This window comes from Macadamia integrifolia, unplaced genomic scaffold, assembly GCF_013358625.1.
Source record: "Macadamia integrifolia cultivar HAES 741 unplaced genomic scaffold, SCU_Mint_v3 scaffold823, whole genome shotgun sequence".
In the NCBI taxonomy this organism is placed as follows: Eukaryota; Viridiplantae; Streptophyta; class Magnoliopsida; order Proteales; family Proteaceae; genus Macadamia; species Macadamia integrifolia.
The window spans coordinates 297,602-368,794 of record NW_024870550.1 but is presented as its reverse complement, the minus strand read 5'-3'; the positions used below and the strand labels follow the sequence as shown (position 1 = coordinate 368,794).

The following is a 71,193-nucleotide window of genomic DNA, read 5'->3' as shown; positions in this document are numbered from 1 at the left end:
TGATGGTGATGATGGTGGTGATGGTGGTGGTGGTGGTGGTGGTGATGGTGATAAGGGAGGTGGTGGTGATAGATTTGAAGGAGTTTGAGAGCAATATGATCAGGCCGATCCACAGCAGGAGCCTGTGCGATTCACTGGGGAGAGTCAATTTGAGTATGCCACACAGGATTCTAATCATGGTGTACATCCATCAGGTGGAGGGAGGAGTTCAAGTTACAATAGAAGGCCTCGTCGCCGATTCGGTGAAGGGCAACGAAATTGTATGGACATTGATAGTCTATCTACTTCTATTGGTGGAATGAGTTTGAGTGGAGAGGATAGTAATCCGGACAGTGAGAGTAGAGGGAGTGGGCAATGGCATTTCCCATCATTTACTGGAGGGAGCACCTGGTCACAGTAACATGGACCTTATGGTCAATTCACTGGGATGGGGCATATATCTGGTTCAGCCATTCCTAGTAGTAGTACTGACTATGGCTCCCAGACCCAGTCACATGGTAGTGGCTTTATGGATAGTTTATTCTTATACCCAGCCACCCCGTACATGTTGCCGGAACCATCAGTTGACAATAACTCAATGGCGGGTTCTTCTTCTTCATACTATGGTGGTAATACGTACCCTCGAATAAGTCACCTTCAGTATGTAGATGACTCAGTCTTTTTGGCAGTTGTGGAGGACTACATTCGATTCTTCTCTCAGACTATGACGTGGCATGCATTTGTGGCGCAGTCAGAGAAAAATGCACGTCGACTCCATCATACTGAGTGTGGAATCCAGCCAGGCCATCATAGTTCTTTCGAGTAGATAGTAGATACTACATAGTCATTATGATTACTATTGTATTGTTGTGTAAGTTACATGCTCAATGTTTGACTTTAGTAGGGACTTATTAATGTAGGAATGGATTTGACAAGTCAAACCAGCCCCAAACTGCAGGAACTTTTAAACTAAGAACAACCAAAACCAATAGCAAACTTATAGCAGAAAATCAGACTTCAGCCACAAACCAGAATTGATAAACGATCTCAATGAACAGTAACCAGAAGCGAAATAAATCAGCAGCAGTCTTAGGATTAAACCAGAAATTTTAATAACAATATAACACCTCCAGTAGGTTCAGATCACAGATGCTAATAGTCCAGAATGTCACAGTAACACAGAACAGAAAACAGAATCTAAATCTGTGCAGGTTTTGACAATCGACCAGAATTGCTTGACAATTCACTTCAGCAGATCCAGTGGTCTGATTGACCCCAAAATTGGATCGATCCTTCCTCTGGATAGGATTATCCTTCAGTCAAAATATGGAGGCCATCGGATGGCTGGTTCTCCAAAAAAAACTAGGCCGATAGGAAGGAACACAGAAAAAACCAACCCAGAAATTTCTGCAGAAAAATTCAGATTACTTGCCTGTACTGCTGAAGAAGATAATCCAATAAGAGAACCAGAAAAGAAAAGACCCACCCGGACTTCTCGCCGCAGAGTGTCGATCGGATCACACACCAATCCCTAACCCTTGATCAAACACAAAGGTATAGCCATGGAGAAAACCCAGCAGCAGCAGCATAAAGCTTCTTCTTTTTTTTTAATTGTAAAAATCGTGGCTCATTAAAGGAGCCATAGCTTTATTTATAATAGTGATAGGGGTTACATGAAATAGAAACTAACTTTAGTTTCCAAAAACTGAAATAGGAAACTAAAAATTAGAAACTCAACTAGTTATTAAATCTGAAAATAGAAACTTACAAAATAGAAAGTCTTGTGACTGAAAATTAGAAACTAATTTAAGACTGAAAATTAGAAACTAAATAACCCCATCTAAAAAGGAAACTAAAGAAAAAGGAAACAAATCATTGAATCCCGTATGCAACCTTAGAAACCCTAGTTTAGACCCATAAAAGTAGCCAAATATACTCCAAACCACATGGACTGAAGGCCCAACACGTATACAACCCAACCCTAAGCTTATTCCTAATAAAACAAGCCTAGTTTGGTGAAGAATCTACATCAACTCTCCCCGGCTTGGAAACATTCGACTCCGACGAATGGATAAGGGACATGTAACGCTCATACAAGTCGGGATCAAGTCTCTTGAAATGATCAGCATGAATCCAAGTACAGTCACTACGGGGACGGCCTTTCCACTTGACAAGAAAAGTGTGATAACCGGTGCCACGGCGGGAGGTCTTGTAATTATCATCCAAGACGTCTTCAATAACTTCAGAAGTGGGTGGCTTCAATTGAGGCAACCTCAGCATTTGCTCCGAGTCTCCATCATCTGAATGATGCCCAACATAAAGGTGAAGATCAGCCACATTAAACACGTTGCTTATGGTCATGTCATCAGGCAACTCAAGCACATAAGCATTAGGTCCTATACGTTTCAGCACCTTGTAGGGACCCATCTTTCGTGGATGTAGCTTGGTATTGACACCTGTCTGAAACCGTTCAGGATTTACTCGAATCATCACCTTGTCCCCGGGTTTGAACTCCACATAACGCCGATGACGATCAGCAGAAGCCTTATACACCTCATTGTTCAAGGCAATACGTCGTCGGACGTTGGCATGCACCTCAGTGATATGACGTAAGAACTCATCAGCTTCAATACTAACTCGAGCCTGGGGTGGGAGTGACATAAGGTCAATAGGCCGCTTAGGTTGGACTCCAAGCAAGATCTCAAAAGGAGTACGACCTGTTGTTCTATTCACTGAGCTGTTGTAGGCAAATTCTGCAATGTCAAGAATAGAAGGCCATGTCTTCTCATAGTCTCGAACCAAACACCTCAACAAGTTTCCCAAGCTACGGTTCACCACCTCTGTCTGTCCGTCTGTCTGTGGATGAAATGCAGTTGAAAAGTTCAGCTTTGTATTTGTCTTCAACCACAATGTCTTCCAAAAATAACTCATGAACTTAACATCACGGTCAGACACAATACTAGTTGGCAGCCCATGTAGTCGTACTACTTCCTTGAAGAAGAGCTTTGCAACCTGATAAGCATCAAAAGTCTTACGACAAGGTATAAAATGAGCCATCTTAGAGAAACGATCCACAACCACCATAATGGAATCATATCGTTCTCTAGTAGGGGGTAGTCCAAGAACAAAATCCATGCTAACATCAAGCCACGGTGCATGAGGAACAGGTAGTGGAGAGTATAAACCTGTGTTCTGTTTTCCCCCTTTTGCCAACTGACATACACGGCATCTCTTGATCACATGATCGACATCCTTTGCAATGCATGGCCAATAATATCGATCAGTCACCTGTGCAAGAGTCTTATCTTTTCCAAAATGTCCCCCTAATCCTCCTCCATGTAACTCTCGTATGATGTGATGACGTAGGGAAGAGTTTGGGATACAAAGCCGCGTGCCAAAGAACAAGTACCCGTCATGAATAGAGTACTTTAAGTGCTGCCCACCTTGTTGTAACTCCATAAAGACAGTGCTGAAATCAGAATCAGATGTATACTCACCTCGTATCTGATCTATGTTAATAACATGTGCTGAAAATGTGTTAAGTGTGAGCACTTTCCGGCTAAGTGCATCAGCCACTGTATTCTCTTTTCCCGCCTTGTACTTCATAGCAAATACAAACTCCTGCAAGTAGGCTACCCATTTGGCATGTCTGTGGCTAATCGATTTCTGTGAGTGAAGGTGCTTCAAGGCCTCATGATCAGTGTACAAAATGAACTCCTTACCAATGAGGTAGTGCCTCCAATGGCGTAGCACTTGGACGACTGCATACAACTCCAGATCATAAGTCGAATAGCGCTTCTTGGCCTCATTCAATTTTTCGCTATAAAAAGCGATGGGGTGTCCTCCTTGCATTATCACTCCTCCTAGCCCAACATGTGAAGCATCTGTAGCTATCTCAAATACTTTGTCAAAATCTGGTAGGCGTAGGATGGGTGCCTCGGTCATCTTCCTCTTCACAAGAGCGAAGGCTTTGGTCGCTGCAGCTGTCCATTCAAACTTCCCTTTACTCGACTTCATACATTCAGTGATGGGTGCCATTACTGCACTGAAGTTCCGAATAAATCTCCTATAGAAGGAAGCCAACCCATGGAAGCTACGGACTTCTGTTAGAGTCTTAGGTGTGGGCCAATCAATGATGCTCTTGATCTTCTCTGGATCAGCTTCAACCCCCTTTGATGACACTATAAATCCAAGGAATACAACCTTGGGCAGCATGAAGGAACACTTCTTGAGATTAATGTATAACTTCTCAGCACGGAGTACTCTCAAGACTTGCCTCAAGTGATCCTGATGCTCTTCTTGGTTCTTACTGTATACCAGAATGTCATCAAAATAAACAACCAAAAAGCGACCAATGAAGGGACGAAGGACCTGTGTCATCACCCTCATAAAAGTACTAGGTGCATTTGTCAGACCGAACGGCATGACTTTCCACTCATATAAGCCATCCTTGGTCTTAAAGGCGGTCTTCCACTCATCCCCAGAACGGATGCGAATCTGATGATAGCCACTCCTCAGATCTAGCTTGGAAAAGACCTTTGCCCCGGACAACATATCCAACATATCATCTAGTCGTGGTATAGGAAACCTATACTTGACTGTTATCTTGTTGATAGCACGGCTGTCCACACACATACGCCAAGAACCATCATTCTTTGGCGTGAGTAAAGCTGGTACTGCACAAGGACTTAAGCTCTCCTCAATGAATCCCTTCTGTAGTAACCCATCCACTTGCCGTTTCAGCTCGGCGTGCTCAGTAGGACTAAGTCTGTAAGCAGGAAGGTTGGGTAAAACCGAACCAGGTACCAAGTCAATGGCATGCTGTATGTCTCTCATGGGAGGCAACTCATCTGGGAGATCATCAGGGACTAAGTCAGAAAAATCAGACAGGAGCTCTCTAATAGGTGCACTATACGTTACCTCAGGTTGGGGGGTGACTTCCCTAGTAACAAGTGCCATAACCATTCCAGTCTCATGAGTTGTGCGTAAAAACTGTTTATGGGAAATAGTTAGCAACTCCTTTGTGGACAGAGCTAATACCTTCTTCTCATTGTCAATGCCCTTCTGATTTGACCTTAATGATCTCTTCCGCCGTATTTCAGCCGGCACATTTACCGGATAGAAAGTTGTAGGAACTCCCTTCCACATGAAAGTACACAGATTCTTCTTCCCTCCAACCATGGCATCATTGTCATACATCCAGGGACGACCAAGCAATACATCTGTGAGTTTCATTGGGATCACATCACACCAAACTTTCTCTTCATATCGGTAAAGTTTCAAAGGAACTGAGCACCTCTTATTCACCTCTAAGGTATTACCATTCAGCAAGGATACCTTATAAGGCTGAGGATGTGGGTCAGCTTTCAAGGTTGCTTTCTTCACAAAGGCTTCAGAAACAACGTTGACACAACTGCCACTATCAATGATAATCTGACAAGTATGCTCACCTGACTTCATACGGCTGTAGAATATGCAGTTACATCGCCAATCCTCTCCTTTGGTTTCAACCACCAATATGCGAGTAACAATATTTATTCCCTGGGTATCATCCTTATTAGTGTTTTCCATATCATAGTCATATCCACCATCATCATCATCATCTAATGGGTAGGGATAAAGAGCTGACTCATCCTCCTCATTGAAGTCTTCAACCTCAGCTACTGCATTAACCCTCTGCTTATGCGGACAAGACTTAGCAAAATGTCCTATCTCTTGACAATGGAAACACTGTACCTTATTACTACCTGTCATGGGTGCCTTTCCTTTATGATCAGCTCGTGGAGGAAAAGTGGATTTTGGAGGTGCTAAGCTACTAGGTTTAGTGGCTGGAAAATTCTTCTTTACCTCCCCAGCTTGGAAACCAAACCTTCTAACTGGCTGTGCTAGAAGCTCCTCTGCTCGTAGGGCCTTGTCAAAACAATCCCTCACTGAGTGCACTTCAACAACTCCGATACCCCTGTTGATTTCTACTCGTAATCCCAGTCGAAACCGAGATAACAGTTGCCTTTCATTCTCCCTTATGCCTGTACGAGAATAAAGTGCGTCAAACTTGTTCATGTACTCGGCAACAGTCATAGACCCTTGACGAAGAGAGTTCAGCTGGTCTTGTATGCGAGCTCTGAAGTTGCGTGGCAAGTATTTATCTGATAATTCAAGCTTCATCTCTTCCCAACTAGTAGGTTCTCTACCACGGTCTTCCAACTCTAGCTCATAGGTCCTCCACCACTCACGAGCAGCCCCAACTAGCTTAGCACGAGCTAGTTTCATCTTCCGTTCCTCAGGTAACTCATAATAGTCAAAATAGTCGTCTAGTGCCACTACCCAATCATAGAACAATTGGGGGTCATATCTCCCATCAAACTCCTTCAGATCGAGCTTGACCTTCTGTGAATCTCCAGAATACCTCTGTTGCACGGGACGCTCAGTCTCAAAGTATCCTCTAACATGCTCTTCAAAAGTAGGTTGTGCCATCGGAACCCTCTGTGGTGCTCTCAGATTAGGGTTTGCTCTCCTATTAGTCAACTGAGTAACCACATTCATTGGAGTGTCCACTTCGGGTGTTGTACGTGAACTGCCAGTAGGCTGTTGGGGTGGAGTCTCTTCATTCAACAACCTGGCATCCAATTCAGCCTTCAACTCAGCCTTCAATTCAGTCCGTAAGGTTTGCTGTTCAGCCTTCATCTCAGTCCTCATAGTCTGTAGCATCTCCATAAGAGAAACTAGGGTGGGGGTGTTGTTCCCAGCCATGCTCTGATACCACTTAATGTAGGACTAGATTCGACAAGTCAAACTAGACCCAAACAACAGGAACTTGTAGACCAAAGAACAACCAAAACCAGCTCCACAGATATATGAGAAATCAGACTTCACATAACAGTCTAGTAGCACTATCGATCTTAAGGAATATTAGCACAAAGAATAAACAAAGAGAGCAGCAACCCTTAGAACTAAACCAGGGACTTAAGAGTACTAACAACTTCAAGTTAACAAAAAAATATGATCAGCAGTCCAAAAATCAATAGCCATATCAGCAGAAATGTCGGTTCTAGAAAATAGAAGCTACAGGCCACTAGAAGACAAAACTGTGGAGATTTTAATATCTCACTACAGGCTTCTCAGAAATAGTCCAGACTTGGGTCGATCCTTAGTGAGGGATGGAAGAACATTCGACCAGAATTTGAGAACAAACCGAGGGCTGGAACTGTTCCTTTCAGAGAAGGCCGATTGGCAAAAACTGCAGAATTTTCTGGGCAGCAGTTAAAAATAAATACCTGGTTGTAGCAGCAATATTAGCTTGAATATAGATTGTAAAGAAGAGAAGGAAACACACTAAGAACCCTCCTGGACTTCACGCCGCAAGGAGTCACCTGTATCAGACACCAAGCCCTTCTTCCTTGATCAAACACAAAGAAGTTCTCTTGCAGAGAAAGCAGCAGCAGCAGCCATGTAGTTTGTCAAAATCGTGGCTCATTAAAAGAGCCATCATCTTTATTTATAACAGTGATAGGGGTTACATAAATTAGAAACTAACTTTAGTTTCCAAAAACTGAAATAGGAAACTAAAAATTAGAAACTCAACTAGTTACTAAAACTGAAAATAGAAACTTACAAAATAGAAAGTCCTACTGGAAATAGAAACTAATTTATGACTGAAAATTAGAAACTAAATAACCCCATCTAAAAAGGAAACTAAAGAAAAAGGAAACAAATCACTGAATCCCGTATGCAACCTTAGAACCCCTAGTTTAGACCCATAAAAGTAGCCCAATATACTCCGAACCACATGGACTGAAGGCCCAACATGTATACAACCCAACCCTAAGCTTATTCCTAATAAAACAGGTCTAGTTTGGTGAAGAATCTGCATCATTGGATGAGCATCGGCAATGTTTTGTGACACCTCATCCAGAATTCATAGAAGGTCAATAAAACCAAGTTTTTGCGTCCTCTCTATCTCTGAGAGACATTTTTTGGGACCTCTTGGATAGATGTTTCCAAAAGGTATCTCTACTCCATAAATAGAGGATGTCATGGGACATTTAAATATAGTTTTCTCATTGTTTCTCTCTCTCATATACTATCTCCCTGTTTTACTTCCTGGTTTACCATTTTGAGAGTTGTCTAAATTCCATTCCTTCTGTTGCTTGAGCACCACCTAAGTGTGTCCCGATGTGGCCCAATAAGTGAGTGCAACTACTACTGGAAGGTCTAAGGGACTGTTTAATCTTAGAATTTGATTTGAAGAACCCCTATTGCACCATAAGAGGAAGACTATAATCTTAAGGAGAGTGAATGGTGGCACGACTTAGCCACACCAAGTGTTCATGATATTAGTTCATATATAGGAGTTTTACAATACGCTTTCACTCTTAAGTTTCGAATCTTAATCCGTTGAGATCAAGATTCGAAAATTTGATGATTTGAGAAATAGCCAAAACCTTGCATGTTCCAGTTAATAGTTTTAATAGGGCATTTCAATGGTCAAATCGCCATATTTTGGCCGTAACTTCAGGGAATCCCTAATTAAGCATCTCTAAACATGATGGAACCTTTGGATAGCTAAACACAAAATAGTAGTTTGATTTTGTCACCTAGGTTGGTAGTGTACCATAACCTACTATATACTTTTCTCAAATATAGCCTATTCTACACATGTTTTAGTATTAGAACATGCAAATTCAATGGAATCAATAAAATACACATTAGAAATGAACAAAAACCATTTAATATTACACAACGTCAAAATGTTACAATAAGTGTACAAGAGTTATAAGCAGTCAAGTGCACAACCAAGGTTAGAACACCCCTAAGAAACCGTTCCTCCAACTCTATGTCAATACCATATAGAGTTCCGGGGGTTTGATCTTGTAGTCCAAATAACCCCATACCATGACGTGTTTATAGTAATTAGTGAAACAAAAATACTTGTACAAACTAGTGAAGTGACCCCATCTCCAACGGTCCAAAGATGGAAATCGTTGGGGAATGCTTGAAATCTTTCGGGAAAAAGGGTATACCTCTAAGTGTGAATCTCATACAAATCTTGCTCAAATGTGATAAACATCATTGTATATGCATTATAATAGTCCCCAACACTTTGTTCCACCAAGAAATGTAGGTAATTTGGCCAAAAAAACCAAATCTAGGGTTTTTTTAGAGTACCCCGCCTCTAACAGACAAAACCACTGGAAACTCATGAATGGGTTGAAATTTCCATTGAAATGCATTGTTCTATACAAAACCGAATTGAAACCAAAATTTCAGTTGAAGCCTGTATTTCTACGAGCTGCACCCAGTGTCGTTTTAACCTTTGTTGAAACCAAAATATTTCGCAAAATTTTGAACCATGGTTGAGATAAGTTATATATTGTCAATTTCTTCGGTATTTCTTCCAAGTTCCAACACCTAGCCCTGATCCTATAATCGTCTATAAATACAAAACCACTCCCTAATTTTCATGTATCCTAACTTTCAAGCGCTTACCTTCTAAATTTGGCAGGAATAATTTACCTTTTTTTCTTGGAGGTTCACTTCCTATGTCGGTTACTAATTATTTGAAAAATAAAGTTTTAAGATCACAGTGCCGATCACATCAACTTCACTAAGAAGGTATACCTCTCTGGAAAGATTCTGCAGAAAGAACATTAGGTACCTAAGCTCGGCAAAGTTTACCGAATTTCACTAGCCAAATATCAGAAAAGGCCAAAAGAGTAAAATCATTCACAACAAAAATACAGTATTGAATAAAAACAATATAAATTGAACCCCATTTTCCACAGAATCTAGTAATCAGAAATGTCAGCAATCCTCTTACGAGAAGCAATTGGCAATTAAGCTCTATATAACCTCCACCGCAGTCGTAAAAGGAAGATATACAAATGAAAACTAAAGGAGTAACTGTTACTGAGGGCTTAAAGAAGAACACACCTGGAGAACATTTTGGCTCAAAATAGTGTAATTGGGGCCTCTCATCTCTGTGACTCCATACCTCCGAGGTTTCTCCGGCCGATCTTCATCCTCGTAAAAGCTCTTCCATTGATACGCAGACATCTTTCAGAGCGAGACTGCGAAAGGGAGGATGAACGAGAGAGAGAGAGAGAGAGGGGAGGATCACAATGTCACAGCTTTAGGTTGCCTTCTCCGGTATTTGAAATGTTGGTTTTTTTCGCGTGGAGCGGTTTTGTGGGGACTCGAAGCTCGGAGTAGGTTCTGGAAGTCTCCTATCTCCTACATGTCTCAATGACTAGTCTCCCCTACTCATCCACTTCAGCTTCAGGGATTTAAAGACACGCGAATGTCTAAAAGACCGGGGGACGGTCCCACTACACGTGGACGTGGATGTCACTGATGTAGGTGGCCCTTTTCAGAACGTTGGATTAAGCAATGGACAGGTCATGCAACAGCCAACGTGGTAACCTTTCGAATTATCCAGCACTGCCCAAGTGTTGGAGCGTTAGAGCCACATGCCTCGTTACATTTTCATGATCTAAACCGATCGAAACCGATAAAAAAAAATTCGGATGGGATCGATCTTTATTGGAATCATGGTTTCAAGTATCCTTCTGGATCGGTCGTATTGGCCATGTCGAATCTATATTGGTTGAGATCGATCATCTATTCGATATTGATCTAGGGGTAAAATTGTAAAAGAAACATAGTACATTTTATAAAGAGAAGGTGTAAAATAGATCGATACCCACCTATTCGATTTGATCTAATCCGATCCAAACCAATACCATTCCCTAAATCCTCCCATTGGAATGCCTTTGTAGGGTTGCATTTTCACTTGGTTTAGACTTTGAGATATATATATATATATATATATATATGGACATTATCTTAGGGAGAAAATTTCCTTCATTGTGGGTGAAGAGAACAAAGTGACATCCTCCCTCAATTTTTAATGTGTGATGTTCTCTTCGCTTCTAGAATCACAAACATTTAATGGCACACAAAAAAATTTATTGAGAATTCTTTCATTATGGTGAAGAAAAACCAGGTCCTCATTCTAATTAGTCCTACTTAATGAAATGAATGGACTATGTTAAGAATTCGACATCAATGCTATAATAAAGTGCGGCAATTAGTAGAGCAAAGGCTTTCTAAATATCATCATGAATTTCATGATCACTAACGAAAATATGAAAAGGAAAAAAATCAAGAGATACAAACCTTATGACGAAAAAAACCCCACGATTGATAGTATAAGGATGTTTTTCCATGCCTTTTTATATCTTAACCATGTGAGTCTCTTATTGAATGAAACCATTTCATGTACCATGCTTAGTGCAAATATGAGATTCCCACTAAATTGTCGACATAAGAAACCCTCTCCCAAATCTTATATAATTTATGAACGTACAAGGATGAATAGCTTTTAACACCATTCAATAATCCTTATTTTTCTCTACGCTACAAAATAGTGATTTACATGTGATGATTGGATATCGATCATATTGGTCGATTTGAACCTAAAACACCTCCATGTGCATGTATGTTGCATGTACAGTTTGGTGATGACATCTGTTGCCATTAAAAGTGCATGGAAAGGAATCTGATGAAGCAAATAAAAAATGGGCATAAATTATCACCTAACTATAGATGTACATGTAGCATACACATATGGGTAGATGATCCAAACTCACCTCTTCAGGGTCTGTATCAGGTAGGGATGCCCGTTACTGTGAATTCCTCTAGGGCAGGCTGCCCTCGACCCCGGTAAACGGTAAACGAATACTCTTCGAATTAGTACCTAAGCTCGTATTAGTTCCTGCCACCTATGCAGCTTCTCCAATTGGTAGGTGATCAACGGAGGTGGTGCTTTTGTTATTGTCCCTTCCACAGCCTATGCTGCTTTCTTCGGATGCTCTAACATGTGCTTCAACAGTCGTGTACAAGATCAATCTCAATTGAAAAAGACTGAAAATAGAATCGAAATTGCCGAAACCCCATGCCAACATTCGAGGTGTCATCACTGTTTAAGCTGGATGATACCCTACTTTCCTTCTCTTCCATGAAAGGAACCGTGAAAAGAAAAGAGAAGCCAAAGCAAAAGAAGCTTTTCCTTCCTAATCACAGCTAAGCCCATCTCATTGAGATAGTATCTCTATACACTCTTTGAACTTTATTCCTATTCTCCAGTCTCTAGATCTCTAGAGAAAAAAGAGCAGAGCTTTCTCTTCTCATAAAAGAGGGAAAGCCCATCTCCTTCACATCCATCCCTTCAGAACAGAGCTCCAAACCTGCAAGAATGGGAAGAGCTACAGGTTTTTACATTTGTCTTTTGATTGCTATCATGGATGTTGTGGCAGGAATACTTGGTATTGAAGCTGAAATCGCACAAAGCAAGGTCAGTGAGCTCTGTTCTGTATATCCAAAAGGAGAAAAATGATGAGTCACATATAGCTTCAATTATGATCAGTGACATGAACATGATCATCACTTTCTTGGTTATCCTTTTTTTTCTTTCCTGATTTATTATTGTTTAAAAAAAAAAAATTACAGGCGAAGCATATAAGGGCACTGTTGATTTTCGAGTGCAGAGAACCAAGCCATGGTGCATTCAAGTTAGCTTTGGCTGCAGCATCAATTCTGGGTCTGGCGCACGTAATTGCAAACTTGCTGGGGGGTTGCAATTGTATTTGTTCCAAGGATGAGTTTGAGAGAGCTTCGGCCAACAGACAATTAGCAGTGATTTGCCTCTTTGTCTCATGGTATGTCTCTGTTGTTCTCCCTGTCGATCATCACTCTCTCTCTCTCTCTCTCTCTCTCTCTCTCTCTCTCTCTCTCTCTCTCTCTCTCTCTCTCTCTCCCTCTCACTCTCTCTTTTTGTTTTGGCTAACGATGGGTATCCAGGCCTTCAGGCTGGTTAGTCCCGTGGACCCATACTGACCCTACAATCACATGGACTGGATCATACCGGGCTTGAATGAGAACCATTCAACTTTCACTGAAAGCAGTGAAGAGCACTATATAAACACCCAGTGTGAGTGGCCCAAGGTGTGCCTAATAGAAGTCGAACTTAATCATTTTCTGTCTCTCTCTCATAAGGAAAACCCATGATTGGATGGAAAAAAAAATTCCTCCAAACCAGGCATTCGGAATTTTCCTACTGCTCGCAATCGTATGCACTGAAATAGAATAATCCGCTTCTCTGGTGGGTTCGCAAATACCCTTTTAGGTTTTAGTATTTTTCGCAAGGGAGAGAAATAGGTATGCCGCCGATATCAAGTATGCTAGCGGATAGCACCAATAGGAACACATGATGGAGTATCATTCAGGAAGGATATGGGTGTCATTTCAGAAAAAGGGAAGAGAGAGATAGACACAATGGGTGCTAGCATACTTGATATCGGCAGCATACCCAATCTTTTTCCTTTTCGCAAATACCCTTTTAGGTTTTAGTATTTTTCAAAATATCATATTTAATCGAAGTAGGATACCATTTCAATGCCTATGATTATGGGCAGTAGGAAAATTTTGCTTTGATTTGACTGTTATTATTATTTCTCCTACTAATTAACTGTCAAAATTTGGAAAAAGATCCTCTCCAATGCCAATCACTTACTTCAATCTTATCCATCCAACGGCTAGGATGATTTGAACACGTATCCATTGGATTTCCTATAGGCCCAAACATCTGCCATGTGGTAATTTTGTTGGGATAAGGCTTAGTGTGCATATTGCTAGACTGAATATAAGTGCACCTAGTACTATGAATAGATTGGGGAAAATACATGTAGATTAACAGTAAATGGAGTTTAAATGGAACTCATTTTCGTTATATTTATATATATATATATATATATGTGTGTGTGTGTGTGTGTGTGGAATAAGGTTGGCACGTTGCTAGGTGCTTAGATTGTATCACTCTCTCTCTCTCCCTCTCCTTTGAAAATTCATGTCCACTATATCTCGACCCCCTATTAGTTGAACCATTACTTCTACAAAAACTAGCAACGTGCCTAACCCTCTCCCTATATGTATATACTAGCAAATATGTAGATTCAAAGGCACGTGAGGGTAGATGCCATATGTTGGATGTGAAAGGGGAGGGAGCAAAGATAGTGCAAAGACCGAAATAAGGAATCCATATTAGGGGTGAGAGGGATGAGGAGATAGTGGGTGGAAAGAGAGAGAGAGAGAGAAATAAATAAGTTTAGTTGAAAAGGGTTCCCATGTATGAAACATATTATGAGGAGACATCGCAAATTTTATTATGAAGGATATTGTTATTAAGTAGAAAAAAGTACCAAATAATCGAGGGGTATATATAAAATCAAACCTTTTACTTAGAAGAAAAAGAAAAAAACGGATACTCAACGTACGAGACTCCTACATGTGCAAGGTCTGGGAGCAAGAATTACACTACTTAACCTAAGAATGTCGAGAGCTTGTTTCAATAAAATCATACCTATGACTAAACTACTTAAAACCACAACTAGAGAAATCTAACCACCCCCAACCCAACCAAAAAAAGAAAAGACTGGAGAGAGAGGCATGGCTGTGGGTCTTGGGTTGGAGAGAGAGAGAGAGAGAGAGAGAGAGAGAGGTAAGGGCTCTGAATATAGTTGTGGTCTTAACCATATTTTGCTATGGTGATCAGGATCATAGTGCTAGTCGGATTCTCGATGCTGATCATAGGGGCATTGGCAAACTCAAAATCAAAAGGCTCATGCGGGTTCTCACACCGTCATTTTATGTCCACCGGTGGTATATTGTGCTTCATTCATTTATTATTTTGCACTGCATATTTCGTTTCTGCCAATGCTACGAAGAGTGAAGAAGAAAAGCGGCACAACAAGGGCAACACAGGTGGTGCTTAGATGGCCAAAAGAGGCCACCATGGACCTCACACTGACTCTCACCCTGGAAATATTTTTGAAGCTCCCATTACTATTCCCACATTACTCACGTCTATGTGCCTATCTACCCGATAGAGGGAGATCAATAATATATATTGTTAATTGATTATCTTTTGATTGTTCGTAAAATCTTGTTGTAACAAAGGTTGGTGAAAAAAAAAAAAAAAAATCTCTTGTACAACACATTTCTTTTTTCATCTTGCAAATTCTATCATTTCAATATGGATAAATTAGTAATCCAATCTCCAAAAAAGTCCCAAAGTTTCCAACTTTCTAATTTTGGAATGGGCTATTTACGGAATCCCAATGAATATGATCAAACCTTTTTTCCTGGTATTTATATGAGATTCCCCTTTCTTAGTCTTAAGCAAACCCACGAGAAGGCTTAGTGTTCTTGAAAATGAAAGAAAAATAAGTCTTTTTAAAAATATTTTTCTATTTGATGTAAATAATTTTCAATAATAAGACAATGAAACAACAACTGCCTAGCGCAATTGGTGAGCTGTGGTGTGCAAAAAAAAACTATGCTGACTAGGAGGTCTCGAGTTCGATTCTTCTAACTGTTACCTACTTCCCTCCCTACCTATCAAAAAATAAAATAAAATAAAATAATAATAATAATATTAATATTAATATTAATAAGACATTGAGAAATCAAAAGAATATTACTTCTCACTTTACCACAAGACAATGAAGACTCAACATGTTCTAGAAAATGAGAAAATGTGTTTAAAACAACTAAACTAAGAGAGATGGATTGAGAGTGATACATGGATGGAGACAATCTTGGTGAGAATATGGAGATTGAAACCAAGTGGAATTTTAGCTTATGCCCAGGCTCATCAAACTACTAAACAAGTTCATGAAGACCGACATACATGAAGACCGACATAGAGGGACATGAGGCATTTATTGGAGGTGGAACTATAAGAGCTGGTAAGAGAGTCCTAAATCTCCTTAATTATTTCTTTGTCAACGATGAGAGAAAGGGCTTATTCAAAAAGAGGAGGAATCACAATAATTGCGTCATGTTCTTGCCATTGGAGGGCAGCTAAAAGCATCAACAGGGCATTGAACCGATCCAGTGATGTACCATAGAGTTTATGTCCCTTGAGAAAGAAAATTAGTTGCGCTTTTCAAAAGAGAAATTTTTTGGAAGAAAGTGTTAAGTTTGTCTCGAATTCTTGATCCATTTTGAAGATTGACCTGTTCCGACATATTTTAATGGTGACCCAAATGGAAAGTTTTCTGAGATCTATGATGGAAGCAGAGGGGTTGGGCCGATATGCCCCCGCGGTATGGTTCGACCGGATTGACCGTGACCCAATGGGTGGACCAGCGACTTGGAGTATATAATGTACTGTTGTCTTGTTGAGAAAATCATTGTATTTTAGGGGGTTTTTCAAGCTAGGGTTTCATGGCGAGTTTTTTCGCTGTTACTTGGATGTAATCTCTCTTTTGCATAGTGAAACATCTTCTTCTTTGCCCGAGGACGTAGCACACCACACCAGTGTGTGAACCTCATTAAATCTCTGTGTTGTGTATATCTATTGTTTGTTTATTTTCGTATTTCTTGATGTTTGCTCTAACAGAAAGTTTTAGGGAGAAAGTGATGTGCAAAGATGCTGAAGGAAGGGGTGGCCATGGTGGTAGGAGACGAGTCAACCAATAGAGTTTCAATGGGCATAATGGAGAGGGGTGGTAAGGGGAGAAAGAAGAGCAGAGGAGAGGAGGGGCGTGAGCCAAAAGCTCTAATACCATGTTAGAACATGTATTTTTACACCTCTACAATTGTAGAGATCCAACTATTATACATACATGAGGACTCTACAGTTTTGGAGAGTATTGGATTACAAGGAAACACATGTGATATGGAATTCTACATGCAATATAGAGACCATCTAAAACTGAAGCCATATATCAATATTCAGTCAATATGGATGATACCCTGCTTTCCTTGTCTCCCATGAAAGGAATCCAAACATTAGAAAAGAAGAAAAGACAAAGAAGCTTTTCCTTCCTAGTCACAGCTAAGTTCTATCTCTTTAAGAAAGTATTAATATGAGTCTCCACATACACTCTTGAACTTTATTCACATTCTCCAGTCTCCACCTCCATCTCTAGAGCAAAAGAGCAGCTCATCTCATTTCTCATAAAAGAAGGAAAGCCCATCTCCTCCTCCTTCACATCCATCCCTTCATATCAGAGCTCCAAATCTGCAAGAATGGCAAGAGCTACAGGTTTATACATTTGTCTTTTTATACTTGCCATGGATGTTGTGGCAGGAATACTTGGCATTGAAGCTGAAATCGCACAAAACAAGGTCAGTGAGCTTTGTGATCTACATGGAAAAGGAGCAAAATGTCCAGTCATATATAGCTTCTATTATGATCAGTGACATGAACATGATCACTTTCTGGGTTATCCTCTTGAATTTGGTTTTCCTTTTTCTTTCCTGATTTATTATTTTTCAAAAAAAAAAATTAAAAATTTTCAGGCAAAACATATAAGGGTGTCGATTTTCGAGTGTAAAGAACCAAGCCATGGTGCATTCAAGCTAGGGTTGGCAGCAGCATCAATTCTGGCTCTAGCGCACGTAATTGCTAACTTGCTGGGGGGTTGCGTTTGTATTTGTTCCAAGGACCAGTTTTTGAAAGCTTCGGCCAATAGGCAATTACAAGTGCTTTGCCTCTTCCTTTTATGGTATATCTCTCTCTATCTCGAAGAGTTTTTCAGAAGAAAAAAAAATTTCCAGCAAATCGGGCAACTGTGCCTAATCGTATGCATAGAAATGGAATAATCCCCTTCTCCTACGGGTTCACAAAAACCCCTTTGGTGTTCCCCCCACCACCACCCCTCAATACACCTCTTAATCAGAGTGGGATTCCATTTCGAAGCTGACAGTTTGCAGGAAAATTCTTGCTGCCCGGTTTGTGTAAAATTGTCTTCATTAGACTGATTATAATTTCTTCTACTTGTTAAAGGTCAAAAAAACTTCTTCCTGATTTATGACACCCATTTCACCCTATTAATGCCCATGGTGAAGGAATATCTAATTGGCGTTTATGAAGGAAATACCCCCTCTATAATATGTTCCAACTCGGTCGAGTCAACAGTTAAGACAGTAAAACTAAGTAGGATTGCACTCGACTGACATAACATGATTCTAGGCGCAGTCCTGCACTCTCGGTCAGAAAACAATCTCTGATGTATATATATTAGCAAACGCAAGGTGCAAAGACCATAGGTTGGGGTGATATGGGATTGAGAGAGAGAGTAGACAGGGAGGGGAGATCAAGATGAGGTGGAGAGAGAAGGAAATTGGGGAAATTGGCCTTGGAGAGAGAGAGAGCGTGGGAGAATAAACATGGAAGGAAGGGGAAGAGAGAGGGAGGGGAAAAGACATTAAACAGGAGGAGAGATTAAGAGGAGATAAAAATATAATAAAAAATAAATTAATAATAAACTCTGGTAGTAAGAGATAAAGAAGTTTAGTTGAAAAGGGTTTTTTTTTATGAAACATACTCTAGAGGGGCTTGACAAATTTTATTATGAAGGATATTTATATCAAACAAAAATATCCAATCAATCAAAAGAGGCGGGTTGGGTTGGAGGGAGATTAGGTTATTGAATAAATTTGCAGTCTTAACTCTTAACTATATTTGGCTGTGGTGTTCAGGATCATAGCAGCGGTCGGATTGTTGATATTGATTATAGGGGTATTGGCAAATTCAAAATCAAAAGGCTCATGCGGATTCTCACACCGTCATCTCATGTTCATCGGAGGTATATTATGCTTCTTTCATGGATTATTTTGTGTTATTTATTATGCTTCTGCCAATGCTGCTAAGGGTGAAGAAGAAAAACGAGGCCACAGAGGCAGCCGCAGCACAGGTGGTGCTTAGATGGCCAAAGAAGCCACCATGGACCTCACTCTCACCCTTGAACGATTTTTTAAGGTCCCATCACCAATCCACATTATTCAGAACCTCCACCTTGTAATTAAACCCATCATGCTTTACCGAAAAAAGATTTGTAACTCATCATGTGCCTGTATAACCTGGTAGAGATTATATTACTATTAATTGATTTTGTTTGATTGTTGAGAAATTTTGTTATAAACAACGTTGGTGCGAAAAAAAATTATAACCTTACTTTTTCCCTTGTATAACACATTTTTTTTTTCATCAGGTAAATTCTATTATTTCATATGGCTGATGATATAGTTCTTGAAAATGACATAACTAAATTATTTTGAAAATATATTATTACTGATTTATATAATTTCAAAATAATAAGAAAAAAAAACAATCAAAAAATATTACTTCTTACTTTACCATCTTAACTGTTTGATGTAATTAATGTTCTTCCACTAATTATAGAACTGGGTTCAACAAAACATGTGGGATCCTTTCTCTCATGATGCATTAAATGATTGTAGAGATGTAAATAGATAATCAAAAATCCAAATTTAAGTTACATCTATATCCATTTTGGGATATCTGAATTCAGATAATTCAAAATATAATCTATCTAATTTGAATAGATGATTCAATGTGTCATAGAGAATGAGAAACAAGGAATTGTATCCACCAGGAGGAAAGTCAAAAATCTAGATTCTACTCATATATGTATTCATTTAGGGATAGTTAAATCAGATCACTCTGTTTTAAATGCTGATGATGTCTCCTTGCTACTTGATGCAATGGGCACGCCCTAATCATATCCATCGATCAGGGCAGCCGCCCCCCCTCCCAGCTTTGAGATCACTCTCTAATCTTCTTCCTCTCTTGCTCCTCCTTAGACATTCACTTTCCTTCATGTGGGAACAGAAAATATATTAAGTCTTAGAGAAACACTAGAGTCAAGATGTGCATTAGGATTACATGCCATAAAACGTATGAAATTCATAACTGGATGATCTTCAATAGTCCAAAGATGAAAAGATGTTCGTGACCGTGATAAAATCTCATGAAATTTTACAAAATATAAAATCTTACAAAATATAAAATCTCAAGAAATTTTGCAAGATATAAAATCTCATGAAATTTTGCAAGATATCTATTATTTTGTGTTATTTATTATGCTTCTTTCATGAACTTCTTATTTGTGTGCCATAGTTCATGGATCTCTCATCCTTCAACAGTAGCTGTCCTCAATCCTGCCAATATTCCTTCCACTTCCACTTCCACTGCCACTGCCACTGCTTCCCTTTGAGTACGTGTAGTAGTCTCTGAGATTGTGACAATGTATGTACTTCCACTTCCACTGCTTCCCTTTGAGTAGGTGTAGTAGTCTCTGAGATTGTGTCAATGTACGTTCCAAAGTTCTAAAACAAGATCTGGTATCTAAACTGGGTCAATCAATTCCAATCAAAATTCAGCAAATTCCACCTGAATTCCTAAAAACCCAGCACGGACCAGTGGACATTTTGTTGATTGTCGGAAATACCTATGAAACTCAATTTTTCATTTAGAAATCCTGCAAATAAAGCATAAACTAAACATGACCACCGCCACCGCCACCGCCACCGCCACCTCTTCTTAATTGACAATCATCTTTGAATTGAAAGAAAACTGGGTTTTATAATTATACTTCCATGAATGCCCAACGTACCCACCCACCAAGTTAATCATCTGAGTACAGATTCGTAGTCCCCCATGGTCAATCACAGAACCCATTTTTACAGATAAGCAATCCATTACTCTAAATGAAAACAAGATTCAAACGAAACTAGAAACCAAAAATAGAAAAGAAACCAAATTCTTTCTAAATTCACAAGAGATTACATCCATCTAAATTCGATCATCTACAATGGTAAACTCAGGAAAAGACAACAACCAACCAACCCTAAACAGAGAAAATCTTCCCCTCCCAAAAGAAACCCTAGAATTTATATAAAAAGAAAAAACTACTACACAGCAGATTCTATCGTTTAAAAGGGTTAGAAGATAACAAAGAATTAGAATCTAACAGCTACTACTTCTTCCCTTCCCGTTTCCATTCTTCTGACTTCAAATATCATTTTTTTTTCATCTACTACCGCTAAAAAACAACAGAGATTGTTTAACTGTCGTCATCAGCAGCAGCGGACTTTGATGAACCGGTGCCAGTCTTCTTCGGCAACAAGAGATTGTGAATGTTGGGCATCACACCACCGTTGGCTATTGTAACAGCACCAAGCAATTTGCTCAACTCTTCATCGTTCCTCACCGCCAACTGAATATGCCTTGGAACAATCCTCGTTTTCTTATTATCCCTAGCCGCGTTTCCTGCTAACTCCAAAACCTGTATAGAAAGATTAAATTAGCCCTACCCGATACTTTGAATCAAATTAAACCCTAACCCATCTATATGAAAGAAACCCTAATAGATAAATAGGGGAATTGGAAAAAAAAAAACCCTACCTCTGCTGCAAGGTATTCAAGAACAGCGGCAAGATAAACCGGAGCACCGGCACCAACTCGCTCCGCATACTTGCCGGCTTTCAAAAACCTAGCAATTCTACCGACGGGGAACTGAAGTCCGGCCTTGCTGCTACGAGATGTAGCCTTCTTCGACGCTCCAGAACCAAGAGACTTTCCCCTTCCAGCCATCTCCGAGTATCACACAGAGAAGATTATGGAGAAACGAGGGCCAATCGAAGGGGAAAGGGAAGAGGGAGAAGAGAATTGTAAACTCTTGAGACACGGAAAGAAGTTCTGCGAGGGGTTGTATTCTCCTCATCTCTTAATCTCTTATTTATACTCGGGATTTGGAAGATTCTAGCCAATCAACGGAAATGACGCGGATCGAGATCTTATACCGTTCGTTGAAATATGCATGGACGGTCCGATGTGATCTAAAATATGTAAACGGATTCCTGGGTCTTACATAAAAGGATAAAAGACGAAGTTGCCCTCATTTCTTTCGATAATGTCTACGCCGACTTGCGAGGATGCTTAATGACTTCGACCGCCCCTACTGGAAGGGTCAGTAGGGTAACGGGTCAAGATATCGGAATGGCCTGGCCGATTCGATCCGAACAAATTTGGCTGATTTAATCCTGATTCGGCTACTTCTGATAAAGGATTTAGTTCATGGTCCAGTACCGGTATCAGTCGCCAACGATATTGATATTGATACATATCAATTTGCCAATATGAGATTAAAACTTTGTTTTCTAGATAAAAGAATGGATGTCCATATTGTATTCTTTCAATTTGTATCAATAAGATATCAGTATTGGTCTCAGCCGATAATGATACAAATTACTAACATTAAAGCATTATATCGTGGAAAGAAAAAATGATGGTGGTCATGTATAAGGAGGTTTTCACCAAAAAAATTAAAAATGTATAAAGAGGCTCTCTAAACTAACATGAATAAATTTGTTTTCATCGCAAGATTGGTGCCTATCCTAACAATGTATATAGTCTACATTGGCTCATTAAATGCATGACCATCAGGCTATAAATAGTAGTTTTGTTAGTTACAAGCAACCTGCTGCAAGGAATTCTCTCTTAAATAGTAGTTTTGAGAGTTGACATGTTCTAACCAGGCCAAATCTTCATCAATTTTCCAATTAGATACGACTTGTCCATTATGCTATCAGGGATTCAGGAGCCGGAATCAAATTGTCATCTCTGCCTCCTTCGGAGTCCATAATGGCAATGCTATTCTCTCTTTGCACAATCCAATATGACACATGGCTTGGAACCAATATGTCAAATTAGGAAAACATTTCAACCCCTTATTATTCTTATCCAATATAAGCATTATTTAAACAAAATCCTTTGTCTATGCAACAGTCTAGATGATTAAGTGCGCAATCCGAGAGAGTGTGACTGAATGTATAACACTAAGGTCCCGTTTGTTCATAGGAGATTTTCGGGTGGGAATATCTAATTATTGGATCGCACATGTTAGTGAGGTTAAAAGTAGGAAAAATAAAATTGAAAAAAAGTTAAACTTTCCTATCCCAACCTTGATTGGTTAGCACATAACTGTAGGGTAGAATAAAGAAGAAACAAAAAATAGAATCATTAATTGCAATAACTTCCCACCTCACAAAATCCCATCAATTTGGTAAAACTTTGGAAAGAAATGAGATGAAAGCCACATCACAAAAAAACTCATCTTCCAATATTGTCTAGAGTATTTCCCACCCCATTATATTCAAACACATGACTTTACCATGATTTTGGGAGAAATAAGTACAACTCTACCACCCTTTAAATACTACCCCATCATAACCCCCCTAAACAAACGAGCCCTTAAGTATTCCAACCATTGAAAAAGAGATCATTGGATAGTCGAAAATCGAAATCCTTGATATGGGTGGCAAGGTAGTAGTTGCCGGTGCACCTCCTTCGATGGCCCCAACAGTTGTGCAGTGGCCATACAACCAGGTAGCAATCTCCAACTATTTTAATTTATACCGACTAGATAATCAGTTTATCTAATCTAGCCCGCTAGAACCAGACCAATACACACCCTCTATAAAAGTGATGATCCATTCCGATCCGTGAAGCCATATTGTTGCTGTCAACCACATACCAGGGAGCCATCACAATTCACCTTGAGCACTTCAATTTCGAAGTCAGCTCATTAGGTCTTTTGGGTCAGCGCGATAGACCATCTGGCCCTCCCACCTGACATGGTACATTGGATGATCATGGTGGTGGCAACCTCCGGGTGAGATGCTGGCTTTGGTACTACATTTATTTCTTCCCCATTTCTCTGAAACAATATCCTATGGAAAAAAAAAAAAAGGAAAAGTCTTGTAGAAGCTACACGAGCAGTCTTGAAAATATTGCATAGATGGATATCAAAATCAGCCACATTGCAGGTTAAACAAGACTAAACTTTGATGGATCTTTGGATTCCTAGTCACATGTTTGAGTTTCAGTACAAACAGACTTGACCATGTGACATTACAAATCCCTGAGAAATACTAGCGGGTGGATTGGCACGCAAGGAAAGTAAAAGAGTGCGCTTCAAACAATAATAGACGAAATTGCCACATAATTTCTCAAGTTAGGGCGGCATGTCTAACAGATGTGCCATCTATGAAAACCTTGGCCAATAAAATACCAACAGGCTTTCTTCCAAACTGCAACCAGAATTGTGAGCACATTTCAGGATTACACTGAAGATATCACAAACTGGATTTCAAACCTTCCATTGCTCTACCACCAGGGATAATAATTCCATTGAAGAGTTTGCTATCTGCAGAACTCCAACACCGTCCACAGATTTCAGTCATTTTCATAAACAGCAGCAGATTAAATTAAATCTATTAAGTAATATCTAAGTTTTCACTAACAAGAGCCAAGTTTTTAAGATTGAATACTCATTCAAAACCCATACAAAACCATTTTATCTTACGCACTATGAACAATTGAAAGTGCGAAGGTTTGCATTCCCTGTTGTTGGATTTGTTCCCGGATACCCATCAACTACTTAATTCAAAATTAGATAATGGTCTATGCCTTACAAGACCCAATTGTTAGTACAGAGTATGGAGCTGAATGGTGTGAAAAAACAACATATAAATGAAATTGGTGTAAGATGAAATGAAGATGTTGAGATGGATAAATGGTAAAACTCGAAAAAAAAAAAAAAAATTAGACATGAATCATTTGAGGTAGCACAAACATGGACAACAGGGGCCTTTAAATGATCCAGCACAGAAGTGTGATTTGATTCAGGATGAAAGAAATAAGAGAATTAGGGGTAGGCCTAAAATGACTCTAGGAGAAGTGGATAGTGTAACACTAGTTAGAAATACGATTTTGATTGGAGAAAAAGGACCCATGTAACCAATTCCATTTAGTCAGGATAAAACTTGTATGAGTTGTAAATTATAGTATAGTTTCAAACAAGGAAAGAAAGACCTCTCTCTTTATAGAAATCTAGTCTTCTATCAATATCAAGCTATCCTTCAAGTCCAAACCAAGCAGAAGTCCTTTCGCCAAACATAAAATGTCTCCTCTCAATTCTGTCAAATGTAAAATCCTCCAAAGGATTTCTCCCCTCAGTGAGAAACAAAGTCGGATTATGAAATGTCTTCAATTCCAGCTACTTGATCTCAAGGTTCACGGTATAGGGTTTTGCCCAGGTTTCAACCTCTGGGGAGACCGAAATTTCTGTAGAAACCTGGGAAATTTCGAGGATACCAGAGATTTTTTCCCGGTATGACGGAAACTTAGGTTTCGACCCCCAAACAATGTTTTTTTTGTCTGATTTTTATGTACAACCAATTTTAAATATTTCTAACACATTCACATCATTAGTTTTATAAGAAAAAAAAAAAAAAAAAAAGCACAGTCTTACTTATGTATTGAACCAAAGGTTTGATAATTATTACACTGACTTGTTGGCTTAAATCCTGAAACTTTACTACATAATGACCATATAAAGTCTACAATCTACATCAAAACATAAAATATAATCCAAATGATCCAAAATAGATAAAAATATTATATCATCAATAGTTATCTATCAACACTAAACAGTAGTGACTCAATTACTCAACACTCAAAAGTAGTGACTCAATTCCAAGTAGAGTGTCTAGGCGGTTCCATCAAAGTAGTAATTCACTACCGTCAAGGCACGCATGTTATCTTTTCTAACATTATTTAGTATGTTATATATACTTTATATCATAAAAAATCAACATAAACCACATCAAGTCATTAAAATCAACATTTAGCCACATCAAATCATAAAAAATCAACATTAAGTTACATTAAGTTATAAAGAATCAACATTTCAAAAAATGTTCTTGTTTTGTAATAAGTTTGACTGATCAAATGATTTTTGTTTTTACATGAGACTGTTTGTATTAGGTATAACATAAAACCAGCTTTCCAACAAATCTAAGATTACTTAAATCTGAATTGTAATGACATAATTATGCTCTGATCAAACTTATTTTAAAGTGCGCGAATGTTGTTAAAATCGTCTGAATGAAAATAATTTTAGGGATATCAAAACAAAAGATTATTTTACCAGACTTTTGGTTTTTAACAATGTTTTAACATTATAAGGTTTATATAATTTTCATAATTAAAAAAAACCCCAACATTTAAAAGTTGAAAATCACCCCTATAACCAAAATCCAATTTTTGTTCTTGAACTGGGGGATTGATTTTTTATCTTTTAAGAATTTGATTTTTAAACTATTTTTATTGGATTCAAATAGATGGTATTTTCTTATTTATGAATAACATCTTAAGTAAATGACATTTACTTCAATGATATTAGGCATAAATAAGTACCAAAAAATGAAAATCTCCACTGTTTCCCCAAGTTTCCCACACTTGGGAAAAAAATGCACAAGAGAAGGTTTAAATTTCCCATGTTTCGACAAAACCTGATCGACACAGGTGATTTTTTAAAATCCCCCAAGGTTTCGTTTGGACCTGGGTCGATACCTGCGAAACATGCTCAAGTTCTCGAACCATGCTTGATCCAGGCAACCGTACAACCAAGCTGGACTGTCTTTGTGGATTATCAAATGATTACAATTTGCAACACAAGTATTGTCACAAAAGCATACCTATGGAGGAAATTCTGTGAAATTCTGTCCTCAAATTTTGTAAGCTAGAAAGGGGCTTTATCCGTATATATCCCACCAAATCTAGAAATTATATTATGACTACCTAGCACAGTTGGTGAGGTTGTCGTGTGCAAAAGCCCACACTCACCAGGTCCAGGAGGTCTTGGGTTTGAGTCTCCTGGCTATTACCTTCCCCTCCACCCTTTTATAGTGTACCCCTCTAAAAAACAGATTAAATCATATTGGGAGAAAAGTTATTTAAATTTAATATAATATATATTACAATAAACTCTCCTATTAATGATAGCTTCGAACATATATGACTCAGCGCACCAAACCTCTCAGCTCTTCAATGACACCTGAAAACCAACACAATTTTACAGGCTTCACACAAACTCTCATATTAATGATAGGATCAAATATGCACACCAAACCTCTGAACTCTTCAAACATCTGAAAACTAAAAGACTTCCACCACCTTAATTGACTCATTCTAGGTATTTCACAACTCATCTTAAAATTTCGATGGAAATCATGTCATTTAGGACAAAATATTTCAATTTTCGTCGCCACCGACGAAAAAATTATTTCAGTGGTTTAGATAACATCCAATGAAATCGTATAAAATTTGCAATGAACTCAAAATTACAATCATCTGTACATAATGATTTCAACAGTGATAGAAAATAGGTTCATAATCAGAATTATCCCTATTGTAACCGAGAGACTAATTGTTAACTAGAACAATTAACTTTCACCTCTTAGGAATTTAACTTTATGCTAATCGAAACTAGAATTAATCTAGAGGTTAATTGATGCAGATCTAGGGTTCAAAAACCCGACTGGGTCCCTTATTGGTTCACACAATAACCAAAGTCAAAATAATATAAGGCAATGGCAATCTTGTGATAACCAGAATTTTCTAAGCGTTAGATTGATTGGTAGAGAAGAGAGGGGCCTTCTCTTCAAAGAGAAATTAGTATTTAATGGACAAAGACATACTTGGAAGCAAATATAAGACATGGTACAGAACAGAATTATCTAAAAAAGAGCGGAACAAAAGTGGCAAACAAAGTTAGAGATAAATGTTAGAAATAAAAGGTTACTAGAATGTTGGAGTGGGGTGAAGGTGGTCTTCTTCAACCTCACTACACAAATGAAAACCCAGCGGTAAACAGAGTTGTTTCGGATTAGCTATTCTAACTGGCAACACCGAGGCTTGACCTGAGGTTTCAGGTAATGAAACGCAGCAACAGGCATGCTAGGAATTCAACACCAGCAAGTCTCGACAACCCAGAATCTGAGATGTTTCAGAACCTGCAACTAAACCTTAAGGTACCGGGGCAAGAACCTGAAATTGACATCACAGCAAATAGGCTCTAGGAGCTGAAATTCAAGAACTTCAATTGATTGCTCATCGGGTGATTCCCAACTACCCTGCCATCCGGTAAGAAGGAAAATTGCAGGAAATAAAATAAAATCCAATAAGAAAAAGGAAGAGGGGAAGCTGACAACAGAAAGAAGAAAATATCAGAGGAGAATAGAGAGGTATGTGTAGCTCACAGCAGACAACGGTTTCAACATAAAATAGAATTTCATTCCAAATCTACATCCCAATTGTTGGGTTACTCTTTTATAGATTTAAGCAAAAGAAATCCTAATCCTAACCTGAGACTGACATAGACTTTGACTCAAACTCTATCTATGACTCCCACTGTTAACAAACAGCAACAAGCTAGATAAATTTAAATGAAAAATTATATTAAAAATTGAAATAAATTACTCTTATCCAATCAATGCCTAACTGCATCGTTAATACATTAAATAACTCAAACAAAAAGACATCTAAATAACCCAAAAACCTTACCAAATGAAAACTAAAGTAAACAAAGTGACCTTGGATAATCACATTTCTGTAACTGAAGTACCATAGTGAGACCAAGAAATGAAATAATTTTTGTTCTCATCCCATAAAAGGTTTTCCGCTATACTGGCCAGCTAAGGAAGTCCATGGTCCAGCGGGCAAACCAGACCCTCGTCTTTATCATTGTTGTTGTTGTTCATTTGGATCAGTTTCTTTTTTTGTTTTTTTGATAGCCTACTTGGGCTGCTTCATGCATGGTACTGAAATTATCCCTTTCCCAAGAACTGACTCAAGTGTTCATTTCAACAAACAGTGTGCACAACTGAACTCCTAAAAAGAGACCAGAAAGTATTCTTCTAGGAAAAATGTCACAAATTCTCCTAGAAAAATGCAGGAGATATTTTAGTTGGCATTAACAAAACAAAAAACAAAATACGACATCCCAGTAGGGGGAAATAACCACAATCAAAATACATCAGCAGCAGCAACAACAATAACAAGCACACACACAAACACACACAAATATATATATATATATATATATATAATGATTCTCGAAATAATCTACAGCTCACACAGGAATTCTACAACCGAAAGACATAATCTGGGTTGAACAACCCTTGTTTAGCCAACATATCTGAAAGTCACAAACCTGCCTAGAAGTAAACTCAATGCCTCCTCTAAACGGTCACATCTAAGTTATGACAATAGATGAATCACCCTCCACTATCAACTGCTGAAACCCTATCCCAATAGCAAGCTTTAATCCATAATTGAAACCTAAAAGTTATGCATGAGTGGAATCCCCACCTCCCAATTGGGCCTGTTAACACGCCCACCATTGAACCATGAAAGCCCAATAACTCCTCCAATACCCCGATTACCTAGATATTAAGGCTATGTACTGTAACAATTCTGTTTTTTAAACTTGATTTTAGGGCTGGCACACTTTTTTGCATTTCTATTTTCTTGGAGTGATTCTGCACCTTAAATACTGTCTAGTAACCCTAAAGAAAAAATGTTTTTGAAACTTGAAAGAAACAGACACCAGTATGGTTCACACTTAACAGAACAATCCTGTTGTTGACAAAAATTACATAGAATGCCACTCTCTCTATTATCCATGAAGGACATTGAAGTTTCCCAACAAGGCTCGTTTTCGGCAAAGGATTACCATGACCCATCCCTGGCACCGTTGGTGGATTAGTATGTATGGTGGATTAACATTGTTAAACTGGGTAAAGGATTCTCACTGGACTTTTTGGTGGATTCTTTAAGGCAACACAATGAAGAGAAAAAGCTAAACAAAGTACAGAAACTCAGCAAATAAAAAAACTGAACCACTAAAGAGAAAAGAGTGTGCATGTGATATTGCCATTAAGTCATGAGATCAACATTGTACGCGAAAAGTTATAGCAGTGTGCATGAGTGTTGCTGACCCTACCATTGTTGATCTTTGAATAGCATACAAATCCTTGTTATTGATTCATATTCGTACAACTATGCTCTTCACACCTCAATTTTATTCTAATTTAAAAAGAAAAGCATAATTCTTGTAGAACGAACACACCATTTGGGAGATTTAGGAGAGGGATTTGAGTTCTTAGAAGAAATACCTATTCGGCTGTTATAAGTTGGGGAAAAAATAAAAATAGAAGATAATTTCAGACATAATTTCATATTGCAGTACAAGCTTCAACAATTTGAGGGCTTTCAATGCTATCCTTCCCTTTTCACCCAAAAAAAAAACTATCCGTCCCTCAGATCATAAACCCTAATAGGATACAGAAGAAACATCAGAAGTCATCGCTTATGAATTTGGGATCTCAGTGGCATGAAATTGATTTTGTGAACCGATTGAATTTAGCCGACCATGAATCTTGGATTTCAGCATGAATTTAGTTCTGTAAACTGATTTTAGTGGCATGAATTTGGGATTTCAGAATCAAAGGAGATAAACACAACAAAACCTAGATTCGGTAGGAAGAAAGATGGATTTTTTTCCAACAAGAGAGAAGCTGATAGAGAGATGACGTTAGGGCAGTTTCCCTTCTTGTTTTTAGGGCTTTAACAATGGAGATCCTTGGGGCTTCAACCGCTGCAAGTCTTCACTTTTGAAAGATGGAGTTTCAATAAGAGAAAGAAAGACAGATCGATCACATCCCACCTCGCCGACGGCAGATCTACAGACGCTGAAACTTCTTGTGTTCAAGCTTCGGAGCTTCGGAGCTTCGGTTTCAGGCTCTGTACACCTTCTCTCTAGCCGTTCCAAATAAAGGGTTTACAATGCCATCAATGACCCCTATTGTTATGTTTTGAGGGTAATTTCCCGATTTACCCCTTTTAACTTAAGTCACCTAAATGTTTCAGCGCCTTTTGGTCAGAATCGATTCTGAGAACGAAAAGCAAATTTTACACGCTCCAAAAAAAAAAGGACTCCAAAACCTCATAAGTGCCCGGTTCATTTCAAAAAAACAAGAAATTGAACCGGGTTTACCATACAGTTTTTACCCTATTTCTGTTCCAAAAAAATAAAAATAAAAAACATCAGAACCCAATTTTTAGAATGATACAGTACTGAGCCTAACCATCTAAATTTTATGATCCCCTACGGAAGTGGCTGCCACCTCCCTATCCAATGTCACCCTTGAAAAAATTAGAAGCTCCCAATAACTTTCTGCACCTCCAAGGACACAACTAGAATTTCTTTCTTCCCACAAACGCAAAAAGTAGCAGTAATATCATCTGTCCTTTAGAACTTCCCCCTTCCCAAAGTAAGTATAGCGTCATAAACACAACAGCTCCTTCAAATCCACAGGAAAGTACAGGTCATACAAAGTATCACCTAAAAATGTAACCAAACCTTTCTAGAAAATGCTAAGAAAGTTCAAAGTACCAAGCTAAGAATAGTTGTTACTCCATGCAATGTATAAGGAAAATTCAATCAAAAGCAGAGCATCAAGCTACATTTTTAAGATGAACTACAAAATTCCGTATCCACTCCAAAGTGTATCCAATTGCATTACAGGGAGAGACCACACCTCCAACCAAGCACAAAGATTGCATATAAGAACTTATCAGCATATGTCGGTTAGGGATCATACCATAGATAGGGCAAGGCATTAAGTAAAAAATGGTCCAAGATGGATAAGTCAAACCAAGGGTAACAATGAATATATCCAAAACACCAAGTAAAGGGTAAAACACAAGAGAAAAATCAATCACAGGAAGGAAAAAAAAATACTACTATACTCAACCAGAATAAGACAACAAAATCACTACTATACTTAACCAGAATAAGATAACAATTAGTCGCACCAAGACTGAAACAAAACTCAAAAAATATTATCTTCTAGGATGATGAAACCTCACCGATCATCAATAACCCCAAAAAAACCTAGCAACTTTCTTTCCTGCGCCATTTACATATGTCCCAGAAAACTACTAATTACCTGACCACAACTCATTTTTTTAGATCAGACGCTTCCTGACGCTTCCTGCAACTGCTTAACCTGCTCCCGCATCAACTCCATACGCCTGAAGAAAAGATCAATCTCTTCCTTCCGCAGCTTACTCCATTTCTGTTCCAGTTCTTTCAACTTTGAGGTACCCACCAGACGTAAACCTTCCTTCACAATACTGTCCCCCATTCTCGGCATGCTCATAATCCACATCGCCTCTTTCTGAGTCTGGAAAGACTCGGCCAAATTTGGGTACATTGACCAGTCGATTTCCTCTTCTGCTTTCACAGAAGCAACCTTCGAAACCTCTGAAACCAGTTGATTGGCTTTTGATTGCGGCGAACCAACAGGGTTTTTAGCTTTACGAGACGTACCCAATTTTCCATTGATGACAGTTTGATCGTTGACAACATCATTAGCAGAGTCCAAACCCCATATTTTCTTCGACAACTCAAAGGCCTTATGTTCATGAGGCTTTGAGAAAACCGGGTCCTCGCCCTCCTTTCCCCTGCCAGCATTATTAAGATACTTCTTCTTTAGTCTTCTGATTTTGTCAGTCAATTGATTCTTGGATACATCAACATGGAGAGATTTCTTAATGAAATCATGAAAGGCATTCATATCAGTAGATGGGTCTGTGCCTTTCTTCGAGTAGTAATCAAGCATGCCCTTCAAGATCGCAAGCTCGTCATCCTCGGTCCACAGCCTCTGAAACAGTTGCTTCTTCTTATCGTCCCCAGGCTTCTTCTCCGCATCCTCAGACACCCCAGCATCCTCTTCCTCATCCACAGCCTTCTTCTTTCTTCTCTTGGAATCCTTAACATCATCCTTGTCCGACTCGGTAGGGCGCTTACCTTGGGCAGTAGACTTAGCCTGAGGGGTCGACACAGCGGGCGTAGCAGAGGGCTTCACCGGATTCTTCTTAGACTTAGAGCCGTCGTCCATGGGCTTGGAGGAAATGGGTTTTATGTTTGGATCGGCACTTCGAGAGGGGCGACCAGACTTTTCTGGAGAAGGTTCAGAATCAGAACCGGATTCTGTACCAGACTCGTCATCATCTTCATCGTCGGATGTATGGCTAGTAACAACAGATCGGGTGACCGGATTTTGAGCAGCCACGGGATTGGCAGTAGCCTTCTTGACTGGTGATTTTTTGTCGGCGGAAGTCGGAGCTGTAGCTTTAACTTGCTTGCCATCGTCTTCTCCCTCTTCATCATCGTCCTCTTCTTCTTCTTCATCACCTTCATGATCTTCTTCTTCTTCATCATCATCATCATCCTCAGAGGATGAAGCTGCTGGAGGGTCTTCTAGGGGAGAGAGGCGTTTTGGAGGCATTTCTCCTCTTCACAGTAGCAGAGAGAGACGGAGGAGCAAGTAAAGGAAAGGGTTTGCGAACGGCGGAGGCTTAGAGGTGAGAGGGTCTTTTGGGGTCAAATGGTATTATATATTGATTAGGGTTTCTGCGCTTAGCTTTTGAGAGAAGTGGAACTTTATTATGGCTGGCATCGCTCGAATCCAACTGTCCAACTATGGGCACGCTCCCACGTGCTCTGGCCGGGACCTTATCAAAGGTAAAATATATACGTTATAAATCTTTAACATTCGGGTTGGATCCGAGTCGACATCGGGTCCTCGATCCCACCAAAACTATCACATCAGATCTGCTGCCACATTAGTATCTTCCATGGCCTCACCTCATACATGCATGCAACACACCATATCATCTATCACTCATATATACATGCATATCATACACATACATCACCATGTCATGTCATCATGCCCATACATGCATCCAACGTCGATATCTGTCCATGGCACATCATCACTATCAAAATGTGAGGTTCACATGGTATTTCACATGCACTCCGGCATCTTACATTTGTTAGGTATTTTGTCAAACATATACTATATTGAATCCCTTATATCCAAGGATTAAAGTATCGGTATCGGTCGCCGTATCGGTCGGTCAAAATTAAGATACGTATCGGAGGGTATCGTATCGTATCGGAGATACGCTAAGATACGCTAAAGATATGCACATAAATGGATAGGGAACACATTTTTATACACTTTTGCATAAAAAAACAGTTAAAAAAAGTTATATATAACATGTAGAATGCATAAATACTTAAGTGGAGGGTATCGTATTGATAGACAAATATATTGAGTTGAAAATGTTCAAAATGATGAGGGTATGGTATTGATAGACAAATATATTTTTTTGAGAAAAATCAAAATTTTCCATGGAAGTTGTAGAACACTTGTTTTTACATAACATATAAAAAATCTAAACATTTTTAATCATTGAGCATGAGTAGATCTAAGAAATTTGAAATAAATTGAAACCCTCATTTTCTCTTGAAAAAAGTTTGTAAATCCTTATAAATCCAATGATTTTATGTAATAATGATGCACAAAATGTGATTCTAAGTATGATGAACTAGGGGTGTCAATTCGTGGCCCGAACCGACTAAACCGATCGGGACCGACCGTTTATAGACCGATCCAGCCCGGACCGTTTATTAAACGTGTCGGGCTTGAGCCCGGCCCGTTTATAAACGGTCGGTCTTGGTTTTGCTACTTAGACCGTCGGGCGCCCGACCGAGACCGGCCGTTTAACACTCGATCGAGATCGGCCTATTGTGCACGGGCCTAGCCCGACCCTTTAATGATTGTAGAATACCTATTTTACCCCCCAAATTAGAAAGTAAAAACATGTTCATATTTTAAATAATGGTTATATTTGGTATCATTTATTAATTTATTGTCATTTTTTTGGGTTTGCATGAGTGGGCCGGAATATAAGAGCACATTTTAAAGAGGGTCCGTTTAAAAACCGGTTAAAGCCCGTTTAACATTAAACATGTCCGTAGCCCAATTAAGGCCCGACTAAAGCCCGATTAAGATGGCCCGGTTATAGCCTGAGGCAGACCGACCGAATATAAAGTGTACCATGCCCTCAATAACTAAGCCCGATTAGTTAAATGGGCGGATACGGTGTAGCCTTTGAAAGTCTTTAAGCCCGATTAAGCCCGATCGAAACCGAACCGACCCGACCGGTTGACACCCCTATGATGAACCTTAGATTTTTAAAAAAACTTGAAAATCTAAGGTTAAAGTTGAAAAAAGTGAGTAAAGATTCAAGAACTTACTATTCAAAATTTTCAACTTTCAAGTTCAAGGTTCTTCTTGGACTATGTTTTTCTCCTTCTTTGAACCATTCACTTCGACAATGTTTCTTTCAATCTACCATTTGAGTCTCCAAAAAGGTGTGTGAATCAAAGGGGAAGAAAGAAGAGAAATATAGAAAACTATTGGTGAGAGTTTGAAGTGTTTATTTCAAACAATAAAAGGCACATTCACGAGAATTTTCATATTTTCAGTCGATACGTACCGATACGGTACCGATACAGTACGATACGGCTCGATACTGCACGATACGGTCGATACATACCGATACGGTACCGATACTCTCGGGAATTTCCAGATTTTCAAAAGTTCGTATCGTAGAGTATCGTACGTATCGGTACCGATACGGTACGGTATGGTACGGTACGCACGATACAGTGATACATAAAAGGGGGCCCAAAATTCCCCGTAGCGTATCGGTATGTATCGTGCCGATGCCTACCGATACGGATACGTATCGGCCGATACGGCACGATACGCACCGATACTTAAAACCATGCTTATATCTCCCTCATTAGGAATCAGATTGATATAATTCCAGTTCTATTGCAAAGATGGCTCGACACTCTACACATTTCCGGTACATGTTATGTTCTAAATAGACGTTGGTGATTCTTCTTATTGGCTGAGCTGTCTCTTTCATGGTCGATGTGAACTCTTTATCTATTATTGAGTTTGTCCTTATCTCTTACTGGGGTGACAAATTTCATAACGATTGACTTGACTATAGTTAATCTCATAATAGTTAACTTAATCACCGTTAGGTAAATAACCATCTAACCCACATCTGGTTAAGTTAGGTGGATACGACTAAGCTTAAAGGCGATTTATGGACGTCACCATCCTATGATGATGTGGATGCTCCTCGTCACGTGGGGGTGAGACGTGTGATTAGGACGTGGGCACATCGAGCATAGCAGGTGCGAATAGTCGAGGCAAAATGGTTCATGCTCAGGAGTCTTATTGTTGACTCTTCCTCATACTTACTTAACATATCGTGGTCGAATTGTATCCTTTTGGTCGCCTAGGTCGAATCATATACCTACAACCATTGATGCCCTCGACCACCTACAGGTCGGGGTAATAGTCATGCACCAAGTTTACATCATTGACCATATAGGTTGCACCATATGCTTACAACCAATAATATGTTGGAGTGATGGCGGTATATCAGTAGCTATCTGACACATTCAATATTGCTTAATCACTACCAAACGTTCCCAAATATTGTCAACTCACTCTAAACATTGCCAATAGTGTTCTACCTCTACCAGTATTCCTAGATCATTGCCCCCTTTGTACTACTGCCTTCTGTTAGCACATAACACCTTTGGACAAATGGAACTGCACCCGGCGTGCTACATACTAATAAACTTATTACTTTTTAAATCACTATAAATACAACCACAATTCTAGTTTGTTACAGTTTAAACAACTATGGAATTTTTTTGAAAACTTCATACTTATCCAAAATTAAAATTTTCAATGAAAAAGAAATTTAGTTGGTAAATTACCAACTAAATATAAACTGGCCTCATTTACTCAAATTTACTGATGATTGTGTTTACCTTGTAAGTGGAAGAATGAGTAGAACCGATATTTTTTTATCCTGTAGATTTTATAAATTTGTGTGGTTTGCATGGCCTTTAGGAATGTGACCTAAAATCTTTTCCAAGTATGAGACCAAAAATCTTTTATGTTGCCTATCTTCTTCATCATTTTCAATCTTTCTTCTTAGGTATATCGTTAATAAAAGTTCAAATACACAAATTTTTGCTCTTGCTACTATAGCCATTTATTTGCTGTGGAGTGCTAGAAATCAATGTTACTTTCAAGACCATCATCTCAACCCCTATGTTGTCATTTCTAATAGTACACAATGGGTGTCAACCTTGAATGTCTTACATTTACATCTAACTATAAAACTACAAAACCATATGAATTTCCATGTGAATTCCCATGTTCCTCATTCAACCTTGATGATTAATTGGGCCAAGCATCTAAGGATCATCCTACTTTAGTTTTCCATGGTTGTGTAGAGCCTTCCAATGGAGGCGAGGTGTACTATTTTATTTTGTTTAACTGAATTCTTGTTTGGAGATATATGAATTATGTTTTAGTAGTGGAAGGAAGCCCTTGCCCCATCACCGTTTGGATCGGCTGGTTGTAAGTTTGAGTTGGCACACTCCAATATCACTTATTGGTCCTACGGAAGCGTTGCTTACTGTATGTACCACCATTTTTCTTCATTAAAACAAAAAACCCAAAAAAAAAAAAAAAAAAAAAAAAAAAAAAAAAAAAAAGCGAAAAAAATCATGCAAGGATTGAAGGGGGCTTTGGAACACGGATATCATTATGATTAAGAATACACGACCATTAGGGAAATTCCCAAACAGGTCCTAGAGCTAGCAAGTCCTAGCGAAAGGCCTAGGCCCAAATTATCCGTCCAGCCCAAAGTGGCCACTCGACCAGAAGTGGACCGACTAACCCATCTTTTTGGAGGCACTTTGACAGCCGAACGGCTAAGCTAGCACCGACGCAAGGGAGGCATAATGCAAACAACGTGTCACACGATAAGCCCAACTGTATTGATTCTCTGACCAAACAGCAAACCCGAAGTCTTCACTAGCTAAACGCCAGGTGACGCAAGCAAACCTGTCGCTCGGATAGGTGACTGCAAGATCAAGCCAGACGACTTATGTCAATCGGCCTAAGATTCTTGCAAGCCTCACCCATCGAGACACACACAAAAAAGTTTTGCCAAACCCAGCACGTAAACAACAAGGTGAACTAGTCCTAATCTATAAAGGACTCTCAAGGAAATATCGAATCTTCCCCAAGGGAAGGATATCTCACAATATCCTCAGGAATATGGCCAATATGGGAAGTCCCATAGCTGGGAGCCTGAGACTCCTTCCACATTCATTTTCCTACTACTCTTGCTATATTCAGATTCCTACCAGCATTAGGAAGCTACCAATGTAGGATTCTCGCTTGATGGCTACCATTATCAATTATAAATACCAAGGTAAACCTCATTTTAGAGGATTGATATTTTTCCATTTTTATTGGAATTATCTATTTATTGAGAGAGTCTGACTTAGGCATCGGAGAATCCCCTACTAGATCAACCCGACATTCACTCTCTTGTGTTTGTTCTCCTATGCAAGGCACAAAGACATCTAGAAGCAATTTCTTGACGCAACATATAAGAAGAGCTAGTTACATGTTTGGATAGATATTAGAGATTTGAATAAATATTTTGTTATCAATCAACTGGTTCATTGATCATGGGATGTGTTCTGTTCTCTGTTTCGCTATTAATATTTAGGTATTTTTCTATGTAGGAATGTAAATATTATTGCAATAGATTTCCAGAATATGTATCTACATTATAAACTTTCATCTAGGACAGCTAAGTCCTATGGATTTTTCTTGACCCAAAAAAAAAATATATATATATATATATATTTTTTTTTTTATTGGATGAATCTTTTTGTTATTGTTTGTCATAAAAGGGGGGGGGGAAATTTTGTATTATGGATTTAACAACAGATCTTTAACTACGTTATATTTTATTTTTCGCTCATTTTCCTCTTAACTAATACCAAATATTTTAAGAATATATTTGGATGGGCTAACTGCATTATTTTTTAGGAAATTGTGTCTCATTGGCTGCGAACTATTTTATGATAGGAAATTCCATCGAAGCAAATACCAAGAGTTTTCTATATGGATTGAAGCATGAGGAGGCAAAAGGATGGAGCATTGCAAAAGTTTGGAAGCAATTCATAGAAGTTAAATCATCTTCTTTTGGAGAAAAAAAGTACCACATAGCGGCCTTAGAGCGTCATTCCTATTTTTTTGGGCGTTTATGACCTTGTACCGCTGACAAATTTTTTTTATCAATCCTACTAACGAAGTCATCCTTTTTCTAGCATATTTGGCGTATGTATCTAAGAATAAGAAACAAAACATCACTCTCCCTAACAATAACATAGATGCACAAACTGTTTTATTTAATGCTTAACGTTTTTTCTTCCTAACAAAAAAAAAAAACCTCTTTCCCCTTTTTCATCCTCTTAGGATCATGGAGAAAAGCATGGATAGGCCTGTGATGGTTCACCATAGGGATAGAGGACATGGACTCCACCACCCATTTTTTTGGACAAAGATAGTGTGGTGTAGTCCGCCAAATGATATTACAAGAAAAAGGTCCCGATCCATGGGTTTAGGTATTAGGTATTGGGTATTGGTATTGTAGTGGATATAGAGAGTATTTATATTAGTATTAGTCATGTCGGATGGTTTTGCCCTCAAAGATACAAATACTTGATCATATTTTGACAATTATATCCTTTATTTGTACTGTGTCCGTACAACCATTCACCAACTCAGTATCAAGCAGGTATCAATATCAATGTCAACTGATACTAAACTAATCAAACTATACATCCAATACATAAAATAAAATCCATTTCTCAACTCTACAATCTTGTGGGATTTGATCTTGAACCTCAACTAGAATTAAGAAGGAATCTTTTTTTTTTTTAACAATTAAGAAGCAATCTTACCAGCTGATGTAGTCGGCACTTTTAATATGAAATCATTAAATTGATTTGATATATTTCAAAGGAAATTTAAAGGAATACTTACATGCAATGCATGAATTGGGTCTTCTGCCCCTGGTTAATTGAATGGGTTTCACCATTTGATTCAGTATACAACACTTATAATAAATTTAGTTTTCTTCACACCAATGTCAGGATGGCCGAGTGGTCTAAGGCGCTAGACTCAAGTTCTGGTCCTCGTGAGAGGGCGTGGGTTCAAATCCCACTTCTGACAAATTTATGAATTTTTCATCTTTTATTTTGTTTGCTCTCCATTTGTTTTAATTTTTTTTTTTAAAGATAAGAGTTATATAAGGTGGATTTTGTTATTCAATTCTTTTTTATTATTTTTTGGATAATATTATAATTTTTTTTTGAAAAAGTTGTGATAGATATGAAAATAATTTATAAAACAAATAGGATTGACCTTTTTCTACACCTATTTTCTTGTAAACCTCCTTGTTTTATAATTATTGTCTCAATCTAGTAGATCTGGGAAATAGTCCCAATAATATTTGAAAGGGGATGCTGTAAATCATGGGGTTTCTCTCTTGGTTTCATATGTGGGTGAAACGGTGCATGCGTACCATGGTTTTGTGAAGTTTCTGTATCATTGCACTTATCTAACACATGCCTCATGTTTTTTTTTTTTTTTTCAGTAAAATGAAATTCATTGAGATAGGAGTTATGATAAACACAAGGTTTGGATACACATAACCTAGCCCAAGGAACAAAGACCACACTATCTCAATTGGTTGGTTCGATTTGGTTTCATCAGTTTTTGTGAGGATGAGTGAATCTGAAATCAAATCAATAAGGGAAGATTCAGATTTGATCTGTGATTCCTACGCCTAGACATGGGGGCACAAGAAATTATCGTCCCACACCTAGTGAACTAAAAAACCCATGAATGTTCATGCTCATATGTGCACTCATTGGCCCTCATGTTGGTGCAAGGCTACCCTCATGTTGGTGCAAGGCTACGAGACTGGATAGTGATCTCTTACCCTTAAAATTAAGGCATAAAAGAAGTGGATCCCAATGCTACTTGGGAAGTACAGCTCTTGCTCATTAACTTTTGACGAGGTACATAGATTTTATTTGTACACACCATACCTACGTGTGTAGGGAATGCTACAAGACATATTTTTCATACTTCACTAATTATCTGTTGAAGTTCTAGTTTTTTTTTTTTTTTTTTCCTCTATCCTGCTGAGTAGCCCCTGTCCAATGGCCAGCTTACTCAGCAAAACCTACTCCTACACATATCACACACACTCACACTTGCATACAACAGGTTCAATCCCACAACATTCTTCCTCGAGAATCGATTTGAAGCTGCCACCACTAGGCTAAGCTAGGGTTCGTATGTCACAGAGGTTTACAGTTTCTGTAATTGTAGTTAACTTTTTGGACAGTTTCTGAATAACAGACTTGGTCCATTAACCTTTTTTTCAAATCAAAAGGAAAACAGTGAAAGATTATCACCTCATGTGCATTGGGCATTTCCTCACAAAAGCTAGAAACACATAGTTATTACCAGAGGGAATGGGGAGAAAAAATAACCATCACCAAGAATTTAAATCTGGGTATTACACCCAATACTGGCTGATCTTTGAGAGAATATCAGTCATCAATCAGGGCCCTTTGATATTGATGCAGACCCCCCAGATCAGATTATCCAATCCCAAGACTCAAGACTATAACGGCGACGACAGACAGAAAGAAAACTGAGAACAAACAATTTTTCCCAACTAAATAAGCAATTGAAGGTGGAATGAATTCCTCAATTCAAAAGAACCTCAGTATATTATCACCAAAAAAAAACCCTCAGTTTATAACCTTTATTTTTCTCCTTTACAAACAAATAAGAATTTAAAAATTTTAACAGTAAAAGGAAAAATGCAAATTTTAATTGACAAGTCAGAAACCCCCCACAAAGGCCAATATTAAGCAAAACACAGAACTAAGGCCTTTTGTCTTGAGTGGATCATAGTTGCCATTGCTAATTACACTGAGATCTTTGAAAGAGCTAATTGTCATCAGCTATAAAAGAAACTAAGGATGAAACCCAGAGCTTCGCAAGTTCCAGTAAGCCACAACTTAGAAATGGGCACATGGTCTGTGCAAGATCTGACAGAACCTTCACTGGGTTTACAGACGCTCCTGAAAAGAAAAAAGACCAGAAAGAAAAACGAGTGAAGCTTGGTTCAAACACAAATTAAACACTTCAAACTTTCACTAATTGATTTACTGTTCATGGAGAAGCCAAAATATGGATCCAAGAAAAAGAACACGCATACCTCCTACCAAAGAAAGCTAAGGAGATGAGCTCTCATCGTCTGAACTAAGATCATCCACCCGTAGGTCCTTGATTGCCGGAAAAAGCCTCTGACGTATGTCTGGAGATGATGGCTGTCGGGAATCTGGAGAAGATTGGACAGACAGGGTTTCCTTGTTTCTTGGTATTTTTGCACGCTTCTTTTGTGCTTCTCCCTCCTCTCTGCATACTTTTTCCAAAATTATCAAGAAATCCCGAACAATCACAAACAAACGCAAGCCCTCGTCCCGCCCCGCATTCCCATGAAAGTAATCAGCTGTGCTTTTTACTAGAGCCATGTTCCTTTTCTCTTCCTCCAGCAGCAATGTGATGTCGATTTCTGCATGTCCTACAAAACTCTTGAGTGTACTATGGAACCCATTGTCCTCCGCTACACTCGTCATTTCATTGCCCAGAAAATTTTTCGTCCTCAACAATGACTGGCCAAGCTTGGCCAGTGTTCCTGCCAAGGCTTGAGCATCCAATCCTGCTGCCTTCCTGACATTTTGAAGCTCACTGCCCAAAGCTGAAACAGCCTGGAGACCAAGGCTGCGATAGACTTCTTCTGTTTCACTGGTACAATCCTCAAGAAGTTCATCTGATTTCACACTGGACATGCTCTGGCTTTCTCTGGCCGCATGGGCAGCCCGTACACCTTCAGAACGGATTATCTCCTGCACAACAAAGTGCAAGAGCGTGGTCTTGCCATCAATTCCTTTAACATCAGACAGTTTCAAGAGTGTGTCGAGCTTGAATGCCTGTGCACCACCACGGAAGGTACCATCATTCATCCGGTTGCCAGTTTTTAGAACAGCTTCTAGGAGTTTCAGGAACAGTCGACTGCTTTTCAGTTCCTTGCAGGCTACCTGCCATAAACAACCAGAACATTAGAGGAACAAACACTAAAAAGCAAAGAATTCCATCGACATGAGATGGAAATAATTAGATTCTGTATTGGTACAACATATCCTTCATTAGCAAAGAAAAACATTCCTGTTTCATATGCATATGGATGGATCACCTCCCTCTCCCTTCCCTTCCCTTCCCTTCCCTTCCTTTCCCTTCCTCACGATACAGATGATTTCTACATAATCCTGCTCTGTGACTCCACTATTAAGGTCATACCATTACTAAGGGTTCATACCTATATATATATATATATATACATATATATATATATAGGGATTTCCCTATTGACATATTTTAAGGTGTCAAATAATTTGAAACCTCATTTTTTGTCCCTCTAACACACTTTTGTTTCCCCATTCAGAGGGTAAAATATTGTCATTCACATGTACATTCGAAAAGCGTTGAAGACAATGACAAGATGGTAAGTCACTTTCAAATTATTTTGAAAACCCCTTTTTTAAACATAACTAAATGAACTTCTAGAAATTAGATAGGGGTAATCAAAAGAAGGTTACATGTTCTAAATGCACCTATAGAGGTGTTATTCAGTGCACCTACAGAGGTGTCATTCAGATTTCAGACAGTCTTGTACAATATGGGACGATGTTTTCTGTCCAAGAGCGTACCCTATGCACCCAGACAGCTGCCTACCTCTCTCCTCCCCCTTCATAATAACCTCCCTGCCCCCTTTAATTATACCAAAGGGGGGCTGTAAGTGGGTTTCTGCTGACGGCGTAGCATACGCTTCCGGATAGGAAACACACACACACACACACATATATATATATATAGGAAAAAAGAACTGTCAGGAAGCGTGGCCAATGCCAGCGCTCCCATGTGTCTTTCTCTCATGTAAAACAACATCCCTATCCTTTGTTGGGGGGAAGAGAGAGATAGACATTGCGCCAGCGCTCCCAAAAAAAGAACCAATTTTCATATCTATCTATCTATGTACTCTATGTATACTCTCTAAAAGAACGTACTGGTTTTTTTTTGCAAACTTAACCATCTGACCCAAATGCCCCCATTTACTACTTAAATTGCGACTAATGCCCCCATTTAACATCTCTCCATATTTAAATCTCATAATTATATCTCTCTCTACTTTCCTAATTAATTTCTTTATTAATTAGTAACTCCCACACCCCCTTCTCTCTCTCTCTCTCTCTCTCTCTCTCTCTCTCTCTCTCTCTCTCTCTCTCTCACACACACACACACACACACACACACACGCACACACAGAGAAGAATAATATAACCCAAATTGCTTTCTTAATATCATTTACTTTCCTAATTATTTTCTTTATTAATTAATTAGTAACTCCTACACCCCATTCTCTCTCTCTCTCTCTCTCTCTCGCTCTCACACACACACACACACACACACACAGATGTGTATGTGTGAGAGAGAGAGAAGGGGGTGGGAGTTACTAATTAGGAAAGTAAATGAAATTAAGAAAGCAATTTGGGGGATACTATTCTTCTTGTTTGTGTGTGTGTGTGTGTGTGTGTGTGTGAGAGAGAGAGAGAGAGAGAGAGAGAGAGAAGGGGGTGTAGGAGTTACTAATTAATTAAGAAAGTAAATGAAATTAAGAAAGCAATTTGGGGGATATTATTCTTCTATGTGTGCATGTGTGTATGTGTGTGAGAGAGAGAGAGAGAGAGAAAGAAGGGGGTGTGGGAGTTACTAATTAATAAAGAAATTAATTAGGAAAGTAAATGAAATTAAGAAAGCAATTTGGGGGATACCATTCTTCTTGTTTTTGTGTGTGTATGAGAGAGAGAGAGAGAGAGAAGGGGGTGTAGTAGCTACTAATTAATTAATAATGAAATTAATTAGAAAAGTAAATGATATTAAGAAAGCAATTTGGGGGATATTATTCTTCTCTGTGTGCGTGTGAGAGAGAGAGAGAGAGAGAGAGAGAAGGGGGTGTGGAAGTTACTAATTAATAAAGAAATTAATTAGGAAAGTAAAGAGAGGGAGATAATTATGAGATTTAAATATGGAGAGATGTTAATGGGGGCATTAGTCGTAATTTAAGTAGTAAATGGGGGCATTTGGGTCAGATGGTAAAGTTTGCCAAAAAACACCAGTACATTCTTTTATAGAGTACAAAGATTAGTAACTCCTACACCCCCTTTTCTCTCTCTCTCTCTCTCTCTCACACACACACACACACACACACACAAACAAGAAGAGTATCCCCCAAATTGCTTCCTTAATTTCATTTATTTTCCTAATTAATTCCTTCTTTAAACCTTTTTTTATAAAACTAACATTAATATTTTTATTTTCAATATATAAAATATCCTTTTATGATCCCGTCTCTCCTTCCCACTTACCTTTTTCTACTAAAACTCTTCCTCTCCTTTATGACTCACGCTCCTAACAGTAACAGATTCTTTCTTAAAATGATTCCCTCAATCTCTTATGATTTGGTTGGAAATACACAACAACCAAATCACATATTATATAGTCTTTTGGCTTTCCTGTTACGTGTTGGAGGAGATCAATACTTTCCACATTCCTGCTCTTTACTAAACTCGAAATCATTCAAAACCACAAACTCAAGGCCAGGTTTCTCTCTCTGATCATTCAAGTAAAGTCTCTTTGCAATGGAGAGAAGTTCTAGTCTCTCAATTGCTGCTCTGAGCTTGATCCACCTCCAAGGCCGGAACAAAGCCACCTGCGTCCCTTTTGCCAATGCCCACGTACACTATGGACGAGGAAGACAAGGACCTCCGCTGGACTCGACATATGCTGCTTCACACATCCTCAAAGCCCTAGCAGTCGATCATACAGCCATAAGTGCCCATCAAAATCTATGAGTCCCTGGTAACATCTTCCTCTTTCTCTACTCATGGTAAGTTTCGGCAAGATCCCTTTTTTTTTTTTTCCTTCCCTTATTTTTAATTTCTGAAATTTTGTGTTGTCAATTGAATTAACAATCAAACAGAAGGTACCATCGCTGCAAACCAACCAACAATATATAGTACCCATGGCCTACTTCACCGCAACCAACATCAGCTGTTCTTCTCACACTTTGACTACATTGTTATTGTTCATCCCAACTATTGATTGTATCTTTGCCTTCTCTTATATATTCTTCACGTCCTCTGCCTTCGTAGTTGATTACGGGTTGTCTCTCAGTTGTCAAGTGAAGCAGACACTCTCCTCAAATGGAAAGCCACCCTCCCTAACTACTCTCTTGCTGCTCTCATTTTTTGGAACCTTACATCACCATCACCCAACACCATTACTACTACTACAACTTCATCATCAGCAATCCCTTGCAAGTGGTTGGCATAACTTGCAACAAAGCCGTGGTTTCTTTTTCCCGTATAATTAAACGAAATGACTGTTTATGATTGGTACACAAGCTAACAGAAACATTTGCTGCAACTTTGCTAATTAGGTGTTATACAATCACTTACCACCTTTCTAAATCAAATTCCAATCGCTGTTCTCCAAAACTCATTATAGATTTTTTATATACGGGTATATATCTATTCGTTCTTTAAATTTCGATTAGATATTTTGGGGGCTAACTTCTTGTCAACAGATCATTGGATCAGTTTACATAATTCAGTTGTAGCTAGGGTTACAGCTTTGATAGGAATTTTCTCCTTTTGGTTGCAAAATAGGAACTCTTAGGAAATCAAGCATCTTTGCATGGATTTTTTTTCAACCTAAACAGAAAATAATGCCCTAACAACGTTAGACAAGTTGAATAAGGTATGGCCTTCAATCAAATATTGTTATTTTCTTTATCTTCATATTTGAAATTGACATTTTTTTTTTCTGGTTATTTTATTTTCTCCCTATAAGGCCATATGATCTATATTTAGGACAGGTGGGCATTTGAATCGTAGTTTCCGAATGTTACATGATGGCAATGGTTACCAGTAAATTCTACACCTGGGTTCTCTCTTAATGACTTGGATCTGTCTTTTTTATTCCATTGTATATGAGTTCTTCATTTTGAACTTTAATTTGTGCTAATGCTATGGATTAATTTGGGTAGAAGTTCCTATAATACATAGCAAATTATATTGTTGTGGATAAAAATGCAATTTGTTGGAATCATATTATGTTCGCCATATTTCTAGCCATCAACATACTTTCAACAAGTTGAATAAGGTATGGCCTTTGATCAAATATTGTAATTTTCTTTATCTTCATATTTTAAATTGACATTTTTTTTTCTGGTTATTTCATTTTTCTCCCTATAAGGCCATTTGATCTATATTTAGGACAGGCTGGTATTTGATCAATTATGGCTTTCACTCGGAGCAACTTCACATAGGGAAGATGCTATATGCATTATTTGCCTTGCACTGTACCTCTGATGATACTGAATGATCTATGTCTTAAGTATATTTAGTTATTGAGATGTGACTAAATTATAGAATATGGTGTGGGCATAAATGAATCCGAATTTTGTCCAAAGTCTTGAAAAGACATTTGCAATGCCAACCAATAGGTGCTTCCCAAGGGTTTTGGAGTTGGAAGTTACATATTTATTGTTAAGGTTTTCCGTTAGTGCATATCATTTTTATCACCAACCAAGTTGTAGTGCTACCTTACACAAACCCATACTTGTATGTTCAGCTACCACTAATACTAATAAAACTATCTCTGCCTGGGCTACTTGCATTATGAACAATGGAAGATGTGTTCCATTATTTGCTGATTACATGATGACAGGAAAAACTTTTGAAGCCAGCGCTAGAGGATTTCTATATGGATTGAAACGAGCATGCAATGATGGGTGGAATATAGGGGAGGAATGGAGCGATTCGGAGGAATTGCATCACACACATCTTGACAGCACTACGACAACATGGCCTTGGAGCGCAGTTCCTCTTTTTCTCGATGTTTTTAATTTTGTATCTATACCAGTCTACATGCTCAGGCCTACAAACGAAATAGTTCTACTCATGCGACTTGTTGCTACTAATATCATTACCAAACTCTCACACATAGATATCACTAATCTGAACATTGATGTACTTAGCCACATATGTAATTATTGAATTTTCTTTTCTTCTGATAATAAAAAAATAAAAGTTGTAGTGCAAATGGTCTTCCAACTAATTGAATCCTTTAAGTATATACCCATTAGAGAATTATTCACTTATCATGCTTTGTAATAACTACCATCATATATTTCCTTCGTCACATGAGAAGTAAATCCTTTAGTTTCAATTAATTTAAGTTTTCAGATTAGAGTAGGCTTCCTTCCATGTTGGATTTTCTTTTGTTATTTATACCAATGTAACCGATGGAGATTTCAGAGTTGAATGATGTATTGATTTCTTGGTTGAATCCTTGGAGGTTTTGATTGGTCGTGTGACCTTCTTCCACCCCACCTCGTGAGCAATATCTCTCTCTCTCCCCCCAATTCTCTACTCTTTCTCCTGTATTTCCTTCCCTGTTTCTTCTTCTAAATCTTTGTTACAGTTGCTTTTCCCTGCTACCGGTACTGTTCATCTTAGAAGAAGCTCACTGGAATCCCTCGGTTCCTTTTAAGTTGTAAACTAATACTTGAGGGTTTGCTTCTACTTCCAAGGACGACCTGACCCTTGAAGCCTTGTCCGAAATCCATTCCAGTTGGGAAGTACGGTGCTGTAACCGAAGCATACCTTGTTCTTACCGCAAGGCCAAGGTGCAGGTCCTTCGACTGGTGCTCTCCCTCGCTGTTTGAGGCCGATCTCAACTAGGTTAGATAGGGACTGGTGAGGCAACGTTTCGCTAAGAATTTCAAGTTCAACCAATGAGATTTGGAGAAGTTCTCTCCTTTGATGTTTGAAGACAACCTCATAAAGAAGGTTTCATTTTCTTTTATCTTAATTTCCTTCAATACCCTTCTCTTCTTCTCTTAGTCTCAATTGCCCTATTTTGTTTCTCAGTTCCAAGTCTACCCTTCCCCATCTTGTATGTTGCCTTTCCCTTTGATATTTCCTCTCATACTCAAACTACCATCTATTTACCAGATCGCCATTCCACTTGGTAAACTCCAATATATTTACAAATATGCCATTTTCTTTACAATTGAACCATCTAATCACTGAATGGGCCCATAAGCGATCCGATTCTAGTTTTGGAACCCGGATCTACATCATTTTAATGTTTCTAGAAGAGAGATCTTAGAATAGTAGTAGTTTCTATTTTTGAAGTTTCCAATCTTGTAATAGTCGCTACGTCATTTAATAAAAAGAAGGGGCTGGACAAAGGCCACAATTTTTACAACATTTAAAGCTTTTCTTTGAAACCTGAGAGATGCTGGGCTCACTGGTGGGAAGCTGGTCAAGGCGTGCGTGGGAGACTCAAGTCATATATTTCTGTTTCTTCTACCATAACCCCTTTTCTGTTCCTGAGATTTTAAGTTAGCATATCAGTTTTGTTTAGACTCATTCACTGCTGTTACTGTGGTTTCTTGAAGCATTGTATCATCACTGACTAGGTAGGCTTTAACCAAGGTTTTAAAACTCGATTTCGCCAGCCATCTCGCTATCCCAAAAAAACAAGATCTTGCCAAAACCTTGTATTTTTCGGGCGGTCGACTCGCTGGTAGATCTCGGTGGGCATATGGCCTTTGTAGGCCCTGAAACTGTGTATTTACCCTATTTCAGCCATTCTAAACACAACGGAAATATCAGATTTGCAAAAAACAAACACCAAATGGTACTTTGACAATGTACCCTATGTAAGTATGCGGCGAGTCTTCGAACACTTCATCTAGTATGATATATTCATCAATTGACCTTCCACAATCACCTTTTTGACACAACTTAATCATTAGAATATATAAAAGCCATAATTTCTAATTCCTATTGCTGATTGATGAATCACATACATTCCCCATCCCCATCCCCATCCCCATCACCAAGACACCAACATCACCACCACCACCATCACCACCACCACCACCACCACCATCATCACTAGACCGTGACCAAACAGTTTCATGCTCCACATCAACCACAATAGCTTGGTCTCGAAAGGCCTGGGTACCTATGAAAGCACACGACCCTCTTGATACATATACTCATCCACGTCTGTACCCATCTGACTAGCTACCACGGGATCAGGCCTACCCCCAGGCTGATCCATAAGTGGCTCACCTCGATCCTTCACCCATTGGTATAAGAGATCATCCTTCTCCTCATCTGAATCTTCTTGGAAAATGTCCCACAGTTTTTTTGTTGATTTTCTCTCAAAAATGGGAGCTAGAGGAAAAAAGAGGCAAAACCAGCAAGAAATCTCGCCAAGTCGAGTCGAAACATGGCTTTAATAGTATAGTTTGGCCCAAAAATGGACCGAGATGAACCGAAATGGTTCGAGATGAGTTATTGGACCAAGATCTCTAAATCTCGCTCGAGATATTGCAGTTTTTCTACCTCGCCTGTGTGAACAACTCGCCTTTTCAGAAAAACGAAGATCTCGCTGAGATCTTGCCGATTTCTTGAACCATGGCTTTAACAGATCCTAGTTTCAGATTGCTCTGCTGTGTAAGCAGCCCTACGATGCTCCTGTTTTCCTCTATAACTACTCTGTTTAGGCCTCACAGACCTGCAGCATCTGCCCATCATATTGGACTGACTTTGGCATTCTGTCCCTGTTCTAAGAATGTATTTCAACCAGGTTTGGGTTCTGATCTGATTTACAGATCTGGAATTTTGGAGAGCTAATAAATCTTAGTATTCTAAGTTTCTATTTTGAAGCAGTACCTTTAGAACCTCATCCAACCATTGGATTCCCCCCGTATTAATATTATTGTTTCATACACTCGACCAGGGTTTGACCTAAATCTGATAACCAATTTTGGGTTCTACTCTCTCTCTCAAATCTGGTATAATCGGTGTCCTGCGATCTGGTTATGTCTTGGTTTCTTGGTCATTGATAGTTTGGTGATTAGGAACCATAAGTATGGTTAAAAATCATCCTATTCGTGCCAATTGTGGATCACCTGATATTTAGGATGGAGACAATGCAATGGTTATTCTTACTCCACCAAATACATGTGGCATATGGCCATCTACACTAGCCCACTGTGCCATATAACCATTCTAGAACAGAGGCGAAACCAATGCCTTACTACCAATGCCTTACTAAAATACTACGAAATGTTGGCAAGTCATCCATGGAATGACAGTAGTTAAAGCTACCTAGTGAGACATGAAGAAATCTGATAACAGAAACAAGTGGGATGTCCAAGTCTTACCTCTAGAGTTGCAAGAGAATCTTTAACAGTGGAGACTTCCTCTTGCAGTGAAGTCATGAAAAGCAAAGCATCCATGCGTTTAAAAGCAAAAGGGATATCAATCAACATTTTTAGGAACCGCTCTGCAGGCCCAAGTTGGGAAAGATCACCACTGAATAGCCTAAGCTTCAGTTCCTCATCTACTGTTGGTGCCATCTTCAATAAAGTTTGGAGGAACTCTGCTGGAAGCTCATTTCCTGATTTCATTCCAAGTATAATAGTAAGGACATGTTAAAATGCACTAAAAACCATTGCAGACAAGTATTTTGTTACCAAAAAGGATAAGGATTCATATAAACATGGGTTTTACCACCACCAAATGTTTCCTTAATTAAGACCCTAAAATATCCTTGGAAGCATTTCAGAATCCACATCTTCAGTCATTCTTTTTTGTAAAGTGCTGCTAATATTTTAGGTTATCCTTTTTATTTTAGTGCAAGGATTCAATCCTCCCAGTTATCAAATCATAATAGTTTATTGGAATTTAAAAAAAAAAAAAAAATTAACAGAAGTTCCGACTTGTAAAATGAATAGAATTCCCCAAACTTCACTACTCAAACTTTTAGATAATTCCACTTACGTTCAACAATTCTATTTAAAAATTTTCACTTTTCAGGAAATGAGTTACCAACAAAATTATTCATTTGCACAGTTGATATTATTTATTGGCGGGTTTCCGGGGGGGGGGGGGGGGGGGGGGGGGGGCGCTCATCCACCACAGAATGCATAGAGTCATTGACCAGCAGCTAGTTGCTTTGTGGCAGGTCAGATGGAGCTGAAATTTTTTGAACTTTTTCATGTGTCAAGCTTCAAACCAAACAGAGTTGGCTAAGTGGAAAAATAGCATTGAAAATTTGAGGACTAGCAAGAGGGTACATGCCAATGCTTGGCCTGCCGAGACCTAAGACGGGTGCATGCCAAGACATGGGAGCACAAATGGATGATTTTTAAATTTGACATGTGGCCAATCTAATCTATTACCTAAATATCCAATGGTGAGCATTGCCACATCCATAGATTCCTTTATTTGGACAGCTGTACACCAAATCTTTTACCTTATTTGACAAGACCGAAATAAATCTAAAGCAAAAAACTTATACAAGAAACAAATTTTATACTGATGCTATAAATTCAATTACTGCAAGATACAATCCTCCCTATTTATAAATACAATTGCTGTAAAATTTCAATTATATTGGTATAGACTATAGATAATACAATACATAAGAAAAAAATCTTAAATTTGAATTATTTTAGGATCCACTCCAAAGCATTTTGACAAAACATGCCAAACAAGTAAATAAATGGGACATCTGATTTTTAATTAACTCGATATTCTAAAATTATATTAAAAAAAAAATTGATTTAATATTTCTTCTAGTTATAAATTTCCTCCCATAACCCTGTTGGAAGTATCCCTTGAAAAGGACTAGGTTGTACACCTCCTGATAATGTTTTGTTGTTTTGGCAGGTTCATTATAAAAATTCACCAAAAAAAAAAACTCACTATAGAGTAACTATTGTGGTATTTATTTTTTTTTCATGTTGTAACATTGGGGTAAGAGATACATCTCGTCAACCTAATGAGACTGATGGATATAGAAATTTAAAAATTAGATTTTTTGGATATGGTCCTTTTCTGTATGTTTTTTAGGTGTTCTCTCTCATCTAACTTATTCTGGTCTTGTCATGTTGAGCAGATATAGTAAACAATAATAATTGTCTTAGTAATGCAACAACTCCATTGCAGTACCTTCCAGAAGTGCATCACGGACTTCTTCTGTGGTCACATTCAATGCCCGCAGCAGAATTGCCAAATTTTGTGCCTTCTTAGAATCAATAATCTGAATGTATTGGGGAGAAGGATCAGCAGATGATGATGCTTTCTTTTTATCATTAGCAGCATTGTACCCAAATAGAGTTTCTATCATCTCTTCATTAAACCTGTTAAATGTAGAATATTCTATCAGTCTCTTTGACAGCCTACGATATCTAATCGTTTGTCAGCGTATGGAAAAAATTGAGTAGAATTCGACAACTTACTGGAAGGACCCTGATTTAATCTGATCCCAGACCATTGAATGATCAGGGTTTGCAAGAACCTTATCCCAAAAGAAAGGTTTTAGCTTGGTTTTTGGGGCGTCTCCATCAGAAGCTGTATTTTCTGGATGATTTGGTTTAGGGGCTAAAGGTTTAGCCAACTTGGGGCCAATGGGTGCTTGTGGTGGTAGACGGGGTGGAGGGAAAACACCCTTTGGAGGGGGTGGAGGGGGAGGTCCAGGCTTCACAGCAGGTGGCATAGGTGGTGGAGCAGGAGGGGGTGGAGCAGGAGGGGGAGGACCAGCCCTGCCAGGGGGAAGCTTCAAAGGTGGAGATTGAACCGCCACTTGAATGTTGCTCGTAGGACCAGATTTGGACACACTTGCAACAGTTCCTGATGAAGGAACTTCTGCTACTGAGGAATTATGAATATCAGCCTCATTGGATAAATTGCTGTGCAAAGATGAAACCTTTCCATTGTGGGTATTCGTACTAAAAGACTGATTTCCAATCTTCCCTTTATTCATTGAATTTCCTGAAGCGGACTTCTGTGAAGAACCTGAAAGTTCAATGTATTTAGGGGAAAATATTTTCAGCGTTAACACTTGCATAACTGAAAATATACAAGACCAAAAACATAACACACATACCAGCAGATAAATCACATAAACTTAAGGAGGAAAGCAGGGGCCTGTCATCCTTTTGTCCATCTCCAGGGGCACCATTATTTCTATGAAATTTACGATAGCAAAGAAAGAGCATCGCAGCAAAAGCCAACGTCCCCACAGCGGTTACAGAAACAGCAATAACAACAGCCTGGCTGCTACTTTGCTTTTGTGACGGTGGTTGTGGTGCCAAAACTGGACTCGCAGAAGAACTAGAATCTACTGAACTTGGTGGAAAAAATGACTCTGTTGGATGTTTGACTGGGGGCTGGGGATCAGGAGCCTGATAGCTGGCAGGGGCTGGACCAGAAGATGGTGCTGGACTGTAGGCAGGTGATTCAACTGCAGGGCCTGGGGCAGCAGCAGGTGTTACTGCTATGTGTTGAAGTAACCCATTACCCCTACTAAGAGATTCCCCGTTACCCCTATGGTGTCTAGAAGGTTTAGGCCAACCAAAAAGAGACTCAAAATGTTTGTTGTACCAATGCCTAGAGCCCCTTGCATCTCCAGAAATGCGAAAAAGATGATTTTTAGTTCTTAAACAACCCAAAAGAGTTTGCTTTATTTGGGGAGACAGCGCATTAATTGCTTTCTGTAGTCTTCCTTTTGCTGCTGACCATGCTTCTGAATTGACCTCAGAGGAGCCTCTGGACTTTTGCTCTAGGCGAAGTAAGCTGAAAATTTCATCAGCTTCTTTCCAGTGCATCAAATCTGAGCTGCATTTGATCCATAACTGCTCTGCCTGCAATCAAACTCATCAAAATTCTACCTATCACTCAATTAGCTAAAAAATAAATAAAGTAGTCTTTAGCAATGGTGAAAATAGCAAGTTTTCCAAATCTGATATACATGCATTAATAGAAGACTATTTTTGCAAATTATTATAGACTTTTTATTGGAAAAAGAAAGCAATCTGTGGTTAGATGCATGAATTAGCGAAGCATTTTATTCAAACAAATGTAGAACCAGAATTACCAGTTCTTCCTCTAGTTGAAAGATGTTATTTTATTCATGCACATGTAGGAAGCAACCTCGAAATGCGATTTCTTATGAAGTTATCTAGAGAGTTTAACATGATCACCTAATATACTTTTTCTACAAATTTGAGACATATAAATGACTAAGTCGAGAGAAAACATGCATCTTGTGTTCTTCAGTTCCATGCTCATCCAATGGTTGTTGATTCTCTAATTGAAGAAGGGGTGATAACAATGGGTTTAAAAATCAGTACTAGAGTGTTCGGGTCACCTAATCAAAATTTGTACGGGATCAGACAAATACAGTGGATCAGCCCATCCTATGTGCATATCAGGCTTTTTCTCCTTGAATTGGCTAATCATTGTTCGGATATCCAATCCAGATATGTATCATCTGGGACTGATCCAAACTACAATATTACCAAATCTTATATTCAGGTCAGGACTACTGCTGTGTCTCTTACTTGGTCTTCACATGGCTCTGGGGATGCGAGCCTTGATCCTACCATTGGAAGTTCGTATCTGTATTCGATGACTGAGAAAGAGCAATAGTTTCTGTTTTCACCCCACTTTTATGACCAAGGAATGAAATCTTTCTCCGAGTGGGGGAGCGTGATCCTGCTATGTATGAAGATATTTAGTATATCATAAGAGATCATGGTGCTTTATTTATAGTTCTTGCATTGACCGGTCTGGAATTGGGTGTAACTATATCACAAGCTCATGCTTCTCTTGCTTTCCAGTCTATCTATCTTGGAGAGGAATGAAGAATTATAGGGCAAATGCAACTATTTCTTTCTAGTAATAAGGCATTTGGTTTCTTCAGTCTTGTTCACCACGTCGGGGCTATGGGAGTTGAACCCACTTCTTCCATGACCCCTCAACAACAACTGAACAAACACGAGCCAAATTTACATATATAAAAGGCTTTATTGAGTTGAGCCAATTAGTCACTTAAAGATCTGTTGTGGCGTACCTTGAAGACAGAAAACGAGAGTGGAGGTCCTTTTACTCATTGACTGGCCCATGTTGCACTTACTTCATCCTTCTGCTCACTCTTGATGAAGTATTTTTACCACCCACTTCTTCCATTTCGGGTCTGATTGAACTGAACTACGCATCCATCCCAGATTCCATCGCCGCGGCCATCTGGTTCACTGGTACTACCAAAAAGTCTCATGCTTGCGTTATTGTTATTGATGTAAGTATTATATCGGACCACTGAATTTATTTAAGTGAAAATTATCGTCCTTTATTCAACATCGTGGAAAGGTGCTCTGTGCATGAGTGGCGAAGGCTCACAAACCTAGGCGAGTAGTTGGGCTTATTAAGAAAGTCCAACTACTCCTCTTCAATCAGTTGAATAAAGGGCAATGTATTGTGTCATAGGTTTAGAAGCGGCCATAACAATCGGAATCCAAAAATTAGAGGTCTTTGAGATTCATAAGTTGTCATTAGCCAAATGCAAGGGAAGTGGAAGACCACGGATGAAAAGCTTTGGCCACTAGACAAGCTTTCAGCCTCTCAATTGTCCCATCAAGCAAAGAATTTAGTAAACACCCACCAACAACCAATAGCTTTCTTGCCTGCAGGTAAACCCGTCAATGACTCATAGCAGTCAATTCTAAGGATTGTATCAGAATTCTTACTATCACTAAAAAAAAACGGCTGTTCACGTCAAGCTCTGAAGGAGCTGTTGATTCCGTTGCTTTTTATATCATCCTTGCACAAATTTGGGGTAGTTTTACAGTTTGCACTCATTGTTGGACTATTACATCAGTGTGGGAAAGAAGAAATGGGGCCTACCCAAAAATCACACAGCTCTTCATTTTACACAGCATGAACATTATAGACACTTAAACTGAAAGGGATGACAGAAAGATAAGAGCAAGGAAAGCTGAATGAATTGTGCCGTTAGTCCAAGTAACATAGCATTTCCTTCACAATGTAGTTAGAGACATAGCATTTCCTTCACAATGTAGTTAGAGAGGGAAGGCAACATTTAACATTTTCTATGTGAAACCTCAATCAGGTAATAGGAAATAGGAGCTTTTTTTTTTTTTTTTTTTTTTTTTTTTTACAAAGAAGGCTGGCAAACAGGATTTAGTTAGGAAAGGTCCATCCATCCGTTATTAGACGGATGACTACGACTACCTAGGATTAATCATTAGTCTATTTTTTTTTTATAGGGTTCCCAGCATGAACCAAACATTAGCATTTCCAAATTAACTTTTTGTCAAGTCAAACATATAATCGTGTTTACAATATATTATGCCCAAAAATGAAAAGATTAAAGTTCAGCAAAAACCTTCTTTTAACCTTGTGTGAGTCATAAGTGTATTAGTACATTTTTACTCTGAAATGTGTTCCAGAACCACTCACTAAAGATGCTGATTTAACAAAATCCCATCCTAGATAAAAATTAGTTCAAACATGAAATTGCCCCAGTGCAATTGAAAAATCTCCAAAATGCTACAAGAATTTAAGAATGATTCAGTGATTAATGATTTCCCACAAACTGGAGAGTAAGTGTAAAAGGATTTTCATCCAAACTACCATAGAAGCTATGTCATACATCTTCCAGCGTTATATAAACTTCTACATACAGTAGCTTTCACCATATACTAATATAGTATAATTAAGATCAAATCAATTGTGCTTCTGTTAGAGATGCCAATCAGAATCTTTGACAATATTAAAATGTTTGCAGTGGAAGACGCAAAGCGTTAACTTTTAAGTCGGATTAAGCTTAAATCATGAACATATTAAGGCTATGTTTGGTATGCATTCTCAGAATATGTTCTGGGTATAGAGTGCATCCTAAAGGGATGAAAATGCTGTTTGGTTCACATTCCCAATCTGAATTCCAAGAATGGGGTGAACAGGGTTTGTTCTGGAATGAGCCAAAAATCCCATTCCACGTTCACGTTCACATTCTTGCTCGATCCATCACTTCGACTTAAGGAAACCAGCGAAATTGAATTTCTGAAGAAAATTTCAATTCAGAGTCCTACATAGCAGATCTCAGGGCATTCATTCACTTCAATAATCTTCGATCTGAGCTGCAGTCTCACCTATCATCTCTCAAACACCAGCTCATAGGAGTATAGGACTCATCAGTTGCAACTCTGGAGATTTCAAGAATATGTGCACTAGCTTGTCGATGTTGATGCTGCAGTCATGCAGATTAGAGCTCGTTTGACGCAACTCCATGAGAATGACCCAATACAAATACAATTGATTCCCCTCAAAGTTCTCTAACTACTTTATAAACGCATCTCTTCATGTTCTTTGTTACTGTAAGCTCATGCGTGAAATCTGAACGGGTTCTTTTTCACTCCAGAGTCTTCTGCTTGTTATTGATAATAGAGAATACTATTAAGCCACGAAGGAACTAACATAAATTGATTATTTAGACCGATTCGGAATAGAGATCTTGAGATTATAGCCTCATACACTTTGTCATGCTATCTTCCAATCCAGAAGTTTCAGCAGTTGAGAGCATTGTCACATGCAATGCATTTCTTCCTCTCTTCATGACCTGGCTACCAACTGATCATTTTGATAATGATTTCTGTGGTTCTGAACTTCACACTTTGTTGGATTTTTGTAGTTCTTTTTCTCTCTGTGTTTTGAACTAAATTATTGATTTTGGGTGTCATAAGCTCATAGCAGCTTCTTTTGATGATGCACATAAATTGTTTGATGAAATGCGGAAAAGGTCTTTATAAAAAATTTGATTAAGCGAAAACATTTTAAAATTAAGAATGCACTTAAGCTAAATATGTATCCCAACAATGTTCATATTCTTGGTTAAGAATGCATTCTGCATTTTGAGAATGGGAATGCACATTCTCAGAATGGAAATGCATAGTGTGGTCTGGTTCTACAATGCATTCTGCATTTTGAGAATGGGAATGCACATTCTCAGAATGGAAATGCATAATGTGTTCTGGTTCTACAAGGCATTCTGGAATGACAAATACGTTGTTTGGTATACATTCTCATTCTAAATTACTAGAATGAGATCAAGAACGGACCCCGATCAGGAATGAGAAAAAAACCATTTTACTTTCTCGTTTTTTACTTATCCACAACTTCCAACTCATGACTCCTATGATGTTGTCCTTTACGGTCGGACTACCATGAACCTACTTTTGATTTTCTTTGGCGAATTCTTCAGTGATCAGCTGCTGCTTGGCGAATGATCAGAAATCGAAGACTTGAAAGTGTTCCTGCAAGAGATCAACGGACCCCCTGGGCTGGCTGAAGCCCTGAAAGTATTTGCTCCTAAAAGATCTTTTAGCAGTGAAACGAGGAAAGTAGACGTGTGAAAAGTATCTCTAACCAACTGAATTGAAAAATGGAGCCGAATCTTTGATTTAAGACAGTGATTTCTGGATCTTTCATGGATCTTTCATGGATGCTTTGTTTTTTCACATTTGAAGACGGTAAAGGTTTCCTAGAACTGAATTATTTTAGTTTTCTTCCTTTATATTTTCAGTTTTTTCCCCTTTCACTCACTTTTCTGCTTCTTTGTATTCTGTTTTGACTAATGAGAATGGCTGCTTCTCCCCCCCCCCCCTCTTCACTCCTCTGCGCATTATTTACAGTGTTGAAAAAGACATTGAGGATCGGAAGTTAAATTTTTGGGCCAGCGGTTGCAGTCTCTCTATTAGAATCAGATGTTTGAAGCGGGAGAGATGATTTTGGTGGATGGAGATGAATGGTTTTGACTGTTTACCTTTAAGGGTTAAGTCATTAAGATGGAGATTGGGTCTTTGCTTAAATTTAGAACTTCCTTTCGGTTGAAGTTAACGATTCGAGATGCCAGTTTGTGGTTAGACTGATCAATGGTTTTCCTTTGCCTGTAAACTAAAGACTAACGATTTGTGAAGATCAGCTTTGTCTGTGTTTTGATGTTAATTTTCAATATTTGGTACTAGTCAATGAGATGTTCAATCAAATGCTGCCTATTCTTTAAAAAAAAAAAAGTACCAAACATGTATCCAAACAGTGTTCTGAGATTGTATTCTGTGTTTTGAGAATGTAAATGCGCATTCTTAGACTGGGAATGCATACCAAACACAGTGAGCCTAAGAATTCATGATGAGGCCAACAATCACAATAGCAGCTACAATTGAATGAGAAAAATTCATCAAGCGACCATAGGGAAAGCAAAAGGCAAAGGTGAAAAGGGGCAAGAACAAAAAAAGGGAGGGGAAGGGCTTACCACTTTTTCGTCTCTCCCTGGAGAAGCTGGACCAACCCCATTGCCAAAAAAGAATTTCCTTGTTATCTTGTTCTCTTCCGAACTCCCCGGCGCCAAAGTGAAGAGAAGGATTACATGTATCATAACAAAACCGACTCGTGCCACACCCATCTGTTCCCAAATCGGTGCCCCAGACGCATATTTTTCTTTTCATCTCATCGATAAATAAATTGACGAGCAAAAAACTGAACTTGTTGTATACGTCTCTCAATGTCCAACAACAAAGTGAAATAAATAAAAATGTTCGAAAGAAGTCCCAAATGGCGGGACTCGGAAAGCAATCAATAAATGATCATGGACCACCAATTCAAACAGAAATTTCCCTTTCACCACACCAAAGCAAACCCTGAATTTTCAATATGTTTATCTTCTCAAACTCTTCTGTCGTTCCTTCGCTATTTGCAGATGAAAACTAACTAGAGAGATCCAAAGATGGGTGCTTTAACAAACCAAAATCGCCAAGTTTTTGGACCCTTGAAAAGATAAAAGGAAAAACCCCAATGAAACCCAGTTCAAACCAGCTGAAACCAGATCCGCAGAATCAAGAATTCTTCTTTCCCTTGAAAACCAAGACGACTAGCTCAAAATAACTACCCAGATCACCGTTTCCGCCTGAAAACAACCCTTAACCTTAACAGATCAACCAAGCCCACATTAAATCTACGCGTCTTAAGCGTGTTGACCAGTAAATTGTCTGAAATCTGAGAATTTTGCAGCCGTATGGAAGCCGCCGAGGAAGAAGAAAGACTTTTCTCTGGTTTTTACCTCTGGGTTTTCTTGGGTTTGTGTGCTCTTTTTGTTCATTAAAAAATTCAAGGCTTTTTACCTATTTTCTACGGGAGGGATAACGCGGAAAGGAGAGAGACGTGTGGAGAGCAATTTAGAGATCTATTTATAAATATAAATCGTTGGAAAAGTCAGAATCCAGAAACCCATTTTACTTCAAGAATAGATTTTTTGAGCTGGTATTTTAGATTTGGGTGATTTATGCCGCATTGCTTTAAGATCTATTAGGTATTTTGTGTCCACTTTACTTAGTTGGACTTAGGTAGCTGTTTAGGCATTTTTCTGACTGCTCTGCTTAATTTCTATTCCCCTGCTCTACGTTTCTTGCCCTTTTACACTTTCCTTTCACAACCAGCCAGGTCCCTCATTCCTGTAATCCTGTTTGGAACTTAGATCTGGTTGGAGTTATTTCTGGTTCTTGGTTGGACCAGTTTTGTTTAAAACGCTTATGAAAAAGAATTTATGGGTATGTACAGCATGTTTAAAACGGTTCAAAGTTTGAACAGAACAGTTAAAAATACGAATTTTAAACATATAGATCATAGTTAGAAAACCAGATTTCTAGACTCAACTATCTTCTAGAAAAACCAGAGTATTCGATTTGATCAAACCTGATCATGGCGAGCAACATTTTTTTCTTATTTTTGAACCTAAAAATCAGAGAATATAGAAAGAAAAAAAAAGAATCCCATAACCATGCATTTTGAGTTTATAGCATTGACAAGAGAAGGGAGTTGAAGGTTACTATTGTTTTATGATAATACAATTTACTATTTTACGCGACTCATTGAGTTTGTTATGACTTGAGTAAAATACTGAATCTTATTTGACTCAAACAATTTATGACTGAATCTCATCGTTTGTTACCCTAACTTAGTCTACATGATTCTTGACCAAGTTTTTCAAATTTTTAACTCCATTCAAAGTGACTCGCCCCCAGTCACATCCTGGTTTTCGAACTATGATTTAGATTTGAAAAAAATCCAAGACAAAAATAAGACAATATATGCAACAAAAATGTGGGAATAACTCATTTCTTATTATTTAAATGTTAAATATCTCATGTGTGAGTCATTAGCCTTTATAATATTAAGTTATTTTTTTCAAAATCAGGATTTATAAGACTAGTTTGAACGCATTTAATTTAAATTTTTTTTTTTTGGTATGTTTCTTGTCGTGTCTTTGGGATCAGTTTGAAAATTGGCAAATAAAAAATAAAAAAGGACATTTCAACTAACTATGGTTTGGAGTTTCGACCATGCAGATGGTTAAACTAATCAAGTCAACCATGCCATCACAAACTATTTATAATTAGATTACCGGGAAACCAGAGAGAGGAGGGAGACAATTTTGTATAAACCCCAATCAGAAGATTGAGAATATGTATGATATCAAAACCAAAATTAATGTAGTCCCTACAAGGATTATTTAGATTTCAAATCATAAAGAGAGTAGAAAGTTAAGCTTAAGTAAATAGATTTCACATCATACATAGTTGCTTCATGGATACTGCAGAAAGCTTAAGCGCAAGTCAATCTCTTAAGGTCTCAACATGTAACATCACAGAGTTTAACTTTGAACAGTCACAATACAAACTATACACAAAACAAACACTATATAGAAAACTCAAGTCCACACATGCAAGTTTTTTATTGTCTAAGGTCTGTGTCCCCCATAGGAACCGGCAATTCTAATTCATAAAGAGAGTAGAAGCCCTTAATGCAAATTAGAATCCAGCAAATAAGTCTCCATAAGTGCCAGGCTTGCCAATCAGCCCTCCCTTGCAAACACCCGAAGGTCCACTACCCATGTTTTGTTGCTCATCTGGTGAGGCATTGGACAGTTCATGGCCCACAATTTCCTGTTGTCAAGTTATATATAGATAGCAACTTAGCTTTATAAACAACTGATATTGCTATTGCTATAAGTTACTGCATTTAAAACTTACATATATCCTAGATATCTACCTTAAATGGAAGCATAGATCCTGGTAGGTTCCAATTGCTTCTCTCTCTTATGAAGCTAGTGTTCAGGTGTGGACCCATCAGTGAGCTTCTTGTCTCCTGGAGAGGATTCTCCCTTTGATGATCCCTGAGAAAGTAGATCACAGCATGAATACAAGTAACAACTTAAATCCAATGGGAAGAACATATCCTTCAATAATCTTCTACGATGGACATCCCTTTGCTAACGAAAGCAGTGATTAATTGACGTTTGTGAATTCTGTATCTTTCACACACACACACACATCTTTTGGCTTCATAAATTTTTTTGAAGTGGAAGATGATACAAATAAATTTTGAAGGATGCAAGAAGAAAAGAAATTAAACCTCCAGTACAAGATAGGATTATATTCTAAAAACTCCTCATTCCTCTGATCAGCATCAGCATTAGCATCCACATAGTAATCAGCATCAGTATCACCATCAATATCAGAATCAGCATCAGCACCAGCACCAGCACCAGCACCAGCACCAGCACCAGCACCAGCACCAGCACCGGCATCAGCATCAGCACCAGCAATCTCTCCCTCCGGTATATGTCCATCAATATTCTTTAACATAAAAAATATTTTCCCAAGAAAGAAGAATAAGAAATGGGACACTTTAAATTGGAATGCATAGAAGCTTTCTACTTCTTTCCATCTTTACCTCAATAGCTCCGGTTGCTTCTTCAGAGATATGGTTGCCTAAGAACTTTTCCTGCATAATGAGGGGAAAAAAGACCATTAACCCAAAAACAAGGGGAAGGGAAATTTTTTTATCAAAATAAATAATAAGAAAATATAAGGAGAAAGCGGGACATCATCCACCTTTACTTGTTTGACATACTGCAGTGCATCTGTAATGGATTTCTCACTCACTTCAGCTTGATGAATTGATCGAATAGGGTAGAGACTCGGGTTGTAATACCTACATTTTCAGTTCAAGAAGTTCTTATTATTAATCTACTATCTAAACCACTCAAATTTACTTAAGGATTAAATGCATTCAGTTCCTCTTTACTATAAACTTGGTAAAACTATGGATCATATATTCCCAGAAGAGGAACTTCAAGCTTCTGTACTTGTTTTCGATCTTCCCCTTCACACATCATGTAGTTACCATGTAAAGCAGTGAAAAGCATCTTAAGGGCAGGCTTGTAAACACTGCCAGACAGTATTAAATTTATTCATGAAAGGAAAAAAAGAATGGAAGAAAAATAAGAATAGTGTACTTATAGTTAATAGATAGTATGAAATTTATTCATGAAAGGAAAAGGAAAAGAAAACCTCATAGTATCTTGGACCACATTGAGTTGTCGCCTTAGCATGTTGCACTCCACTTCAAGATTCTAATGGAAAGGCAGTAAAATGAGAATTCAATACAAGGAAGCAAAGCATTAAATTTAAAACATAAAGATTTCCATCTCATGACTAGATCATATATTACCTCCTTACTGAACTTGTAAGCACACCACGATTACGTATATAAGCAGGAGTAGTACAAAGAATCCCCCAGACATGAGCAGGCAAAAGAAAAAAAGGGGGGGGGGGGATATCATTAGCAAAAAGGACGTCAAAATATGAATAAAGAAATGCACATATTCATGCTATGTATGTCTATGATAAATTCTTTGTGCGGATTTATCCCACAAAGTGCTTGGTTAGATTAGAAAAATGATCATAAGCAATGTGTATACTGAAATCATGATCCCCCAAGATTGTTCTAGTACATAATAAATCCTAAACAAAAAATATCAATTTGTCAACAAGTGAAGCACTGTGTATTGCATGATTTCCTGACCACCTTTCTTGTCAATTAAAGAAAAATTAGAAACATATAGAGAAGATTGATTCTAGTTGTATTGAGTGCCAAGAAAAGAAATTCTTGTTATGCTTTTAATGCTTGATATTTACAATACAATTTTACTAATTGGTTTGGATCAATAATAATTGAAGTAATTAATCAAAACTATTGGGTTTTCTTACACAATTTGATCCCCTTTGGGAGTGTCTTTGTTGGTCGACATTTTCTCCAATTTCTCTTAATTCATACGCTCATTGATATTTTGATTCATAAGGCATAGAGAGGAGAAATGGGAGCAAAAAGGCAAATTGTTCATTAATTATCCACACAAATAATTTTAACTTCAATATCTTATCTTTAATTCACATGTTTACAAGAAATTTAGTTTTCTAATATGAGAGACGAAATAAAGATTTCCAATAAGAGAGACGAAACAAAGATAATTAGAGTGAGTTTAATTTGTTTGAGTCACTTAATTAATTCAAAATTCAATTAAACTCAAATGAGTCTTGGCCCTATAGGAGATTCATCCAACCGAAACTTGGAGGGTGGAGGGAGGGTTGGATACACGGTTTCAAGAATCAAGATTGGCCGATCTCCCGACTTCCACCATTCCAGAGTGGCCGATTCCCATTTTATTTCTAGGATTCAGGCTAATTCCTAATCAATTCCAGCTGAATCAAAATTATACTGGATGGACCTGATTTGGATCTCAATTCTGCGTTTAGTAACCTTGGTTCCATATTTAACTTGGATCGAAAAAGCACTTCGAAAACGACAAATATCAACTTTTACAAAAAAATTGCAGCATGAAAAATGGTGCTGCAAATGAGCTGGTAGTGGGTATAAAGACTAGTTGATTCAGTATATTTTCGATGCCGCATATAACGACTTCCACGTGGGAATAAAAGGTCAAATAAACATGGCAAAAAATCTAAGTACTTTATACAATAATGTGGGTTAATGATTACAGAAGTAACCATTTTAGGTTTGAAATTTTTTTCACTTGTCTTAATTTCCCTAGCAACCAAACAGAGCCTAAGAAATTCTGAGGTCAATGGCAAGTTCTAGCATGCCCTAGTTCACCAACTTTGAGGTTTCACAGGGATTTGGAAAACAAACTAATATAACATGCCTTGGTCCCCAATTCGGATTAAGGATCTGACCTGATTTTAGAACACTGTTTTGCGATCATGGATCAAAAAATCCCTTGCAACCAAAGGGAGCCTAAGAAATTCTGAGGTCAATGGCAAGTTCTAGTATGCCCTAGTTCACCAACTTCGAGGTTTCACATGGATTTGGACAACAAACTAATATAACATACCTTGAACCCCAAATTGGATCAAGGATCTGACCTGATTTCAGAACACTGGTTTGTTATCATGGACCTCCAAATCTGTAACCTAGGATATACTTTTCTTGTAGTGGGGTGGGGTAGTAATAGGAAAAGCATGAAGAATTTGCATTAAAATGGAGAGAGGATAACAAAAATTTTACAATCATAGGGATCTCAACATATATATAACTCACTGAAAGAAGTAAGTACTATGAAGTAAGAACTAGATTGTATGAGAGAAAGAAGAGAGAGAGAGAGAGAGACGAACTTGGCAAGCAGTTCCATTATCTGAGCTTCATACTTCAAACGCATGAATGATTTCAAGAGATTCTGCAATAAATCAACAAAAAGAAAAGGCAGAAAAATATCAATTATATGTCTGTGAGGCAAAAACACAAACACCCAACACACTGCAACACCAGCCGGCCTGGGCGAGAGAGTGAGAGATCAAAATCCATGGTTTTGCTGAGCTGATTACCTCGTCCTTCTTAAAGCTTCTGCAAACATAGACCAAGAACAAAAAATTGAATTGGTGAATAAGTCGCTAGCATATATATGTATCTATCTATATATATATATATATATATATAATTCCTGATCAGTGTGTGTAAGAAGAACATGACTTACGCTCCTTTTGTCCGATAAGAGTTACAGAGCAAACGGATCAAGACGTCCTCAACGCTACTCAAGACATAAACAATTTCAGAAAAAATGCAATTGCTGAAGAAGAATTATAGCAATAACCAGTAACCATAGCTGCGTGCACTAACCTTCCATTGCTAGAAAAGGTAGTCAAACGACCACTGGGGGAAAACATGATAATAGCAAGATCAATGTTACACAGAAGAGATAACTCTGCAGCTTTCTTCATGATACCACTCTTTCTTTTCGCGAACGTTATCTGACGAGCAAGTGGGCTGTCTAGTTGCTTGATCGGTAGCTTCGCACGACCCATGATCTTGAAAACCCAGAAACTAAAATGAAGATTGAGTGAGAAGAAATGGAGGAATTGAAGTTAGGAGGAGGAGGGAGTGGAGTTTTGTATGAGAATGCAGGGTTGCATTCTTCATGTTTCATGTATGGAAAAAGAAGAAGACGACACAAACAAGAACAAAAAGTAGTCAATGAGAGCTCCATCTGTGAAGCGAGATATTCAGGTTCGGCTAGAATTTGCAACTTGGCTTGATTTTCTTAGCGTTGTCAGAAAACAGATTTTGTTTTTATTAGGGTAAGGATTTTTGTGATTTTGAAACAGAAATTGTCTGTAGTGTATTATTACTACTTTAATGTAGCAAATAAAGTTATTAAGAGTCCTTAATCATGTCCTTAGACTCTGATAATACCATAATAGTCTCAAAAAGTCAAAATCTTCTTGCTGGAATTCTCCACACTATACATGTTGATAAGAGAAGCAGAAAGCTCGGCCCAATGAAGGGGCAAATAAGGGCATCGATAGGGGTGGGTATTTTGTAATTCTTAAGGGTGGATTGTCATTTCGTCTCCTTCTATCAACGGGCGTGGGGTCACTCGATGATGTAACGTCTTTTTACTCCTATTTCTATACCAGCATTCCAAGTTTTGCATGCCACATGGCATATAGGATAACGCTGAAATTTTGTGAAGAGATAAACTTGAATGTCTAAGTTTCAATCCAAATGGGTTTGGCGTGTTGGTTACTAATTCGAATAAATGTAAGCAACTAGTAGAAAAGAGACAAGTGTATTGACCACATGCACCATCTCACTTGACCACAAGTCGCCATCCCAGCCAACCTCGTGTCCATCGAATTTTTCCCCATTGGATAGGTCTGTTACGTTTGTAACGGTCCAACGGATAGCTTCCATTATCGGAGGAGTAACCCAGGACTCTTCACTATGACCCACAACTGAGTTAAGGATCATAGGGACACCACAACTGGGAAAGTGGATGATAGTCCCCCCGTAACAGTTGAGACCGGCAAGGATAAAGATAAGGAGGTCCCAGAATCAAGTATTGACACTTACGCGTCTTAGCTCCACTTGGCTTTCTCTATTTCTCATTGATTGTGCTTGGGTTCCTGACTTAAGCATCGAAGAGTCCCCCCCTCTTGAAACCTCCTCTAAACTATCTTCACTTAAGCTTTGTCTACAGGTCTAATTGGTCAAGTGGGAATATGCAACATCAGCAGCTATGAAAGCAGTAGAGCGCTAGCCTAAGTCATACCGGATGTTAGATTTATTGTATGGGCGTTGGGCCACTCGATAAGGTAACGTCTTTTTTCTCCTATTTCTATACAGGCATTCCAAGTTATACATGCCACATGGCATATAGGATAAGGCTGAAATTTTGTGAACAGATAAACTTGAATGCCTAAGTTTCAATCCAAACGGGTTTGGCGTGTTGGTGATTAATTTGAATAAATGTAAGCAACTAGTAGAAAAGGTAATTCGAATAAATGTAAGAAACTAGTAGAAAAGAGACATGTTTATTGACCACGTGCACCATCCCAGTTGACCACAAGTCGCCATCCTAGCCAAACTCGTATCCATCGACTTTTTCCCCATTGGATAGGTTCGTTACGTTTGTAATAGTCCAACGGATAGCTTCCATTATCGGAGGAGTTACCTAGAACTCTTCACTATGACCCACAACTGAGTTAAGGATCATAGGGACACCACAACAAGGAAAGTGGATGATAGTCCCCCTGTAACCGTCGAGACCGGCAAGGATAAAGATAAGGAGGTCCAAGAATCAAGTATGGACACTTACGCGTCTTAGTTCTACTCGACTTTCTCTATATCTCATTGATTGTGCTTGGGTTCCTAACTTAAGCATCGAAGAGTCCCCCCTCTCAAAACCTCCTCTAAGCTATCTTCACTTATGCTCTATCTGCATGTCTGATTGGTTAAGTGGGAATATGCAACATCAACAACTATCAGAGCAGTAGAGCACTAGCCTAAGTCATATTGGATGTTAGATTTCTTGTATTCTCGCCATCCCCATCCCCACCCCATCCCCCTCCTCTTTGAGTTGGGATGCTGCCCCCGATTGGCTTTACAGTGTCGCCCTAATTGGCCTATGGGCCCTTGATGGTAAATGTCTTCAAAAAAAAAAAAAAAAAAAAATCCAAACATGTTTTCTGAGTGGCTAAATAAAACATTAAAAACTTCAAGGCTATGTTCCAAATATGGATTGAGAGTGCACGAAGATACATGGGGGAAATATCTTTACATAGATCAGAAAAATATAAAGAACTCAACCAACTAGCAGGGGCCCATAGGCTTGGGAGGGGGGATATAGAACAAAAAATCGACCATAAGATCTCCTTGGTCTTTTGCCAAAAGGTTGAGCTACAAGCAGAGATAAACGGATAGTTGAAAATCCAAATTCGGTTCTAATCTATATCCGTTTAGGGGTATCTGTATCCCGTCAAAGGGTATCTGGATCCAAATTCAAATTATCCAGAAAATAATTATTCGATTTGATTAGATAACGAATTAATAATTTTGAGTTTTTTTAACGTTTATACATATTCTAGAGAATGAGGAAAAGAGCTTAGACAACTTAGAAAGGTGGATTGAGAGCAAGTCGTATTCATTGGAGGGAGAAAAGGTCCATATTACACAAGTTAGAGATGTAAATGGATAGAAAAATTCGAATTTGATTCACATCCGTATTTGTTTAGAGGTATCAATATCGACCAAGGAATATCCAGATTTGTATTCATTCCATTTACATCCTTGGCTACAAGCTCATTCCCATCAGGAAAGTATATGATTGACATTAGGGGTGAGCTTTACTTAAAAAATAAAAAAGGACATCCGCCATAGGGTAAACCACCGCCTCTGAGCCCTCCTTGACTAAAAAGGAGAAGTGGTGGTGTTTTTAGAAACCATGAAGGCAAGGGCTAACCTATCCACTACATCCCTTGAGACCTACAAGAGGTAGTACATGAATATTCACATGTTGTCCATCGACTACACCTTTTTGGCTTGATCTTAGGCCTTGACTCACCAGCGGAATAATTCACTATCTTCTTTTTCCAAGGACCTATGGAAGTCAAGGCTCATCCCCGGTCAATATTGGGTCAAAGCTTGGGCATGTTCCTCAACTTTAATGATATTCATTGTGGGGTGTGGACATATGAAAGGCATATTTACATGTATATGAACATCGTCCTCCCACACAAAATCTTTAGAAAAAAAAGGGGTAAAATTTTCAAAATTTAGGAATGTTTGGTTTCATACAGATGGCGAAAATAATAATCCCACATCGAATGTGGGTAACCCAATGTGAAGACTTGGGCATCCTCTCCTTATCGGTTAGCTTTTGTAGATGAGCTCTAACCCGGTCCTAACAAGTGGTATATACAAGAAACTTAACCCCATAATATAAAACACTGTCAACCATGAGTCTCTCTCTCAAGAGTACAAGCCCTTTTTTTTTTTTTTTTCAAACATGCTTTCAACGCTTTTCAAAGAAGTACTGAAGTTTATAGAGGTTAGCTTTCCTCCCACCCCCTCCCCTCTCAGTAATGTGGATTTTGAAGTTTGGAATGGTTGGCTACTGCCAAATTGATACACATCTAAGCAACGTTTTGAAACCACTGCCAGACCTCAACACATTTTGGTGACCTCTTCATCTAATCTTGAGGATTCAAATGATAAAATGAGTAGAGATTTAAATACTGAAGAATTATGGAGGTCAATGGAGCAGATCATTATCAGAAGCTATCCCATTCATGCTGGATATGGATAGAAAAAGGGTTTGTTCTGTTAATGATCTGGCCCATATATGACTGATTCTTTTAAATGGCTCCAGGAAGGGTGTTTTTGTTGCTCCAACTAATATTTGAATCTCTAATGAAAATTTGCAATATATATGGTATGATTATATAAACAACGTTAGACATTTTATTTTTCTAATGTCAAAGATGATGTATTTATATATAATGTTAGAACAAACACCAACAAATACGAAAAAAAGAAACACAGATTCACACAAGACACATAGATTTAACGAGGTTCACACACTGATGTGGTGTGCTATGTTTTCGGACGAAGAAGAAGAAGATGGTTCACTATGTTGGAAGAAAAGTTGCAATGGAGATCTCTCTCAAGAACACCCAAATCGTGATAAAAAAACTAGCCCAAAAAACCTAAAATGAAAAACCCAAATTCCACAATTTCTTGCTCAACAAGATGAAAGTACATAACTACATATATAGGCCCAACCCCTCTACAACCATCACAGATCTCATAAAAAATCCCATTCGGGTTGCCGCCAAAATATGTCGGAGCGAGTCATTCTTCGAAAACGGGTCATGAATTCGAGACA

The 71,193-nt window shown here is 38.4% G+C and overlaps 6 protein-coding genes and 1 non-coding gene across 9 annotated transcripts; 3 read left to right on the top strand and 4 right to left on the bottom strand.

Annotated features, from left to right (window-relative positions):
* The first annotated feature begins 12,085 nt into the window (after positions 1–12,085).
* LOC122070120 lies at positions 12,086–15,060 on the top strand. Its single transcript, XM_042634228.1, has 3 exons — positions 12,086–12,331; positions 12,487–12,695; positions 14,588–15,060. The coding sequence occupies exons 1-3, from the start codon at positions 12,233–12,235 to the stop codon at positions 14,805–14,807; spliced, it is 528 nt and encodes a 175-aa protein (XP_042490162.1). The 5' UTR covers positions 12,086–12,232; the 3' UTR covers positions 14,808–15,060.
* A 1,863-nt stretch (positions 15,061–16,923) lies between these two features.
* On the top strand, positions 16,924–19,000 carry LOC122070122. The gene is made up of 3 exons (XM_042634233.1): positions 16,924–17,169; positions 17,344–17,549; positions 18,526–19,000. Exons 1-3 carry the CDS (start codon positions 17,071–17,073, stop codon positions 18,749–18,751), a joined length of 531 nt encoding a protein of 176 aa, XP_042490167.1. The 5' UTR covers positions 16,924–17,070; the 3' UTR covers positions 18,752–19,000.
* Positions 19,001–20,593: 1,593 nt separating this feature from the next.
* LOC122070096 (probable histone H2A.3) lies at positions 20,594–21,571 on the bottom strand. The gene is made up of 2 exons (XM_042634200.1): positions 21,254–21,571; positions 20,594–21,134 (listed from the first exon to the last, which is right to left on the bottom strand). The coding sequence occupies exons 1-2, from the start codon at positions 21,440–21,442 to the stop codon at positions 20,913–20,915; spliced, it is 411 nt and encodes a 136-aa protein (XP_042490134.1). The 5' UTR covers positions 21,443–21,571; the 3' UTR covers positions 20,594–20,912.
* A 9,946-nt stretch (positions 21,572–31,517) lies between these two features.
* Positions 31,518–33,160, bottom strand: LOC122070108 (STOREKEEPER protein-like). Its single transcript, XM_042634218.1, has one exon. The coding sequence runs from the start codon at positions 33,049–33,051 to the stop codon at positions 31,732–31,734; it is 1,320 nt and encodes a 439-aa protein (XP_042490152.1). The 5' UTR covers positions 33,052–33,160; the 3' UTR covers positions 31,518–31,731.
* Positions 33,161–39,669: 6,509 nt separating this feature from the next.
* Positions 39,670–39,753, top strand: TRNAL-CAA. Its single transcript has one exon. It is a non-coding gene; the product is annotated as a tRNA-Leu (tRNA).
* A 1,551-nt stretch (positions 39,754–41,304) lies between these two features.
* Positions 41,305–60,986, bottom strand: LOC122070106 (formin-like protein 5). 3 transcript variants are annotated; one of them, XM_042634216.1, is made up of 8 exons: positions 59,929–60,063; positions 55,672–55,858; positions 53,704–54,460; positions 53,057–53,612; positions 52,767–52,957; positions 50,975–51,210; positions 41,822–42,704; positions 41,305–41,684 (listed from the first exon to the last, which is right to left on the bottom strand). In XM_042634216.1, the coding sequence occupies exons 3-7, from the start codon at positions 54,422–54,424 to the stop codon at positions 41,838–41,840; spliced, it is 2,571 nt and encodes an 856-aa protein (XP_042490150.1). In that variant the 5' UTR covers positions 54,425–54,460; positions 55,672–55,858; positions 59,929–60,063; the 3' UTR covers positions 41,305–41,684; positions 41,822–41,837. The 3 variants fall into 3 exon arrangements, with proteins under 3 accessions (XP_042490150.1, XP_042490151.1, XP_042490149.1); XM_042634217.1 differs by having other exon boundaries at positions 55,672–55,852; XM_042634215.1 differs by lacking the exon at positions 55,672–55,858 and having other exon boundaries at positions 59,929–60,986.
* Positions 60,987–62,212: 1,226 nt separating this feature from the next.
* LOC122070100 (agamous-like MADS-box protein AGL104) lies at positions 62,213–67,021 on the bottom strand. The gene is made up of 11 exons (XM_042634209.1): positions 66,648–67,021; positions 66,505–66,558; positions 66,356–66,374; positions 66,146–66,207; positions 64,185–64,191; positions 64,025–64,086; positions 63,566–63,665; positions 63,405–63,455; positions 63,084–63,307; positions 62,721–62,844; positions 62,213–62,614 (listed from the first exon to the last, which is right to left on the bottom strand). The coding sequence occupies exons 1-11, from the start codon at positions 66,830–66,832 to the stop codon at positions 62,480–62,482; spliced, it is 1,023 nt and encodes a 340-aa protein (XP_042490143.1). The 5' UTR covers positions 66,833–67,021; the 3' UTR covers positions 62,213–62,479.
* Positions 67,022–71,193: the final 4,172 nt, after the last annotated feature.

Excerpts from the sequence above, each read along its gene's own strand:
- LOC122070120 (XM_042634228.1), top strand. The coding sequence starts at position 12,233 with ATGGGAAGAGCTACAGGTTTTTACATTTGTCTTTTGATTGCTATCATG. Across the intron at positions 12,332-12,486 it reads CTGAAATCGCACAAAGCAAG|GCGAAGCATATAAGGGCACT; the intron begins GTCAGTGAGCTC and ends AAAAAATTACAG. Across the intron at positions 12,696-14,587 it reads ATTTGCCTCTTTGTCTCATG|GATCATAGTGCTAGTCGGAT; the intron begins GTATGTCTCTGT and ends TATGGTGATCAG.
- LOC122070122 (XM_042634233.1), top strand. The coding sequence starts at position 17,071 with ATGGCAAGAGCTACAGGTTTATACATTTGTCTTTTTATACTTGCCATG. Across the intron at positions 17,170-17,343 it reads CTGAAATCGCACAAAACAAG|GCAAAACATATAAGGGTGTC; the intron begins GTCAGTGAGCTT and ends AAAAATTTTCAG. Across the intron at positions 17,550-18,525 it reads CTTTGCCTCTTCCTTTTATG|GATCATAGCAGCGGTCGGAT; the intron begins GTATATCTCTCT and ends TGTGGTGTTCAG.
- LOC122070096 (XM_042634200.1), bottom strand. The coding sequence starts at position 21,442 with ATGGCTGGAAGGGGAAAGTCTCTTGGTTCTGGAGCGTCGAAGAAGGCT. Across the intron at positions 21,135-21,253 it reads TTGAATACCTTGCAGCAGAG|GTTTTGGAGTTAGCAGGAAA; the intron begins GTAGGGTTTTTT and ends CTTTCTATACAG.
- LOC122070108 (XM_042634218.1), bottom strand. The coding sequence starts at position 33,051 with ATGCCTCCAAAACGCCTCTCTCCCCTAGAAGACCCTCCAGCAGCTTCA.
- LOC122070106 (XM_042634215.1), bottom strand. The coding sequence starts at position 60,078 with ATGGGTGTGGCACGAGTCGGTTTTGTTATGATACATGTAATCCTTCTC. Across the intron at positions 53,613-53,703 it reads TTTATGTGATTTATCTGCTG|GTTCTTCACAGAAGTCCGCT; the intron begins GTATGTGTGTTA and ends TTGAACTTTCAG. Across the intron at positions 51,211-52,766 it reads CCGTGATGCACTTCTGGAAG|GAAATGAGCTTCCAGCAGAG; the intron begins GTACTGCAATGG and ends GAATGAAATCAG.
- LOC122070100 (XM_042634209.1), bottom strand. The coding sequence starts at position 66,832 with ATGGGTCGTGCGAAGCTACCGATCAAGCAACTAGACAGCCCACTTGCT. Across the intron at positions 66,559-66,647 it reads ACCTTTTCTAGCAATGGAAG|CGTTGAGGACGTCTTGATCC; the intron begins GTTAGTGCACGC and ends TGTCTTGAGTAG. Across the intron at positions 63,666-64,024 it reads GTGGTCCAAGATACTATGAG|GTATTACAACCCGAGTCTCT; the intron begins GTTTTCTTTTCC and ends CTGAAAATGTAG.